This window comes from Lactuca serriola, chromosome 1, assembly GCF_051521515.1.
Source record: "Lactuca serriola cultivar US96UC23 chromosome 1, Lser_US96UC23_V15, whole genome shotgun sequence".
In the NCBI taxonomy this organism is placed as follows: Eukaryota; Viridiplantae; Streptophyta; class Magnoliopsida; order Asterales; family Asteraceae; genus Lactuca; species Lactuca serriola.
In genome coordinates, this window is record NC_136408.1 from 173,963,114 (window position 1) to 174,035,202 (window position 72,089).

A 72,089-nucleotide genomic window follows, 5' to 3' on the forward strand; every position below is an offset into this window, starting at 1 on the left:
AAGAAAGGACCATAGGCAAACATAGTGTGTATGCTTGGAGCATGGGGCAACTATTGTTTTAATTCAAGTATTAAGTTGATTATCTGAAACAATATACAATGAATAATGACTAATCAATATGGTGATTAAATAATAGGTGTTTTATTTACTCTCACAAGTATTGGGGCCATATAGGATTAGTATTATTCTTGTGTTTCACTTTGTGTGTTTTGACTTCCTGAATAACTAAGTTATTCAAACTATCCACAGTCAATCATACTTTGGAAGTAGGTATTGGGGCAAGACTATTATGAATGGGTTTGTAGTTTGTCTAGGTGACTTAGACATAGCTCCAATATTCATGAGTGCTCCTGGAATAAGATTTGAGTATTGGATTAAACCCACGCTCATTTGACTCACTTCATGGATTTTATCACGAGTGATCATGAGACGGTAATATCTTATATTCTTCAAACGGGGAGATATTAGTTACAGTCTACAAGTCGGTTGCACATTGATAATATGAAAACGCACCAGTAACTAGGTGTTATGAAATGCATTGGTGTGTGTGATTTGGTGCGTAAATAGATCAAGCATATGAGTCAAAGTTTATCCATTCCTATTACCCTTAGAGGGATAAAAGTCATATCTGTGGGCCCCTCGATGATTTGGTGATGACAACCGTAAGTGCTCGGTCGGGCCTGGACTGATTTGATTTGTTTAATAAGTCGGTCGTCACAAATCAGAAATCGGGAAACAAAAGATGGACAGAGAGTACGATTATATTCCATGTCTCAGTCCATATGATATCTAGAATGGAGGAATATATGATCCCTTATCTAATAAACACGTCATTGACTAGGTCAGAGTTCGACAACGACTTTTAAGAGCTATGATTGCTAGTCGGGATACTGGAGTCGTACTTGCAATAATAGTTTTAGACTTGTCCAAGTGGGAGACTATTGGATGAGATGTCTAAGCCTATAACTATTATTGGTATGTACTTGACCTGAGAGTAGTATGGTCCATTTAGGTTGCATAACACCAGGACAATTTGTTAGGATGGACTCTTGAGAGAAGGTTATATATGATTTGTTAATATACTACAAGTTATGATATATTAATCTGAAATCATATTTTTTAATTAGTATTGATGAATTAATTTGGAATTAACTTATTGATCAAAAGAGACTAATTAAATCTATGGTTACAAATTATGGTAATTAGTTATATTTGTATGTGTTGGACTTATGATCCATGTTGGACTTTATGTATGGATACATAAAGAGTTGGGCCACATGAACCATGGATCATAAAACCCATGGGTATGGATTTGGTTATACCCATGACCCTTGGAATCCACATATATAAATACATGCATCATGACCTAAAAAACTGCCACCCATATACACTTGACGTGTTCTTGTAGATCATGGTGGTTTTTGGTGCATGGAGTTTCTTTCTCAAGAGTCACCTTTGTTCTAGGTGAGTTGTGATTCCATTTGAGGTGCAAAACTTGGGGCACTGAGTTCTTAAAGGCCAAAGTCTTTCTTGTAACACCAAATACATCAAGACTTCAAGCCACATAAAAGGTATGTTACTCTACCTAGTATCATGTTTTGTTTATGTCAAATTGCATGCTAGTTATAGGATTAATACCTTGGTAACGCCTTTGCATGTATAATTAGTGAAAACATAGATCCAAGCTATTTAGGGTTGTATGTGCACCATAGGATGTTGTAGTATACAAAACCCATCAGTGGTATCAGAGACAAGGCTTGTTTTCAATTATACTTGATGCAAATTGCTGAAAAAATCGAATTTTTGGCTGTCTGGACAATGGACTCGCCGAGTCCACTGACAGACTCGTCGAGTAGCATGCATTTTGCCTTGACCTCACCGAGTTCACTAGTGGACTCGCCCAATCTAAGTACAAATCTGACCAACTCGCCGAGTTAGTTCATGTACTTGACAAGTTGCTGCTCCAGAGAGCAATTTTTCGACTTTTAAGCTTCGAATTGGACTAGGAACATTACCCAAAGTTGTTTTTGAACATATAAACCTGTTTTTATGATGTGGTAATGTTCATGCTAATCCAATTCAAAAGATAATTGTCAAAAGTTTCATGTTTTTTATTAGTTTAATGGTTAGGCTAATTACATGAAAATTGTTTGATTTGAATTGTCTTATTCATATGAGTTTAATCTAAATCATACTTTTCTTGACATGCTTGTTAGTTCAATTGATCATCTTGATGTTTTTTTAATGAATTCCATAACTTGTCCTCAAGTTATGGAAAACCAAAAGTTTTGTGTGTTAAATCTTCATTAAACTCATAGGTTACACAATTAAAGAGTCTTTTTCCTCATAAATAGTTTTATGAACTCCATAACTTGTCCTCAAGTTAGGATGTTCAAAAGCCTCTTCATTAAAGGTTTTAAATCCTACATTAAACTCATATGTTATGGAATTGAAAAGTTTTTGAATTGTTCAAAACTTGCCCTAAAGTTTTGAAATTTGTAAAGTTCCCTCCCCCCCCCCCCCCCCCATGAATACTTTAATTCCAATTTAAACCCTTAGAATTTTAAAAGTCTAAAATTCAACCATTATGCTATTATAGTATTATAGGTTTAGTATTTATACATATGTATAAGACCAAGTCAGTCTTACCGTTAGTAGGTCTCATTCATGAAACCAGTCTATAAGGGGGTATAAGGTTACTATAAGTTATAATATATTAATATCAAATCATATGTTTTAATTAGTATTGATGAATTAATTTGGAATTAATTTATTGATCAAAAGAGACTAATTAAATCTATGGGGACTAATTATGGTAATTAGTTATATTCGTATGTGTTGGACTTATGATCCATGTTTGACCAAGTTTATGTATGGATACATAAAGAGTTGGGCCACATGAACCATGGATCATAAAACCCATGGGTATGGATTTGGTTATACCCATGACCCTTGGAATCCACATATATAAATACATGCATCATGACCTAAAAAATGCCACCAATATACACTTGACATGTTCTTGGAGTTCATGGTGGTTTTTCATGCATGGAGTTTCTCTCTCAAGAGTCACCTTTGTTCTAGGTGAGTTGTGATTCCATTTGAGGTGCAACACTTGGGGCATTATGTTCTTAAAGGCCAAAGTCTTTCTAGTAACACCAAATACATCAAGACTTCAAGCAACATAAAAGGTATGTTACTCTAACTAGTATCTTGTATTGTTTATGTCAAATTGCATGCTAGTTATAGGCTTAATACCTTGGAAACACCTTTGCATGTATAATTACTGAAAACATAGATCCAAGGTATTTAGGGTTATATATGCACCATAGGATGTTGTAGTATACAAAAACCATCAGTGGTATCAGAGCCAAGGCCTGTTTTCAATTATACTTGATGAAAATTGCAGAAAAAATGGAATTTTGGTTGTCTGGATAGTGGACTCGCCGAGACCACTGACAGACTCATCAAGTAGCATGCATTTTGCCTTGGACTCACCGAGTCCGCTGGTGGACTCGCCGAGCCCAAGTATAAATCTGACCAACTCGTCGAGTTAGTTCATGTACTCGATGAGTTTGAGCTCTAGAGTGCAGTTTTTCGACTTTTAAGCCTGAAATTGGACTAGGAACGTTACCCTAGGTTGTTTTTGAACTTATAAACCTGTTTTTTTGATGTGGTAATGTTCATGCTAATCCATTTCAAAATATAAATGTCAAAAGTTTCATGTTTTGTATTAGCTTAATGGTTAGGCTAATTACATGAAAATTGTTTGATTTGAATTGTTTTGTTCATATGAGTTTAATCTAGATCATAGTTTTCTTGACATGCTTGTTAGTTGAATTGATGATCTTGATGTTTTTTACTAGATTCCATAACTGTTAGGGTCGAAGTGTTGTAATGAGTCGAAGTTTGTTTTTGGTATCTTCGAACAATTTTTGTAATATATTGTACTAGGGCATTATATTCGAAGCTTAATGTTTAGTCCTTAGTATATTTTTTGTACGTTTTCCTCTCCTATAAATAGGAGTGTTTACTAGAGTCATAGATATGAAGTCTTTATAGAATTTTCACTTGGACTCTGTAAAACTTGGAAGCATAATAAAGCTGAAAGAAGATCATATTTACATCGGGGTTCAAATATCGTTATCCTATTTTTGAATTCACACTCTGATTAATTCAATACTCGATTCTTTGTTTCATCAATTGGTATCAGAGCAGGAATCATATCTCTGATCTGATTTTCACTTTGTTCAAAAGGTTTTTGAATCAAATCTTTGATTCAAAAGTTTCCGCACTTTTTCAAAGTGAAAAATTGTCTAGATCTTAGTCTGTGATTCGATTTCGCATTTAATTCATTGAATCAAGTGTTCTATTGGTGATTCTGATTTGAATCATATAGTTTGTCGTCAAATTCTCAAAGTTTCTTAAAAAATTCTTAAGGATTTATTCCATATATCAATGGCGTCTTTCAATCTGAATTCCATGACTTCATTTTCTCATCTTCTAGGATCATCCACCAAAATTCCTATGCTCATCACTGAGTATTACGATCAATGGGATGATCGTATGCAAGATTATCTCAATGGATTGGATGAAGAACTGTGGAATTGAATTTCTGGCAATCTCAAATCACCATCAAATGTTCAACCAATTGGATCATCTTTTGGAAATTCTGAAGTTGAGAATCAAACTGATCGTCTGAAAAAACTGGAGAAGAGGTGCGTAAGAGAGATAAGAGGAGTTTTGCCTCCAGTTGTTTACAAATATGTGAGCAGTTGTACAACTACAAAGGAAATCTGGAACAATCTCAAGGAGAAATTTCAGGGAAGTGAGAAGACAAAAGTTAACTCTGTGAAGCAATGCTTAGTGGAACTGAAGGATTTCAGACCAAAAGATGGTGAAACGATTGAAGTTTATTACGATCGTCTTAATGAATTGATCTATCGATGCAATCGATATGGTATCACTAGATCAGCCATGGAGTTCAATCTAATTTGTGTTATGGGACTTCGTAAAGAGTGGCGTAGTGTGAGCATGATGGTTAAGAATCAACAGAGCTTTGATACGTCAACTTTGAATGACTTGTACATTTAACTGAAGACTCATGAAAGCGAAGTGAACGAAATTGCTGAATAATTAAAGAGTCTTTTTCCTCATAAATAGTTTTATGAACTCCATAACTTGTCCTCAAGTTAGGATGTTCAAGAGTCTCTTCATTAAAGGTTTTAAATCCTACATTAAACTCATATGTTATGGAATTGAAAAGTTTTTGAATTGTTCAAAACTTTCCCTAAAGTTTTGAAATTTGTAAAGTTCCCTCCCTCCCCCATGAATACTTTAATTCCAATTTAAACCCTTAGAATTTTAAAAGTTTAAAATTCAACCCTCATGCTATTATAATATTACAGGTTTAGTATTTATATATATGTATAAGAGCAAGTTAGTCTTACTGTTAGTAGGCCTCATTCACGAAACCGGTCTACAAGGGGGGGGGGGGTATAAGGTTACTGCCTATAAAATGGCAGTTTAATGGGTATCCACTCTCACCCAGCGCTTCCCTGACTAGTGGAGGGTCGTTAGCCGAACGGGTAGGACAGGACTCTAATTCTCCCTAAACCTAAAGTAACTAAACTTTATTAATTCCCAATCTTAGTTACTTTAGGAAAATTTGAATATGGTGCTAACCCATGAAATTGCACTTTACACCCTGTTAAGTTGTTAGTGGAGCGTGTGTCATTAACCAACACACTAATCTGGGACTGGCTGTGTGTGGCAAAGGGTAGCTCGATGTTAATCATAGATCAATGGAGCGTGTGTGGTTAACCGACACATTAATTAGGTGGTTGTAACCTTGGGTGTACCAAGTTAATTTGCATGGTTATTCACTCCTTGTTTGTGATCCTCGGCATCCCAGTCACAAACTTGAAGGGCACAATCGAGATTTAAATATGTCATTGAAAAGTTCAATGAATCTCAAAGGATCTAGGAGTTTCACTTCATTTAAGAACTAAAATTCTTTTTCATTTTTCATGGTGGAAATTAGTAAATCATCATTTACCTACCTTCAAATACTTTGTAGCTTGGATTATGGAATCCCTCTTCCAAGTTATAAAATATTGTGTTAGGTCCTAGCCTTAATATTCCATATTGGGTGTTATATTAAAGACTTAGATCAACTAAACTTGAATTTCTCCCTCATAAATGTCTAGTTTAGACAACTATGGTCTTCTTTATCCTTTTGGAAAAGGCCTTCCTATTGAAGACTATATCCCACATGACAATCTAGGTGAAAGATTAATCCCTTTGTTGTGCATTAATGGGACTAGAAATCATACTTCACTTCCTCTACCTCCTCTAATAATTCTCCCTAACCCACAAGTTCAAGGTCACTCAAGCCCTATTAGCAAGCAAAGTCTATTTGTGCTCACATCTTAGAGATGAAATCACATATTGACAAGCCGGGAGAGTTGGGTGCCAAAGTCTTGAGGAAGTTGGTTGTTGACTAGGTTCTTCAGTCACTTCCTAAGTCACATAGTGAGTTCCTATAGGACTACTATATGACAGACCATGACATCACACTCAATCGTCTTACATATTTGCTTGATAATGCTGAATCAACAATGATTTGGAGCACTGGGAAAGAAAATTTGATTGGAATATCCACTTCCTAAACATCCATGGAAATTGACAATGGTAACATTGGAAATCCAGAAAAGCTTTCTCTTCCCAATGGAAAGGGATCGACCATAGTCAACTCGGTTGACCAATTAGTAAAGAGAAAGGCTAAGTCTGAGATAATCTCGTGTACCATTCCCAAAGAGTCCATATGTTTCCATTGCCAAAGGAAAGGGCATTTGTTGCGAAGCTGTCCTATTTACCTGAAAGATCATAAGGATGGTAAAGTCAAAAAGTTTGACTCTACTTCGGGTAAAGTAGACTATTTAACTCTATTAAGTTCCTATTTTGAGATTCTTATTACATGATGTGACTAGGTCGTATTTTGATGTTCTAAGAATCAAAGAAAAGAGATGAAGCTTAGAGGAAGAATATGCTGATTCTAATCATGAAGATGGATTTCGATCGCATGGTTCGGTGATCAAAAGTTTGAGCTGTTGTTTAAGAGATGTGATAGATTGCCTATGAATAAATAACAACCACTATTAGAAAAACAGCCTTTTACGATGCTCATTGTGCGTCGTAAAAGGCTCAGACGACGCGCAAATGCGCGTCAAGGAAGGCCCTGTCATAAAGAGAGACGACGCGTTTTTGCGCGTCGTCTATAGACAACGCGCATTTACGACGCGCAATTACGACGCGCTTTTACGACACGCAATGCGTATCCAGGAAGGCCCTGTCGTAAAGGAAGACGACACGCATTCGCATGTCGTAACCTTACGACGCGCGTGTTAATGACACGTAATGCATATCAAGAAAGCCCCTGTCAAGAAAGACCATGTCATAAATGAAGACGACACACATTTTTGCGTATCATAATTTTAAATATTTAAAAAAATATTATTTATAAATTTACTTATTTTCAAATTAAATTTGAATTTAATGTTTCATAATAGAAAATAAAATATCATATACAAAAAATAGAATTCATTGCATAAATTTAATGTCATACAAATAATCGTTCCATTGAAAGATAAAACAAATCAATAGAAGTTGTAACCAAGATTTACAAACGAATTAGATACAAAAAATACAATTCATTGCCCCTTTGCTTATTCAAGATCAACCTGAAAGTAGCTAACTAATCTGTACAAATTCACCCTTGTTGCTAATCATTTTCTTGAATACTTTACAAACATAATTCATCCATAGTACTTGAACTATAGTTGTAGCTTTGTTTCTTCTTCTTCTGAACTCATATCTTGCAACCATTGCTCTAAGCCTAGTCTGAATAGATACAACAGCTCCTTGTCAATTATGTGAAAAATACAACCGGAGAGTGGCCTACCTTCATAATAGCAACAACTAACGAAGCAGGAATGAAAGAGAAGGCAATAGTCACAACAATAGCTGCAGTGAATGCATCTAGGTCCTACAAGATCATACAAATCACTATTTAAATACTCATTACATATAAAGGTGTCAATATTCTGATTGCATGTACTTAATATATAAAGACTCCAACAATAAATAGATATGTTATGTTACCTTAATATATAAAGACTCCAATTCAAATAGGACTATATGCCCCAGGATTTGCATTTGCATGACTATCAAAAAGAGAATTGGTTTGTAGAGGAAAGAGATGCATGATTAACAGCAGCACATAAAGGTCTAGGAGCATAGATATGTCAACCTGTCATGTGTCAACAACCATTAAACCACCTTAACAACCAACAAAACATTTGGATTTGACAAAAACTAAAATGACCAGATCAAATCAAACATGTGGGTATAATTGTGTTATACGGTATAGTTCGTATAGACCGATACTGCATGTTTGCTTGTCTCCAATTTTCTTGAATATCGCAGAAAGTTCATGCTGCCATGCCATGCCAACACAAGAATACAAATATGAATTTATTTAAATCTTTCCTACACAATTGTATTTTCATTTTACTTATCTTACACAATTCTACTGTCAGTTTTATTCCTACTTCTACTTTCCCAAACATAGTATTGTACTGAAAAAAAATCTTATTAGGGGATGGAACTAACCTTCAGTTGGGCATCTGCAGAATGCGTGGCAGGCATTGGATAATTGGCCATGGAATCACCCCAATGAGTTTGACCAACAGGGCCAGCAGGGGTCAACATTCTGGCAGCAGCCAATGTCTAACAATGTTCATAAAACAATTACAATTAATACATAATAAATAAGATGTTGATAACGCATAATATTAAAGAGATAATAGAATAGGTGCATACCTGAAGATTAAGATCGATGTAGGCAAGGATTATGGTTTGGGGTTCCATGTCAATTGGGACCATGGAAAGATGACCATTTATTATTGTCCCACGAAGCTTTACAAGCTCATAAAGAACCGTTTTCACCATCCACAAAGGCTTGTCATCCGCTCCTGCTCTATAAGATTAATATTAACAACAAACCCCAATTAAATCAATATACTTTAGTAATTAATATATCAACATGCTCATTTACTCTCTCTCTCTCTCTCCCTCTCTCTCTCTACCAATAGGGCAACGTACTTATATCTTTTACACCATAGTAAAAACAAAATTAAATTCCTATTGTGTGTAAAATAATGTACTTACAGGTTGCTTGCTATTATGGGTTTAGTTACAAGTTGGTTGTGATTATGGATAACAAAATGTAAGTGCATCATTATAGTAGGTAGTCGTAGAAGATAAACTACATTAATGTGTATATTATTGTGTATAAGGAATAAAGTATGTATGTTTGATCAAAATGTAAGTGCATCAGTGAGTCGGTTAATCTCAGACTTAAGGGTTAGATTTTCATTAGGCAATGCAATAATTGATCAAATAAGAGCTAGTATGGGGATATCTGACTCACAGAGAACTCCAATGGTAACTTTTAATTGCAGAAATATTTTTTTTTTAAATATAAACATTGATTCTAAGATTGTTGAATTATAAATTATTATTCTTTGTGTTAAAAGGCTCGGGGAAGCTCTAAAGGACTTCTATAAGCAGACAAACAGTTACTGGAAAAAGGCAGCATATGAACATACTGCTCACACCGGAAAGGTTTACTTTCACCATTTTATCGATTTACCTGTAGTGAATAGCCATTAATTACACCTTTAATACTTTTTTTCTTTTCAGTAAATCTTCTTTGACTTGTTTTTATTGATTGCAGGAACTTCGGAAGGATGGTTTTGATCTTGCTAAACCTCGGTTCAAGGAGCTTAAGCCAATTCTTGTGCACAAACTGCTCAATGAATAGTAAAGAAATAACCCAATGATTTGACCATAATAACAACTAACAACCAATGATACTTCATATCTAATCAACCAAAGTAGGCAAATTAACATGTTGTTTATGAAATAGCTAGTAGATTGGTATGTATACCTCTTAAAAATCTCCACAATAAATAATATGAACTTTTGAAGCTTCTCTTTTCCATGTTTTCTTACCAGTTCGCTCACAAAGTCCATTGCTGCGGTCCTGGGACTGTATAGGTCTTTAATAATATCTGCAGAAAATTATTGAAAGTATGGTTGATATATATATATATATATATATATATATATATATATATCATGATGGGTGAACCGGTTGAACATATGCAATGTATGGACACAGATGACTAGCAAATGATACAACTGCATGTTCAGTAAAGATCACATGTTGTCCAAACATACAGCTAAGGGCAAAATTGTCATTCTTAAAATAGACATGAAATATAGCAGACTCATTTGGGAACTTTAACACTTGTATTTTATTCAACCATGTTTACATTTTTGTTAAGTGTAAAGCGCAAGACTATATTGTAATTGATATAGTAATAAAATATTCAACAGAAAAGCAAAATATCACTGTGATATTTATGGCAGGGTAATTTAGTGAAGGGGCATTTTAGTACTTTTGACATTATGGCAGGTTTTTTATGTTAATGGTAGACATGGTTAGTGGGACAACACCTGTGTGAGTTCAGTATTTGGGAGAGGTTCCTCTTCATAATCACAAGGCTGATAGCTCATGGATTCATTCCATTTTCCTGTCATTAATATTTTTGGTTCTTTTGAATTGTGTACATATCCATACACTTCATATCATCCAGCACTGCACACAAATTAAAAAACAAAGAAAGTAAATTTATATACAATGTAAAAAAATTGAAGTTTACTTTTGTGTATTTAAAAATCATGCACCCGAACCAACCATGTTCTTCCAAATATTAAATTGATGACTTTTGTTGGAGGGGGTACTGATTCTAGAATTACTCCATCTTTCTTTAGCTTCAAATGAGTTCTACAATTATAACAACATATATCATCCATATTTTTTATATTTAAAAAAAAAAAAAAAAAAGATGATAGAGTTAGTTATTTACCTTCCAAGAGGATAGACATCAACAGAGTTACCAAGAAACTTGGTCTTCACCTTTGAAGTTATATCATATACAAAATGCTCATTTTCAGCATGTGCATCACTTATTGGAGGGTGATGACTCACCTAATATTTTACATTAAAGTATTATCAAATTAATCAACTCTTAAAACTATGAAAGATCTTTAAAGTTTTTTTTTTCTGCTCTACAATAAATGTAATGCCACAATGATTAACCATTTCATATGTTTCACCAAGAATTGGATTGAAAGGCTTCCAGGTTTGTTGTAGAGCATAATATACTGATATAAACCATGATGTTGTAACAAAAAAGATTTCATCGTTTTGAAAATTTATATAGAAAGAGGAGTGTATCAGCGTAGTGTGTGTCTATGTGTATAAGGAATTAAGAGTAATGATTCTTACCTGTATATACTAATCGCATGTATGGATCCACCTAATTATCTGCTTGCTCTAAAAGATGGGCGTATTCCATCAACTATAAAAATAATAAAAGTCTCTTACTCATTACTAATTTACTATGAACAATTATAAAAGAAGAAGAAGATAAAGATTATAGAAACATATTGGTGTTGGGAAATACCTCTGCCATTTTCTGTAGCATTGTCATAGGTTAAAAAATGAGTACTAGTAGAGTCACCATTGATGTGATATCAGCACCTACATACTTCTGCATTCACCTCCAGTAACTATCATGCTTCTGTAAAAACACAAAAGAAAGCAATGAATGACGATAATAGAACATAGATGTTATATGTAATAAGTACCCAAAACAGAGCAAAATGATGAGACTGTGAAAGAAACAAATAAGAGAAATAAGTTAGTGTACCTCTCCCTTCCATCTGCCTCTTTGTGCTTCAACTTCAACATCATTATTTTTAGTTATTTCTTATTTGTGTAAGATAAACTTACTTGATCGGTTCCAGTGGGTAGAAGTAAGTGAGGCGAGTCCGATCGAGTTGGAGTAAGGTAGAGGGGAATTGGATTCGCTGATCAGGTGAGGAATGAGGATACTGAATAAGGAATAAGTAAGGTATTGGATCTGGGCAGAGATTATTCGAGAATAAGTTGGTTCTAAAACCAGGATGAGGCTGGTAAATAACATATTTGAATAGCATTAATTTCACACCATAAACTCTCTCTCTAGCTCCACCGTCGTTGGTGTAAAGGTGAAAGAACCCACGAAACCAGCCTCTATTGTGTGTCGATGAGGGTAGAAACTTAATGAACGAACCTGCAAGAAAACACAATTTGGGGGAGAATCAAGAAAGCTCCAGATATCATTCTCAAAGCTCTTTTGCCAGCTGCTATTAATTTGAGAGAAGAAGCAGGAGATAGACAATCCATGTTAATAACTTACCTGAAGTGGATTTCAAGACTCTTTCCATGCCAAGTTTTGAGATTATGTCTTAATTTTGCTACTGATTAATCGAATTGATCCCTAGTTTTTTCTTCCGCCTGAAGGTGGAGTCTTTTGATACGAAATCGGAACCTACCTCCACTTCTGTGTTGGTTGAATCTTGGAATAACCTGAAAACTGATTCACGATCGACTGTGAGAACATGGGTGAAGGCGGAGGCCCTAGGGCTTCTTGTTGGAGGTGTTGGACGTGGGTGAAGAGGTGGGTGAAGGCAGAGGCCCTAGGGCTTCTCGTTGGAGGCACTGGAGGAGTGTGAAGGCGGAGGACCTAGGGCTTCTTGTTGCTAATTCAAAGATCAACATCGATGGTAGAAGGTAGAGGCATCAGTAGAGGGAACAACGTAAAAAGAGAGGAGATCGAACCATTTAGTGTGAGGGTCTATTTCCAAGAAATCTCAAACCCTTAACCTTAAACATGATGTGAAGCGATTGATACATAATTTTCTTCATCTACATCAATTCCTTGGGCTCACATAATCGGACGATGGTGGTAAATGAAGCATTCTTCGAGAAGGAAGGTGCATCGCCACAGTTTGAGGCTAGAAGAGGCAATCAGGATTGGAGGATGTGGATGAGGGGTGGAGACGAGGGAGAAGAAGGTGGGGGTTTAAAAAATTTGGGGATTTCATTTTCCCTCGGAGACGCGCGTTTATTAAAAAAATATAAAACGACATTCACAGACGACGCACAAGTGCCCTCCGTGTTTTTAATATTTTTACATGAGACACTACTTTAAGGGCACGCAATAATGCGTGATCTAAATCCTTAAATTTTTTGAAGAAATGACACTTTCTTAATGTCACTCTCTTTTGCGTAATAAATCACTGAGTGTCGTGGTTTGCGCGTCGTAAAAGGGTATTTTTCTTGTAGTGAACATTGTTTTCATATGCATTTGCATTGTAAGGATAAGTTTTTTTTAGCGAGTTTTAAAATAAAAGAAAAAGTTTTAATTTTATTTATTTTAAATATCCTTACAATGGCATTTGTGAAAAATTGTTGTTTATATGATTCCATTGATAGCAATATCGGAAAATGGATTTGATTCTTTCGGTTGTGGTAGTGTCATAATTTACCAAATAAGGAAAGATTATCATCACCTAAGTTCCAGTTTAATAGAAACTTGGAATCATGCAACTGGTATTGTATGATGAATGACAATTTTCATCTTTGGGAAATTAACACTAATTCCTTGTTCACATGTATATGTGAGTCAAGTGAAGGACAAGGAGATTGGATATACTTGGTTTTGCACTGGTCAGGTCCACAACAAAGATGGATGAGACTATTCATCATGATTTACTAAAGTTTAGTAAATATGGTTATGCTTACAAGTTTAAGTGTAATTCTGAAACATTGGAAAAGTTTCAATGTAAGACAGAACGGATGAGAAGAATCAAATTAGACAGAATATTAAAAGTTTCTCCAATCTAAAAAGATGAGAAGAATTGTTATATATATATATATATATATATATATATATATATATATATATATATATATATATATATATATATATATATATATAATGAGAAATTAAATGTTCTCCTATTTTTCTTTTTATCCGTCCTCCTACCATTTTTTAGATTATGACAAATGTATTAATTTCTTTTAATTTTATTAAATATGAAAAATATGAGAATCTTAAATATTATCACACCCCCGAACCAGGATAGTGGAAACGTCCGGGGACGGATGAACTCATAGTGTAATATCATAGCAACTGAATATAAATGATACATAGCAACCAAACCTCATACATTACAATATACCAACATTCATTGTTTACAAATTGTACTTGTTCTTCAATTACACAAAAATAACAATGAGTATGATGTCTCAAAATGATGGCAAAATATACAAATCCAAGGCCCGAGTACTTGTTCAGTATGTCCCCGAGAATACAAGTCATTTTGAAAAGCGTCAACATTGAATGTTGGTGAGTTCATAAAGATGTTTGTAAGAAAACTTGTAGCATCTTTATTTATATTAACTTGTAAAACTCCAGAAAATCCCATATTTTCTATAAAAGTAATTTGTGAGTCTCGTTCCAAAATCGTGTATATTTTCATGCATGTTCTTTGTTTTCCTTGGTTTGTATTTGAAAAGAGTATGATCCCAAAAAATCCTATATTTTTTGTATATAAAACTGTTGTGGTACTAAAAAAACTAAGTCCGGAGTGGTGAAATTAGTTTACAAAATATACGGAATATAGTTGTGTATTTTATAAAACTAGTAGAGTGCATATCTTTTGTAAATTCCAATAGTGTTATTATTCTTTATGTGAGTCGTTACAACTATACTAATATGAATAATGCGCATGTCTTGACGTTCTTCAGGTGTCGGTTTCTAAAGATACTTGTCACCCTAGACTGGCCCGTCTAGCTGTAGCGAACAGCTCAGGTGTGGGGGTGTCAACCCTGTATAGATCTATACACAATTACCTCGCACTCCCTCCAGGAGACTCTGGTTATAACTACAAGGCTTACGGTGTACGCTAGGTAGGTACGATGAAAGAGTGTCTCATAAGAGCCTCAACAAAATTTATGCGAAATTATAGAATAATGTATACGAAGTTCTTAAGGTAGATTTATGACTACAGTTTTATGACTCGCGTTTTACAGTTTTATGACATACAATTCAACACTTGTATTATTTAAATGCTTTTTGATAATCAGATGATGACACGCGCATATTCCAGTCGTAAAAAACGCTGCTTTGCTTATCGGTTATATTAAATTATTTATAACGATATTTATAAATCGTTTCTAATAGCTTGTTAACCTACGATGTGTGTTAAATCAAAAAAAATATATATAACAAAATATTATAGGTGTTAACCTTTGAATTAGTAAACTCCTTTACAATTATTTTACTAATCAAACCATATTTAAGTAAAATATTCAAGTGTCATGGTTAGTTTTTAACACACCAAAATTTCGATTAAGTATTTTGTAACACCAAAAATAAATATACTTTATTTTTGGTTGTGACTAGAATTCGTCAATTTACACAAAAATTTCATAAAAGCTTGAAGATTAATATAATCCCACAATCTCACAAGTTTTTTGTGGTAAAAGCTTACATAACCCAAAATTTACCATTTTTGATGGTAAACTCCCATATTTACCATTTTTTAAACTTTGATAAACATAATTTTTATAACATTTCCTTGACATTATTTGTGGTTTTTAACACATGTTTCAAAGAGTCACTTTCACTTAGCAGCTTGTCTCATTTCCAATATAATACCGAAAATATGTGAAACTACATAAATGTAACTTATTCCAACAACTTGAGACTTTGTAAAATCTCGAGTTTTAAGGAGTTCTAGCATGAAATAACAACTTTTCAACACGCATAAACATATAAACATACAAGTACATGCAAATATCCAAAGATTTCAAGCAATATCTGACTTGTAATCTCCCCTAAAAGAATGAAAAACTTGGAAAGAGTGGGGTATGAAGCTCTCCTTGGGAATTTCGAAATGCTGAGGAAGAATAAGAAGGATTTTCGAGTCTAGCTTGCCTTCTTGATGGGATTCTCGAAATTTTGGGTGTTCTAAGGAGCTTAACACACAACAAAGTGTGTAAGTTGAAAGTTCTAAGCATATATATGAAGCAAAAGCACTCGACTCAACCATGGAGTTACCAACTTTATGATCCTTGGATGAAAACTTCCTTGAAGAACATACACACTCACACGAAATCTTAAAGGGTGGGAGAGAGAGGATGAGAGAATGTTGAATGTTAAGAGGAAATGAGTTGGAGTTGAAGTTGTGAATGAGGGTGGGAGAAGGGAGATAGGCCGAGGGGTAGAGAAGAGAGAGGAGATGGTAGGAGTTGACCTATGGGGATGATGGGAAATGTGTGGATAAATGGGAGATAATTCCTTGGGTGTATGGTGTGTAAATGTGAGGTGTCATCTCTTATTACCCAAGTCATTTCCCTTTTTTTTAATTATAAATGGGCCAACTGATTAGGGGGGGGGGGGGGGGGTTTCTCGGCCCACATGATGGCCCAAATTGGTGGGCTTCGATTTGGGTTGGTCCAAGAGAGTTTTCGCCCCACTTAAAAGGTCTTCGTCCCATTAGAGCCCTAAATAGGGGTTCTCGGCCCAAATAAGACTCAAGTGTGGTTTCGACCTAAAGAGAGGCCCACTAGAAGCTTTCGGCCCAAAAGGCCCATTAGAAGAGTTTTCGGTCCAAAACAATGTTACATAAAAGTTTTCGGCCCATTAGGGCCCAAGGAGGGGTTTTCGGCCCAACAAGGCCAAAAGAGAAGCTACCGGCCCAATAAGGCCCAATAAGGATGTCTTGGGCCAACAAGGGATTTGGATTGAAAATCTTTGGCTAAGGCCCAAAAATGATTAAATTTGGCTTATTGGGTCGACTTTTGGGCTTATACTTGGTTGTTTCGACTTGGATGACAATGTATGAAGGTATGAACTTAATAGCATTGAAGTTTGAATTTCACTAAATGAAGTGTTGCAAGATTACACAAGTAGATTATCTTGTACCAGGATCATCATTCGTAACCTTAGTTTGCTAGTTGTGACAATATGTAGGAAAATGATAGGAGGATCTTCATGAGAAATTAAAAATCCTCCTAAATGCTAATACTGAAATTATCAAGTGGTTGTCGGTTCATAGCTAAATGCTAATACTAAAATTATCTTGCTAATTTGAAATTGCATAACTCTAACCATATGCTATTACCAAAATCAATATGACTCTAATAACTAGAATTTCAACTTCACCAAAAAATAATTAACAACATATGCTTGATTGAAATTATTCTTTCACGTGTTAAACATGTTTCATTTGGATGAAATATAATAAGTATTAAGAATCATAATAAATTACAATGCTTATCGTACATTAAAGATTTATGTTGTTTATCATGAGTCTTATTGAGGATTAAAATGCACTCTACCCGATGACGATAATTAGGACTAATTAGCTTCCCAACGACATGAAATCTTGACCTAAGTTTGAAACGAACGACCAACGATAATCCTTTTCCAGAGTCCAAAATGTCTTGCATAATTCTTCCTGCACCATACATAGGTTTGTTGGTTGTTCCCAAGTATAACAAGAAAGATGTTGGTCCATTACTTGATGCGTAGAGTGCTCGTGTTTCCTGAAAATGAAATTTAGCCAAACATGATTATCCTGTATAGTTCAGAACAGGTAGGTTGCATTTGGTTTATTGGTTGTTTAAGTTGAGATTTTAATCCAATCAACATGTTTAATAAAAGATGTTGAGATTTTTCAACAGTAACCAATATGTTAGATAAGCTAGTTGACCTCATTTAAATCTATTTGTTTTAGTCTAAACCCCTTCTTTAAGGTGCTAGATAAGGGACTTGAGCTCACTTAAAACTATTTGTGTTAATCCCAGCCTTTACTAAAGCTTGATAGTGATAAGAAAGGCATCCAAAGTGGTCGATTTTTGAAAACTGGGCACACATATGTTTGGCATCTAAAGTGGAAACGACCACCAAGAGTGTTGAGGATATGTCACAATTGCAAAGCTTAATGGGTGATCTTAATGGGTGATCCAATATGTATTCCAAGGATAATTAGATACATTATTGGAGCAACTGGTTACCGATAAAAGTTAATTTTTTTGGTCGAGAATGTTGTGAACATGATACGTTCGAAAGAAGCTTTGCTTAAGACGGGTGTGGGAGTTAACTCTCTTACGTGTGCATTGTGGTGCTTAAACGTAATTGAAATGCCACTTTTTTGCACCGTGTTCTTTTTTGAATAAAATCTGGAAGAATAATTATAACTGGCGTGATAGTAATTTTTTACATCCATTGAATGTTGATGACTTGTTGGGGGTCACAAACATTTTAAGTAATATTACAAATTACAGAAAAGTTATACATCCCATTCTTTTGAGCACATTGTGTTTTATATGGTGTCCGGGGAATGAGAAAATTGAGGATATTAAGGCGAATGCTTTCCTTTGGATAAAGAACAGGGGTATATTAGTAATTTTTCATTGGTTTCTTGAAATAATTATTTTACATCATGAACTATTATCTGATCCATTAGATAATGTTTCCAGTTTGTTGCTAGATTTTTTTCATAAAATTTGTTCGTCGTTCAAAGGGAAATAGATAAACAGGTTAGACTCCAACTTAATCAACACGAATAAATTCTAACATATATAAAATACAAAAGATTAGACTTACTAAGTAAGTTAATAAACCAAATAGAAGTTCAAAGTTAAAATAAATAAATAAATAAATAAACATACATAACTACAGTTTAATTGTTTCAGTAGCTTTATAATTTCTATGACTTTATGGTTTTCTTGGTCTATTTTTCTAATTTATAAGATTAAATAATACAAGTTAATATATATATATATATATATATCCCTATTCTAATAAAAGAATAGCTTTAATCTCATATTGACAAATGTCATGCAATGAGAACCCCTCATTAATGTTATGTATCATTTATCATGCCACTTGTCAACCTATTAATTATTCATTTCAAATTTCAAATTTTAAATTTCTCAATTTAATTTTATTAAATTAATAATTCATTTTTAATTTAAATTTCAAATTTTAAAATTTATTCATTTAGTTATATTAAATTAATAACATTATATTAAAAAATAAAATAAAATTAATATAAATTATAAAATGATATAACTCCACGCATTTATTTAAATCAACGATTATAATTTTATATAACTAAAAAATATCTCTTAAGTAATAATTTATTTAAAATAATTGATTAATAATTTTGATTTTTTAATAGAAAAGTTTAATTAATTTTATAACAGTGATAATCACGGGTTATAAACTAGTATATATATATATATATATATATATATATATATATATATATATATATATATATATATATATATATATATATATATATATATATAGGGTCTGGTTCCGATTGAGATTTTTTTTCGGTGAGCATTTGTGAAGGCACCTTAAGAAAACTGGAAAAAAAATATATAAATCATAAAATCGAGCATAGTATTACATCGGAAAGAAAAAAAAATTGGTTCATTAAAATTGAATTATGGATCATAAAAAGTAAATCATTGATCATAAAAATGATATATTCTTCAATTTTAGTGATCCATTTTTTTTTAAATTTTTTGTCTCCGATATAATACTATGCTAGATATGAGTGGAGTTGTTGATATAATATCATAATTTAATCCAACCTACTTAAGAATTTTTAGAACAACAACATAACAAATTGTATTGAAAGAAATCAAATATCATGTTATCTTTTATTTTTATTAATCTTCTTGCACAATAGATTAAGATAAGTGTCAAAATAAAATAAATAAATAATTTCCAAAAAGTAATTAATGGATTACATATGTAATTGCTTTTTAAGGAGAGAAGGATAATTAGCAACAAAAACAGAAAGATATTAAAATTTTCTTTTATCAAATATAAAATGTTCGTAAAGGACTAGCAACCCTATTTAAGTAAACATATGAACTAAATTAACAAATTTAATTAAATATGTTAAACATCTTTTTAAGGTGTTTGAGCTATTTAAGTAAGAGGTTTTTTGTATGCATCTCATAATTTCTCTTCCTACCTTTTTTTTGTGTGTGTTGTTAATTTTTTTTGTTTTGTTTTTAATGTTTTTAATAAATACATATTTCTTCGTTTGAATTATCCTTGTGTTATTTTTTTATTCAGACTATCTATATGTTATTTTTTTTTATTCATAGTCGTTAAATAAAACCTACACACAAACATACATATAAATGTTTGTAAATTTTTTGTAACACAAAGATACATCAAACGAAAAAAATAACATAATTATAGTCTGAAAAAAATATAAAGTTAAAGTTAAAAAAACATCAAATCAAATCAAAATTTTAAATAATAATAATAATAATAATAAGACAAAAAAACAAAACAAAATAAAAAAAAAACAAAATCTACCATAATAAATGAAGGTTTCTGTTGCCACATATCCTCTTCTCCTTCATTTAGACACATGTCATTTTCTAGAATTTTTAAATTTTCTATTTTCGACTTGTCATTTTATTGTATTTTTCATTTTATTAAATTAAAATTCCATATTTAATATGTAAGTAATATATATATGTAAGGTATTTATAGAAATGATTTATATATATAATGTATTCAATACATTAAAGCCTCATTAATTTTAATAATTCAAAAATTGTCTTTTTTCTTATACATTCAAAATTTTCAAATTGTTAAAATTTTATATTTAACTTTTTTAAATAAAGTCATGTAATACATGGGTCTCACACCTAGTCTACTACGATAAATGAAGGTTTTTTTTGCCACATGTCCTCTTCTCCTTCATTTAGACACATGTGATTTTCTAGAGTTTTTAAATTTTCTATTTTCCACTTGTCATTTTATTATATTTTTCATTTTATTAAATTAAAATTCAACATTTAATATGTGAGGAAATATATATGTAAGGTATTTATAGAAAGAATTTATATATATAATGTATTCAATATATTAAAGTCTCATTAATTTTAATAATTCAAAAATTGTCATTTTTCTTATAAATTCAAAATTTTCAAATTGTTAAAATCTTATACTTAATTTTTTTTTAAATAAACTCATGTAATACATGGGTCTCACACCTAGTCCTTCTTAATAAATAAAAGTTTTTTTTGCCACATGTCAGTTTCTTATTAGTTTTGACACTTGTCATTTTGTGGTATTTTCTAAATAAATATTATCCAATTGTCAAGTTTTAGTTTTTTTCAATTTTTAAAATTAAAATCATATATATTTATATATGTAAAGTATTAAATATCATATATATGATTAACTTGTAATAAATACGTTTCATCCTTTCTTATTTTAAAGTTCTACATTAAAAAATATTTTATGTGTACATTTTAATGTTTAATTTTTTTTTAAATCAATCGGTATACTACACGGGTCTCACACGTAGTGATAAAATATGTTAAATCAAAATCGGTTAAAGATAAAAAAAACACAAAAAAGAAGTACATAGAGAAATTTTAAAAATTCGGATATACATATAACAACACCGAGTAAATAAACATTTGGAAGAATTTAATTAAATATGTTAAACATTTGTTAAAAATGTTGGAGATTAATATATAATGTTTTGATCCATATAAATTGGTATTTGTTTTCTTCTAATTTATTTAAAATGTTTATTATATAGGTGGAATTACTTTAAACATCATATAGATCAAGACATCTATTCTTTTTTCATTATCAACAATGTCATATAAATTTATCCGTTTACCCCACTTTTTATTTTTTTCATAATTTTACTATGTATTAACAAATTTTGGTAAATATTATAAAACAGTTTGTTAGCTTGTTGTATTTTCATAAGATCGAACAATATCTTTTAAACTCTGTTTTAGTATCACGTAAATTGTTAATAACTTTTACACAATATATGTATAAAATATTTTAATACACAATTTCAAATATACCCTATCAACTAGGGGTATTATTGGATTTTTTTTTATTTTCGGTTTTTTCGATTTTATTACATTTTAAAACAACCAGAACCAAACCAAATAAGATTCAATTTAATCACTTTTGGTTAATTCCGTTACGATTGATTCGGTTGGTTTTAAAAGTTAAACCGAATAAAATTTCATATGTAAAAAAAAGAAACATACTAGACATTTACCAGATGAAAAAATCTACTATAATAAATGAAGGTTTTTTTTGCCACATGTCCTCTTCTCCTTCATTTAGATACATGTCATTTTTTAGAATTTTTAAATTTTCTATTTTCCACTTGTCATTTTATTATATTTTTCATTTTATTAAATTAAAATTTAACATTTAATATGTGAGACAATATATATGTAAGGTATTTATAGAAAGAATTTATATATATAATGTATTGAATACATTAAAGTTTCATTAATTTTAATAATTCAAAAATTGTCATTTTTCTTATAAATTCAAAATTTTCAAATTTTTAAAATCTTATACTTAATTTTTTTTTTTAAATAAACTCATGTAATACATGGGTCTCACACCTAGTCCTTCTTAATAAATAAAAGTTTTTTTTGCCACATGTCAATTTCTTATTAGTTTTGACACTTGTCATTTTGTTGTATTTTCTAAATAAATATTATCCAATTGTCAAGTTTTAGTATTTTTCAATTTTTAAAATTAAAATCATATATAAATATATATGTAAAGTATTAAATATCATATATATGATTAACTTGTAATAAATACGTTTCATCCTTTCTTATTTTAAAGTTCTACATTAAAAAATATTTTATGTTTACATTTTAATGTTTAATTTTTTTTAAATCAATCGGTATACTACACGGGTCTCACATGTAGTGATAAAATATGTTAAATCAAAATCGGTTAAAGATAAAAAAAAAAACACAAAAAAGAAGTACATAGAGAAATTTTAAAAATTCAGCTATACATATACCAACACCGAGTAAATAAACATTTGGAAGAATTTAATTAAATATGTTAAACATTTGTTAAAAATGTTGGAGATTAATATATAATGTTTTGATCCATATAAATTGGTATTTGTTTTCTTCTAATTTATTTAAAAATGTTTATTATATAGGTGGAATTACTTTAAACATCATATAGATCAAGACATCTATTCTTTTTTCATTATCAACAATGTCATATAAATTTATCCGTTTACCCCACTTTTTATTTTTTTCATAATTTTACTATGTATTAACAAATTTTGGTAAATATTATAAAACAGTTTGTTAGCTTGTTGTATTTTCATAAGATCGAACAATATCTTTTAAACTCTGTTTTAGTATCACATAAATTGTTAATAACTTTTACACAATATATGTATAAAATATTTTAATATACAATTTCAAATATACCCTATCAACTAGGGGTATTATTGGATTTTTTTTTTATTTTCGGTTTTTTCGGTTTTATTACATTTTAAAACAACCAGAACCAAACCAAATAAGATTCAATTTAATCACTTTTGGTTAATTCCGTTACGATTGATTCGGTTGGTTTTAAAAGTTAAACCGAATAAAATTTCATATGTAAAAAAAAGAAACATACTAGACATTTACCTAATGAAAAAAATACAATAATACATAAAATATTATATTTAGTCTTTCATAATATGTTGTCTTTAAGTGTCTATATAACAAAAATATTATAGAAGTGAATTAATATAGCTTTACTCGTATAAATACAAAAAATAAATAATCAAATGTTAATTGACAATTGGCTAATTAGTTATTGCTTTTTAATACAATATCCGACAATTATAAATTTAAAATGATTCATAATTAAATAATGAGTTATCAAAATATTTTTTTAATAACTAATCCATCAATTTAAATAAAAATATTAATTTATAGATGTGAACTATAAAAGCATATATTAATTTAATAGGTCATTCAGTTTTTCGGTTTAACCAAAATAATAATAATTTAACTTAAACTATAGCAAATAAAATATTTTATTCGGTTAATCAAAACGAATTAACCAAATGACAAAATAACCCAAACCAAATAAACCAAACATCATTTGGTTTGATTCAATTATTCAGTTTTAATTTTTTTATAACATCCATACACAGACTATCAACACTCTAAATTTAGGTTAGACTATTTGGTTGATTTTTGCCAATTTTGTCTTTCTATCATGTTTAAAATTTGAAAAGTCAACCACTACAACAAAAATATGAATAAGTATAAAACTTTACTATAGATTCAAAATTCATACCTATTATGCTACACAAAGGATAGTTATTAGGGCTTTGTTGCTACGAAATCCAAATTTGTAGTTATATTGGCACAAAACTTTCCCACGAAATCAAAATTGTAGTTATTTCAAAATTCTCTTATAGTACAAAGGTGTGAGACTCGTGTATTACACGGGTTTATTAAAAATAAAAATTTAATATCAATATATAAATATGAAATATTTTGTAACGTAATACTTTACATAATAGAATGTAATCTTTTGGAACATTTGCAAAAGAAATTAAATCGTTTGGAGTATTTATGAGAACTTATTATGAATTTAATAGGATAATTTTATTTCCTTATAGAACCCGTTACAATTTTATGGAATTTTATTTTAAGAAAATGAGAATCCCTAAAAAATGATAAATGAAAAATAAAAATTCTAATACTCTCACAAAATGACAAGTGTTAAAATGAAGGAGAAAATGACATGTGGCAAAAAAAACCTTTATTTATTAGAGAAGATTATACATGTACGTACATATTTACCTTATAAGGGTATCTTTAAGATTATCCTTTTCTAAAACATTTTATAAATTGAAAAATATTTTTACCAGTAGGGATGTCAATGGGAGCAAACGGGACGGGAATCACATCCCCGCTCGCGCCCCTGAAATTCCCTCATTCTCATGGGCCCCTGACTCTGCCCCTAAAATGTCCAGCTTTTCTACCCCCGCGCCCTGCCCCCGATTGATTTTGGACTGTCTTTTTTGGGCTAAAAGAAGTTGTTATTTGGGCTAAAAAAAACTTTTTTTTTTGTAACAAATAATTATTTATAGCAAAATTTTCATGTTAAAAACAAAAAAACTATGGCATCTTAAAAACAATATAATAACAACTTAAAATTTGTTTGTTTGTTGAATTTTAGAAGCTTAAAATCATATTATTGTTTATTATATTTATAAAATTAATATATGTATAATTTATTAACGGGGGCCCATGAGAGTTTCGGGACGGGACTACCCACCTCCACTCCCGCCCCAAAATTAAAACGGGGTTTAACCTTGCTCCCGTCCCGTTTCCATCCCTGATTTTTTAAATAAATATCTCTAAACGGGACGGGGCCCTCACGGGACCGGGATTCCACAAGACTTTTTGACATCCTTAATTATCAGTAGGTATAAAAATGTTTTTAATGTCACATTAACCACATAAATTCGAACCTTGTAATGATTCTTACATTTAGTAATAAATCAATTTAGCATATTTATATTTAAATATATAAATATTACTATTTTTCATTAATATACAAAAAAAAATTGATTCATTCAAAAGATTATTTTTTAAATTTTCAAAAAGACATAGATATCAAATATTAAAAAAAAAACATTATTATCACGTAATATTTAAATATTACGGGTTTTCTTTTATTTAAATGTTAAGGTTAACTAAATTTACTTTAAAAAAATAAGACGTATGTTTAAGAAAGCGACAAAGTATACGAGGGACTTTTTGTAACATTTATTAGAATAAAAGCTGATAATTTTAGAAAAAACGTTTGAAAAAGTAAACGATTACAAAATGTTTGTGAAATAAGGTTTTGATAAGTAAAGTTATAAGTGGAAAATAAATAAATAATTGAGATGCCCTAATTACCGTACATTGTCTTTCCTGGTGATCTTAAAAGTTTTTCCTCAACAAAGGAACCTAATAGTTTTTTATGAAACCGAAAATTATCTTACTCCTAATCTAATCTTAAACAATACCTATGTCTCTTAATAAGACGTGAACTTACGACCTCTCATTTGAGAGAATCACTCATTGACGCTAGGCCAAAGACCTTTTGGTTGAGAACCTAACGACAATGTTTTAAAACCTGGGTTGACCCGGCCGGTTCAACCGGTTGGACCGTGACCCGGAGTAGAAGACGGATCAATTGAGAACGGTTTTTTTTTGTAAAAATACGGATCGGATCGAACCGGCCGGGTTTCCCCTAAACCGCAGTTCGACCGCTTATATTGAACTGGTTAAAATTGGATTGAGCCGTTTTAATAAGGCTTTGATAGTTGGATACAAGGCGCGAACACCAAAACAATGAGCTGTTTGCGATTTCTTCAATGTTTAAACTTTATGGACATCAAATTATTGGTTTTATATGTTTATGAATTGTACAGGAAAGTAAAACTATATAAAAATAGAAAAAGACTATAAATCAGGTTGACCCGGGGCAAAATTTCATAAAGAAAACCTCAAACCCCGAAGGTTTACTCACATGGTAGGTTGTACGTGGTCAATATATTGCCAATGATTTGTGATTTACTCACATGCTAGGTTGTATGTGGGTGTTGGGCGTCGGACATATAGAGGGTGTGACTTTTCCTTTTTACATTGGTTTTTTTTGTTATAAACCTATTAATTTTCTATTTATATTGCCGTCTCAATTTTTTTCCCTAGCGTTTTCTTAATAATTCAGACGGGATAAGTTAATATTTTTATGGATCAACATTGAACGTTTGGGTTTTAGTGATGGGTCAAGTAGAAAGCTTACCGATGAGGTTACAATAGGAATATTATTGAACGACAAAGTTAAAAGCTCGGGATGAATGTGAAGACCATACAGGCTAGACTTGATGTTTACTAGTAGATTTATTGAGCAATTGTAGGTGAGGAATTTGGTAGTAACGCCAGTGTTATCTACCCCTTCCCCTAGCTGAAATTCGTTCGCTGTTCCTACCTGCAATCATACAAACACTTAAATCATAAATCGAATCCATTTAGTTTTCATAAAGAGATGATTATTTGTATATGGGAAGTTTTGTAGATTATGATCACAATCAAACTTCTTCCTACAGAAGAAGGGTTTTTGCAATTAATATGTAATACCACTTGGTGTACATAATTTTTTATTCCATCATTACAAAATAAAGATACCAACCCATGCTTGTTGTCATATTTAACAAATTGGGGGTAATCATGCATTTTAAAGCTTACCACATGCATGCCTATTCATTATCGCAGACATTATCAACTTGTTAAAGGAAAAACCATCTAAAAAGTAAAATAATGGAGTAGTTCACTTTTAATACGGGCTTGGTTTATAATTGAATAAGTGAATATACTAACAACTTCAAGTTTTGATTTTTCTATTTCTTGATAATTGGAATTAATAAAATACGGAGTAATTGTTATACTAATTGTCCGTTGCTTCTGTTGACAATAAACTTTGTACTTAAATTTCGAAAACGTGTGTTTAATATAATTAAGAATATAAATTGAGTATAAAATTTATCAATACTATCAAAATAATAAATATAAAACTTAAAAAAAAAAGGTAAATCATAACAAATAGTTGTTCATATTTAAATTAAAACTCGAGTATAATATTCTGACCGTTCACATAAGATTTATCAAAATATGTTAATTCGTAGAAAGATTAATTATAGTTTTTTCTCAAAATTTTGGTTTAGTTTGTCGACTGAATTAAATTGAAAGTAAAATACCGTTTATTTTGTTTTTTAATCATTTTTTTTTATATTTTTCAAAAGTTTATTTTTATAATTATCTATTTAAAAAAGAGTTGTACTATAAGTACCCATTTATTCACATACACTCTCACATCTACGGGATGGACAAACACTCTACACTCACATACATGAAACAAACACTATTACACTCACATACAAGGAATGTTAACAACACGGAGTAAGAAATTGAAGAGGGAAATGTTGTAGTTGAATCTTGAGTTCAAATTAAAGCGAAGTATATTCATTTGAGTTTTGTTGTTTCTCGATTTACATTTTGGGAAAATGTTTTATAAGCCCAACCAAGTTTTTAAACCGTTCAAAAATCACAATTATGTTTTCTCTGTTAAAGAAAACCCTATGAACTTAACCTTTTGTCTAAAAAATTCCAACGAACTTACACTTTCGTTCACTTCTCATTTAGGGTCAACCGACTAATGAAAGTCAACGAATGACATGACTTATAACGTGTATTTAAATATCGGAAAATGACTTGTAAGACCAACGAAGTTTCAAAACCGTTCAAAAAACCTCAATCATGTTTTGTTTGTTGAAAAAAACTCAATAAACTTTCGCTTTTGTTCAATTCTCATTAGAGGCAACCCGATTCATTAGGTATACAACTAGTTGGCAAATGATATGACATTATATTTAATGACATAGAATAAACAGATTAGAATTGCCCTTTATATATCGATTTTTAGGGCATGGAGAAGAGAAAAAAATGAACGATGTATGTGTTCGATCTTTTGTAATAGCTACTTCATATTCCTCCTCTCAATCGTTGATGTCCAACCAAGGTCTACAAAGAAGATATTTGATGATGAAAACCCTTGTGGATGTGGACGTCCGTCTAGGATTTGGACATCTACAACGGAGGATCATCCATAGAAAAAAGTTCAGGGCTTGTTCGAACAGATGGGTAAGTGTAATTGAAAGTTTTATCATGTACATATTCTATCTATTTGTTTGGTTTCTTTCAAAAACAAAAACTTATTAAAATGGACATGATAAAGCTTTCAATTACACTTACCCATTTGTCCGAACAAGCCCTAAACATTATCTTTAGATGATCCTCCATTTTAGATGTCCAAATCCGAGAAGGATGTCTACATCCACAAGAGTTTGCATCATCAAATATCTTCTTTGTAGATCTTAAGTTGGACATCAACAATTGAGAGAAAGAAGAAATAGCTATTACAAGAGATTAAACACAGACGAGGTTCGTTTTTCTCTTCTTCAAGCCTAAATCGATATATAATGGGCAATTCTAATATGTTTATTCCATGTCATTAAATATAATGTCATGTCCTTTGCCAACTAGTTGTATACCTAATGAATCTAGTTGCCTCTAATGAGAATTAAACAAAAACGTAAGTTTGTTGGGTTTTTTTTCAACAAATAAAACATGATTAGGAATTTTTGAACAGTTTTGAAACTTCGTTGGTCTTACAAGTCATTTTCCGATATTTAATTACACGTCACAAACAATGTTATTCGTTGACTTTCATTAGCTGGTTGACCCTAACTGAGAAGTGTAAGTTAGTTGGGGGTTTTTTAACAAAATGTTAAGTTCGTTAGGTTTTTTTGAAAAAACAAAACATAATTGAGGTTTTTTGAACGGTTTGAAAACTTCATTGTCTTTATAATTCATTTTCCCTTTACATTTCATGCTGCTAGTGCAAACCGCAACCACCAATAGCAAGGATATATTTTTCAAAAATAGTGACAATGATTTCAATCCTTGAAATTTCATTAATGTGAACGTAAGACTTGAACTGTTTCATGAATATTAGAAAAATAGCAAAGCAACTCCAAAGAAAAAAGGTTACCTTAACAGAGATATCGGGAGGAGGAGGCTTAGTAATGAGATAGAAGAAAAGCAAAGCAACTCCAAAGCTCACTAGAACCCTCAAGCTTATCTGAAACAATATCCATACACATGAATCAGAGTGTGAAAAAGATACAAGATCCCACATCTTCTTTCGAAAACCCTTCTCTAATTCCTCCTCATCTTCCTCCCCATTGATGCCACGAGCACCAGCACCATGTACATTGTCACCACCAACGAAAACAGAGCACTTTTCTCCCATTTTTACCACCACCCTCTCTACAGCATCATGGTCGGGGCTTTCTTGAGGACCATAAGGGATCTTCTTGTCATGTAAAAAAGAGTTGGTGGATCCTCGGGATGAGGAGTAATGAGAGAGGGTGAGTCGGCGTTGAGTGGCTGGTGAATGGAATGAGATTACATCGTGGTTGTAGTGGGAGACGGTGGTGGTGGGACTTTGGACGAAGTATAGGGCCGCGTATGGGTAGGACCTGCACAGTGCTTCTTCCTCCGATGACTCGACAACCGGGTTTGTCATCACGAGAGAGAGAGAGAGAGAGAGAGAGAGAGAGAGAGAGAGAGAGAGAGAGAGAGAGAGAGAGAGAGAGATGACTATCGGTGATCCACTGGCGTGAGTTTGGAGGGTTTTTAAACTGGCACAAAAGTGGAAAACAGTAAAACGGCGCTGTGCAAATATGTATATTTTTATCTTATTATGGCAAAATATGTTTTTGTTTGAAGTAATTACAAACTCTGTGATTGTGGTTATGCAATTGGACCAATTTCTTTTTTGTAACATAGTACAATGTAAATCAAACTTTTTTTTTCCCCACTTATTGTGTCTCGGTCGAAGGGCATTACTATGTTATCACATGAGGGTTTCTTTCTCATTTGGTTTTAATATAAATGACACCTAATATCATTCGCCTATTTTCCCCAACCATATTTATATTTTCTAGAGAAAATTTCTTACTTTTTGTTTATAATTTTTTGTTTATAATTATATTAGGAGGAAGACTCATATATTATATGGATTTATTTAAAAAAATGAAATACAAAATTTTAAACATTTGAGAAGTTTGAATTTATAAGAAAAGTGAACAAAATATTGAATTATTAAAATTAAAATATTTTTTTTCTCTTTTATATGTAAATAAATAATCTATCTATTCTAATAAATAAAACTTTAATTTGCCAATTTGCCACATGACACCTTTCTACACTCTATATTTGACACATGACATCTTCATGTTAACCCATTTTTTATTTTCCCGTTGAAATTCTTTTCTTTTCAATACACTTCCTATTCTTCTTGATATATCTGGATCCCTTGAAATCAGGAATAAGAGTAAATTACACGAATAGTCACTATGATTTGGGGTAATTTGCGTGTTTGGTCCCTAACTTATTTTTTTAACTCGGAAGGTCCCTATGGTTTGTTTTTGTTACGCATTTGGTCCCTACTGTTTATTTTTGTTACGCGTTTGGTCCCTGTCTTATCTAAAAAGACTATTATTTAAAAAGGAAAAAATGATGGGGTAGGTGAGGTAAGGTGAGGGGTGGGATTAAGGGTGTGTTTATTTAAATAAATTAAAAAAATCAAGGGCATAATAGTCTTTTTAGGTAAGATAGGGACCAAGCGCGTAACAAAAACAAACAGTAAGGACCTTCCGAGTTAAAAAAATAAGTTAGGGACCAAACGTGCAAATTACCCTAAACCATAGGGACCATTCGTGTAATTTACTCCAGGAATAATTTTCGCCCCTTCCTCCATATACACTACCTTCCTTTTAAATTTTCACATCTCTACTTTTATCTTCTATGCTTCTTCTTTTACTGGACAACCTTAGATAACCATCGTCCAATGATTATTGTTCATCAAATGGTTGTCATCTTGTTTCCATAAACGATTTTATGTAAGGTTTCTTCTCTTAATCTTTTATCGATTTTCCTAATTACGACCTCTGCTTTTCTTGGTCTTTGATAAGGCTATGGTCAATAACCTATTTACATAATCTATCATGTGATTGTTGTACACACCTATGTTATTGGCTAATTTATAAATTCTCTTTGAGAAATTAAATATCCTCCTACTATTTGTTCCTACATATCATTCTACCCAATGAAATTGTGACATGTGTAACATTTAATGTTTATTTAATGAAATTTAATGATATTTTAGGATATTAATATGACACATGTCATCATTTAAATGGGTAGGAGGATATATAGGATTAAAAGGTAGAATGATATTTAATTTCTCATTCTGTTTACATTGTCTACTACTTGAATTAGTGCAAAAATTGTGTTGGTTAATAAATGTTTGATGAATGCATATAAAGTGTTTGATAAAATGTCTAGGTGATAAAATCTATGGAAAATAGAAAATTTAAGGTACGGTTTTTAATGGTTTTACTTACCCTCATCTTCATATTTTTTTTGGGGTTTCCTTCTTAATGATTTCATGACTTCTTGATCTCAACCTCTACATGTTGACCATGATGTCTGATGCTATGGATATCTGTAAACTCAAACCGAAGAAGATGAGTCAGATGATCGTCTATGCAAGTTTCTTTTTCCACCAAATATTTTCTGGAGTAGGCATGATTTCCTTCACATTTATGATATTTTTTTCTCTGTAATCTTTGTCAACTTCATTTCTCCACTTTATAAATCATATTTATTATTGTAGAATATACAATATGATGGTTTTTTAAACTTTTTTATGATGATGAAATTTCATTTCGATTGATAAAGTTCTTTCTTCATTGTTTGATTGTTTATATATAAAATATGGAACTCTTGCTTTTAATTAACTTATATGATTATTGCTCAAGTTTATTACTTCATTCGAAGTATACGGGAACTTATGTATTTTGTGGGTTTTTGCTTTGAGTTGAATTTAATTTTAGCATGCATACAATAGGAAAATGAAACAAAAATACTTATTTAATTACTAAATTTTTTTTAGATCTATTTGTTTCTGTTGGATCTCTCTCTCTCTCTCTCTCTCTCTCTCTCTCTCTCTCTCTCTCTCTCTCTCTCTCTCTCTTTGATTTTTAGTTTTTGTGAAAATTCTCAAATTCTCAAATTCTCTTTCTAATGTTTTTTGGTTTGTGATATTGGCTTTTGTAGAATAGAGTTTAGTGGTGAAGAAAATGAAGGCGAGTTGATGAGAGATGCATGGGAAGATTTTTGAAATCCATTAGTTAAAAAATCACCCCCAAAACATGAAGATAAATGTTTTAGCTTGGTGACTTTCTCTAAAAGAAGAAATGGGCTAGTGTGTACATCCGGTAAAACTTTTCATAATATATTTTCAATTTATTTGTAATTATATCAATGTTATTCTACCTATATATATATATATATATATATATATATATATATATATATATATATATATATATATATATATATATATATATATATATATCATGCTAATCTGAGTCGGTGAATGCTAATTTCTCAGATTTTGGATCTCAAAAAATAAATAGTCCAATGTATTCTATGAATCACATAAATGTCCTGTCGATTTATGCATTTTTTTAAACAATGACCATTTTTGTTAATATTGTTATAAATGGACCATTCCCATAATTTTGTATAGAGGTATATCCGTAATTTTTAAAATCAGGACCAGTTATGCATTCTGTCTAATAAGGATTAATTTATGTATTTTTATATCTGCATTATAGCAATCTACGTTGCAACTACAATGCTAAAATTATGATTTCTTCAAATATATTCTCCGTATGTATGTTGTTCGTTAATCGTTATGTTTCAAAACGTCCATTTTATATCACACAACTATTATATCACATTAAATAATTTCTTATTTTTTTTTATTTTATTTTTTTGTTCTTTTAAAAATATTTCACAGCAGCCCTTGCATGTATATACCCAAAAGTGCATACATGTACATCTTATCATTTAAATATGAGCAATTTATGCATTTCTACTCTAATAAATGAAGGTTTTTTTGCCACTTGTCATATTCTCATTTAATTTGTCACATGTAATTTTATGGTAATTTTAAATTAATTTTTATTCCACTTGTCATTTTATGGTTTTTCTATTTGATTAAATGCCAAATATAATTTAAATCTAATAATAAATGCATATCAATTTCATTAATGGACTTTCCTTCTAATTTCAAAATTACTAAATTAAAGTATCATTAATTTTCTTTATTTATTTATCTAAATTATTTGTTTAAATTTAAAAGAAAAAAAAACTTTAATTTTTATAATTCAATTCTCACTTTTCTTATAAATTCAAACTTGTCAAATATTTTGAATTTTATATTAATTTCTTTTAAATAAACCCATGTGATACATGAGTCTCACACCTAGTTTTAATACAACAACCATTTCTGGTAATTTTGTTATACAAGGGACTATTCCTGCAATTTTGTTAACAGGTATCATTTTGGTATTTATATAACAGAAAAATTGCTTTGTATTTCTGTGGGTTGCTATTATATGTAGTTTTTTTAAATATAATGTTGTAATATGAATAAATTAGAGTATAATGCTATAATGAGCTAATCAATTAAATTACATTGCTATTGACATGATTTTTTCTATTTCTCCATTGATTTTTAAATTATTTCATTGATCAATAGTTTCTAAAAATACATTGCCATTCACATGTAATTTTTTTTTAGATTTCCGTTGAGTTTTTATGTTTCCTTTTGCACACATGGTAAGTGAGCTTAACTTGATTTCTAAAGGATATCCCATTTGAATCAATTTTAAAATCCCAATATTTGGAGTAAATGGTAATTGTACCGGTACTTTGACTTCCTTTGCTACCTCTATCAAATAAATTGGTATATGAATTATGCTAAATCACCAAAATGCCTTTTATTGATTTTCTTTTTCAATTCTTTTTTGGGTAAATGGCACAAAAAACACTCTTTTTACACAAAAATTCGATTTTGACACCGTGTTTTTTTTTTTTGTCAATTTTGGCACTATGTTTTCCAATTTGTTACAATTCTGACCACTTGACCGGTTAACCAAGTTGCATGCTCACGTGGCATGATGACGTATCAGTTTTGATGACATGATATGCTGACGTGTCAAAATTAATTTTTTTTTCCACAAAAACACTAAGTTTTCACTGTTTTTCGATTTTGACACTAACTTTAATATTTTATTTCAATTTTGACACTATGTTTTTTTTTTGTTCCAATCGAACATCATTTATCAAATTTTGTTTAATTTTGTCTCTTTTTCATTTGAAACTGTATAAATATATTTTTTTTATTACATTTTAAACCGTATAAACACATTATTTTCGTTTAAAAACCACATTTTTATTTAAATACAAGGTGTTTTTTTCTTACATTCAAAGCATTAGTTATATCATGAGAATCAAACTAACCAAAAGCTTCTAATAAAATCTAAAAATTTGATAGGTTGCAAACTTGATATCCGAGTTTTGATCGACTACACGCTTCCAAACCTCCACACACATTTTAAAGTTGCAAATTTAATATAAAATACAATTTTTATATAACTAATACATATTTATACATAAAAATATGGTTTGAGTGTAAAAAAAAATGTATTTATACAAATCTGTGGTTTTTAAATGAAAAAAAATATTTATACGGTTTAAATATATTAAAAAAATATTTATATGGTTTCAAATGAAAAATAGACAAAATTGATCAAAATTTGATAAATGATGTTCAATTGGAACAAAAAAAAACATAGTGTCAAAATTGAAATAAAAAATTAAACTTAGTGTCAAAATCGAAAAAAACTGAAAACTTAGTGTTTTTTTGTGGAAAAAAAATCAATTTTGACACGTCAATATATCATGTCAGCATGTCATGTCATCAAAACTGATACATCATCATGTCACGTTAGCATGCAACCTGGTTAACCGGTCAAGTGGTCAGAATTGTAACAAATTGGAAAACACAGTGTCAAAATTGACAAAAAAAACACGGTGTCAAAATCGAATTTATGTGTAAAAAGAGTGTTTTTTGTGCCATTTACCCTTCTTTTTTAATTCTATATGTGTAGTATTATGTAAAGTATGTTAAATGGCCAAACTATATTGTATCAATGGAAGAATGTGTGTTTTTTGAAACCTATTTAAAATAGAAGCTTGGGTGGTAAATTTTTAAAAAAATTCATAAATCATCTATTTTAAACAGAAGTTCAGAAATGGTTGTTTGCTTTTGGGTTAATTTTATAAAATATCAAAATATTATTTAATTTTTATTAGATCATTAAATTGTTTTTATGTTGTAACCGATATCATGATATTCTAGGATACTATCAATTAAGGATGAGAATTTGGCCCGAAAACCCGAACCGAACCGAAAACCCAACCGAACCGAACCGAATTAGACCCGAATAAACAATTCGATTCGGTTTTTAGGTATCTATATAAGCCTTATTCGGTTTTCAGGTTATTCGGTCCGGGTTACCCGAATAAGGGCTTATTCGGTCCAAAAGGACCAAACCGAATATGAAAAGTCACATTTTTTTCTACTTGCACGATTACTTATTCGGTCTTGTGTTCTATCGATCGTTACCCAAAATACCCACGTAATGTTTAATGTTTAACTTATATACTTATAGATAAATTTTTGGTGTTTTAGATGTTTAATGTTTAGTGTTTAAGGTAACAATCGGTTCATATATGTTCATATATATGGAAGTAAAGTTAGCAAGTTTATGTAGTTTTCCAGCTCTTGGGTATCAGATCTATATTCTTAAGGTAATAACTAATTCAATTCAATGTATTATACTAGAAATTAGCTCAAATTTTAAAATCAATCGGTTCATATATGTGAAGCCTCTTTTAGGTTCCTATTATGTACGATTCTTTCAATATCTCCACTGCCTCCTTGTGTTTATGGTTTCCTAAATGAACAAACCATCAAAGTTTTAACACTTGTTGGTTAAGTAGTTGGCAGCCCATAAAAGCTACTTCATGTTCTTCTTAACAACAAAAATGCTAAAGAATAGCAACTCCAATTGGTGCCTTATAAACCTAAAATCAACAGTAAAATATGTGACATCCTCGAATTCACAATCATTTTAAAATTTTTATTTGTGCTTATTTGAAAATCAGAGTATTCATTTTTAAAGAATAATATTGCAGAATTTGTTCCCAGAAAAACATGATAAACTTATTATAAACGCATTTCCGAAGAAATGTATTTTGTTTATATTAAAACTTTGGGATGTCAGCATCAATACAGAAACATAAGTATAAACAGACCTTACTAATGATCTACATCTCCTTTAATCTCTCAGTGTAATGTAGTTTCATATCGAAACCTGTGATACAAATAAACTTAGTGGGTCAGGATGAGTAACCTGGTGAATACATAAGGATTTCAATCCTACAATGTTATATATATATATATATATATATATATATATATATATATATATATATATATATATATATATATATATATATATATACATATATATGTTTTAGAACTAACAACGTATACAATTTCACCTCATATAAGCAATTTTTTACCCTACCCCGTCGATCCTTTCAACGACACGATCTATACTTTTGGGTCTAAAATTAATCTCTTTACCTAATCTATACTTTCGGATCTAAAATTAACCTCTTTACCTAATCCATATTCTGGGATCTAAAATTAACATCTTTACCTAATCCATACTCCCGGATCAGGTATGTGTAATACATGCTCCCAGATCAATAACTATACCCATTCCAAACTCTCAGACTAGGGACAATTGACTATGTCTAATTCTTGTTCCCAGATTAATGACAAATAACTATGTCCTCTCCATACTCTCGAACTAAGGACAAATGATTATGTCTAATTCATGCTCCTGGATTAATGACAAATAACTATGTCCTCTCCATACTCTCGGACTAAGGAAAAATGACTATGTCTAATCCATGCTCCCGGATTAATGAAAAATAACTATGTCCTTTCCATACTCTCGGAATAAGGACAAATGACTAAGTCTAATCCATGCTCTCGGATTAATGACAAACTTTAAAGTTCTACCCTCTGTGTATATCTTACTCTTACTCATAAGGAGATACTACCCAATATTCCTCTTAATTAATTTAGGTTTACTCTCTATCCTACATCATCATATATTATCAGATATACTCTTAACAGGTACTTCAGGCAAGATCAAATATTTCACACACATACTTATATTTAATACTTTAGTCAATACTTGTATTAAAATCATGTTCATGAAAGGGACTATGCACTCACACATAAATTTTTTAACATATATTTAATACTTTAGTTAATAATTATAATAAAATCATGTTCATGGAAGGGACTATACGCTCACTTTTTAAAGTGATGATTCCAAACTAGGACAACGCTTCACTTCTAACAATTCTATTTTCTTTCGACGAAACCTAGTATCATTACTGCTAGATCTTAGTCTAATACTTATATATATTATTTACAAGCGATATTGTTTTATAAGTGTTAAATAATACTTTTCAACCACTATGTATAGACAGTGGCCAAACACAAAACAACAGAGGGCATGACCATTTTGGCATTATAGAACTTCTGAAATCCAACAACCTTATGCAGCCCTTCAAACTAGATTTCGTACCGCGAGTAGTTAAAAGATATTATAATAACACTTTGTATATTATATTTTAATATATATATATATATATATATATATATATATATATATATATATTGTTTATAAGTTCATAATAACGATATTGAACTTAAACATAAGCTATACTTAAAGTAGGGTAAGCATAACTTACTTACCGGGAGGTTTGGCTAGGAACCGGGCAGGTCCATACCTCAGATGTGTGGAAGATCCTGAAGCTGCAGAAGTCTTGAAGGACATGTTGGATAAAGTGTCTAAGTCCATAACTATATTTGTTATGTATTTGACTAGATTTGGCATGGTCCATTTGGGTTGCATGGCATCGGAACATTTTGATAGACTTTTATGAGAAGAAGATATTTTATGGTTTATTAATATATTATAAGTTCTAATATATTAATATGAATTATTTAATTAGTATTAATCAAGAATTAGTTTGGAATTAATTTTATGATCAAAAGAGACTAATCGAATAAATGGGGATTGATTTGGTAAATCATTCATTCTTATGTAGTGGGATTATGATCCATAGTTCTTCATGATGGGCTAAACCCATGTGGTTACCCATGGATAGTCTATGGAGGTTAAAACCCATGGATCATGAAGAATATGGAAAAGCATGAGCTACATGGTGTAACCCTAATATGCACACTAGATAAAGAAGCCTCGTCCTTGTAAAATCGGCACTTAAGTGATTCTAGTGAGGGCTAGCTGATTTTGGTGCATATCAATCTTCTTTCAAGATATTCCAAGTGTTGGTGGTGTTGTGTGAAGCATTTGAGGCATCACATTTGGGGTGCTAGGCTCACAAGGTTTTAAAGTGATGATTCCAAACTTGGACAACGCTTCGCTTCTAACAATTCTATTTTCTTTCAACGAAACCTAGTATCATTACTGCTAGATCTTAGTCGAATACTTATATAGATTATTTACAAGCGATATTGTTTTATAAGTGCTAAATAATACTTTTCAACCACTATGTACAGACAGGGGCCAAACACAAAACAACAGAGGGCAGGACCATTTTGGCATTATAGCACTTTTGAAATCCAACAACCTTATGCAACCCTTCAAACTAGATTCCGTACCGCAAGTAGTTAAAAGATATTATAATAACACTTTGTATATTATATTTTAATATATATATATATATATATATATTGTTTATAAGTTCATAATAACGATATTGAACTTAAACATAAGCTATACTTAAAGTAAGGTAAGCATAACTTACTTACCGGGAGGTTTGGCTAGGAACCAGGCTCTGCGGGGCAGTACTTTCTAGCCGAAATCTCTTCTTCTCGGATCCTTCTAGTACACCAGGACTCGGCTCTAACACTTGGGAAGTGCTAGGGAAAAGCCTTGAGGGTTTGGGGGTGTTTGGGAGAGAAGTGGTGAGAATGATGTGAGAAATGAAGTGATTTGTGCCTCTATTTATAGGTTGAGTTTGGTGCGAATGCTTGGCGTTCCCTTGCTGAATGTTGAGAGTTCCCATACCATGTGTCACCATATGGTTGCAAGGCGTTGGGAGGAAGCAGTGGCTCAGATCGTGCCACGTGTCGCTCGCAGATTACTCTAAAAATTAACTATCTTCTAAAATATGTAACTTTTGCATACGAGTTATGTTTTTGACATTCTTTATATCCACACGTAGGTATCGACGGGGTCTACAACTTTCATTTAGATTCTGTCGGCTAATTTTGACGTTAGTTATAAATTTATATTTTAACAGACTTAGACAGTTAATATCTGTTTAAAATTCATAACTTTTTTCATCCGACGTCCGTTTTCGACTGTCTTTATATCGTTGATCTCTTATTAATGAGATCTTTAATTTTCATTTAGGTTGTGTCGGCTAAATATCGATCGATCTAAAATTCGAATTTCGAGCTGTGCACTATTATGCTAAATCTTAGAAAAATCATAACTTTCTCAAACAAAGTCAGATTTGGACATTCTTTTGTTGTACGCTTTATGTTTAACATATACTACGACTTTCTTTTAGATTGCAAAGGCTAAAAATTAATTTATTAAAAATTCACTTTTTACATTACATGGAGCAGTGTTGGTTTTGTCGCAAAACTTTGACGGGTCATAACTTCTTCATTATATGTTGCATTTCAGCGTTCTTTATATGTACGAAACCCTTGTGAAATATACTATAAGTTAGGTAAGATTATTTTTTCTAAATAATATTCTATCAAAAAGTCATTTTTTGACGCTTATTGTCTTTATATCCCCCTTAGGATGATTACGTCCTGGAATCATCAACAAAACCGACCTTGTATAATGACTCCATACGCCATCTTTTTATCCTAGTTAATAACCGTAACTTTTATGTTCCTTTGAATGAGTATTTAACTCTTGGACTTCTTGGCTGTAGGCAGTGCTCAATCTTGTACCTGATCTCTATCTCGCGTTGGACTTTCAATTGTAACCTTCGAGTTAAAAAATTACTCCTTATTGGAGACTTCTTCTTCTTCTTAACAGACTTAATATAAATTCTTTTATTCAATTATCGTAACAGATCGATGGGTCATGTTCTAATGACCTCTCATCATATGATGCAATGCTTAGACTCAGGTCTCTTTGAGTCCGATTCCAAAATGGATGATACCTTACTTCATCGTCTAATGTGATATAATCATACTCTACCATGTAGCACTTCTAGCTACAAACTTCTTACTTTAACAGCGATCAAAATACTTCTATTGATTGCTTCAATTACCTTTCACTTCAATCTTATGGATTAAGTTAAATGCTACATCGAACTTGGTTCTCTGATCCACTTAACGTACGTCTCTTAGCCGGACTCGATTTGACATGGCCAATTGGGTCGGAATAACAATCATCTTCTTAGTCATTATCGAAACAATGGTAACGACAGACATAAATCAAACGAAATCAATTAATAGTGCCTTGGTAACCTTGTGAATTTCCCTAATCCAAGTACGAGTCCTGTGCTTCTTGTAGTATAGGCCCCTGAGCAACGAGGATCCTGAAGCTAAAGTACTCACATGATCCTTAATGCCGGAGCAAATTGAGCAAGACCTGTTAAACTTCCTCTGAACCAGAAGCAAGACGTTCACATGGAAACCGGAAGATATGATAGGTATATATAAAAGTATTATCACTCATAAACTTAATATTGATCCTTCTTTCAGACCAATACATCAAAATAGAAAGAAGTTTGCACCCGAAAGGAACCAGATCATCCAAGAAGAAGTGGAAAATCTCCTCAATATAGGGATGATCAAGGAAGTGAAGCTCCTGAGATGGCTAGCTAATGTAGTTGCCGTACAGAAAAAGAACGTCAAGTGGGGAGTTTGTGTAGATTACACAGATCTTAACAAGGCTTTTCCTAAGGATCCTTTTCCTCTACCACACATTGACTCCATGATAGATACAACGGCTGGCAACGAACTTTTAACCTTCATGGATGCTTTAGCAAGATTACAACAAATACAAATGGAACCATCCGATCAAGAAGATACAACATTTATAACACCAACATGTATATATTGTTACACTGCAATAACTTTTGGTCATAAAAGTGCAGGTGCAACATATAAAAGACTGGTGAACTGGATGTTTAAAGACAAGCTGGGGGACACTATAGAGGTCTATATTGACGACATGGTGGTAAAATCCATGAAAGTTGACGATCATCTCAGGGATCTCAAGTAAGCCTTCGACATTCTAGACAAATACAACATGAAATTGAATCCATCTATGGTAACTAAGAGAGGAACAAAAGCAAGACCGAAGTAGATTAAAGCAACCATCGGACTAAAATATCCATCTTTAACAAAAGACTTCCAAAGGCTAACCGGAAAAGTAGCAGCACTCAACAGGTTCATTTCAAGATCCTCATAAAGGTGTAAGCCATTCTATGGTATCTTGAAGAAGACCAAGAAGTTTGAATGGACTGAAAAAACGAAGAAGCTTTTCAGGAACTCAAAAAATACTTAAGTTTCCCGCCATTACTGGTGAAGCCTATGGATGGAGAACCACTTCTCCTCTACCTCTCGGTATGCTCAAGTGCGGTAAGTGTTTTTCTAGCCAAGGATCTTAACGGAGACCAACATCCTATCTATTATGTAAGTAACAGTCGTCTGGATCCTCAGACCAGGTATTCTCATCTCGAAAAATTAATTCTTGCATTAGTAACTGATTCTACTAAGTTAATACATTATTTCGAGACACATACTATATATTTGAAAACTAATTATCCTATTAAGAATGTGATGAGAAAAGGAGATATGTCAGGAAGCATGGAAAAATGGTCGGTGAAGTTAAGCATGTAGGACACAAATATGAGCCAAGATCCGCCATAAAGTCACAAGCATTAGCAGACTTTGTGGCCGACTTTAGTGATGATCTACAAAAAAAAGTAGACATTGAAGCTAAACTGAAGATGAACTCTTGGGAAAATGGAAACTATTCACAGATGGAGCTTCAAACTGAAAAGGAATCGAGCTAGGGATCATACTAAAATCGCCACAGGGGGACATCCTACCCCAGGGCAGTTAGTTGCAAATTCAATGCAACCAACAACAAAGCGGAATATGAAGCACTCATCATGGGAATTAGCTAAGGATCTTCAAATCAAGGATCTTCAGGTATTTGTTGACTCTTTATTATTAACTAATCACTTCAATGGATTGTATGCAGTGAAAGGTGCAAGATTAGTATTATACCTCGAGATCTTCAAAAGATTAGGCTCTGATTTTAAAAACTTTAGCCTAACCCTAGTTCCTAGAGAAGAAAACACAAAAGCAGACGCATTAGCCAACTTAGGATCCTCCCTAAGGATCCCACCAGAAATGAAGATACCTATAACCCACATAATAACCCCAGCCAAAGAAGCCTTTTTCGACAAACTAGATGATCCTAAACAACTAATATGTATAGTAGCCATTGGAGATCCTAACCCTCTGATCCCTCCTCAAAGGGACCCCGACGAACAGAATGAAGAAGTCCATGATCATGGATCCAACCCATTATGGATTATCTCCAAAATGGCACGATCCTAACAGAAGAAAAAAGCGAAAGAGCGTTCAGAATAAGAGTCTCAAGATTTATAATAATCCAAGGTAAACTCTATAAAAAGTCTATCGCAGGTCCATACCTCAGATGTGTGGAAGATCCTGAAGCTGTAGAAGTCCTGAAGGACATGTTGGATAAGGTGTCTAAGTCCATAACTATATTTGTTATGTACTTGACTCGATTTGGCATGGTTCATTTGGGTTGCATGGCATCGGAACATTTTGATAGACTTTGGTGAGAAGAAGATATTTTATGCTTTATTAATATATTATAAGTTCTAATATATCAATATGAATTATTTAATTAGTATTAATCAAGAATTAGTTTGGAAGTAATTTTGTGATCAAAAGAGACTAATCGAATAAATGGGGATCGATTTGGTAAATCATTTATTCTTATGTAGTGGGCTTATGATCCATAGTTCTTCATGATGGGCTAAACCCATGTGGTTACCCATGGATAGTCTATGGAGGTTAAAACCCATGGATCATGAAGAATATGGAAAAGCATGAGTTACATGGTGTAACCCTAATATGCACACTATATAAAGAAGCCTCGTCCTTGTAACATCGGCACTTAAGTGATTCTAGTGAGGGCTAGCCAATTTTGGTGCATATCAATCTTCTTTCAAGTTGTTCCAAGTGTTGGTGGTGTTGTGTGAAGCATTTGAAGCATCACATTTGGGGTGCTAGGCTCACATGGTCTTAAGGAATCCAAGCTACAAAAAAGGTATGTCATTCTACTAGTTTTTATATTACATATACCCCAATTGTAAGCTAGTTAGGATGAATCGTTGGAAAAATGAAAATTTACATGTATAATAGAGAGAACATAGATCCAAGGTTTCTTAGGTTGCATATACACCATAGGAGTGTTAGAATGCTCAAAACCCTTCAGTGGTATTAGAGCATAGGCTTGTTTTCATTATACTTGATGCAAATTGCTTAAAAAAATGATTTTTCTGCTCACTGTTCAGTGAAGTCGCCCAGTCTATGGGGGGACTCGACGAGTCCATGTGAAAGTTCATCCTACTCGACGAGTAGGTTGTAGCACTCGACGAGTAGGAGGCCCCGAGTGCATAATTTCGAGTTTTATTGCTGGAATTGGACTAGGATCCTTACTCTAAACAGTTTTTATATTGTTAAACCTGTTTTTGATGTGATAATGATTGTGCTAATCCAATTTCAAAGATAATTGTCAAAGTTTCAAGTTTTATATTAAGTTCATATGATTCTTGAAAATTGTTGATATGAATTATGCATGCTTATGAGTTTGATAGATCATAGAAATTATTTGACATGCTTCTTAGTTTAATTGTTGATCTAAATGTTTTTTAATGCACTCCATAACTTGTCCTCAAGTTATGCAATTCCAAGGGTCTTTTCGATTAAAATCATTAAAACTCATAAGTTATAGAAATGAAAGGTTTTGAATAGTTTCAAAATTTTCCCTCAAGTTTTGGAATTTGTAAAGTCACTTTAGAAAACTTTAATTCCAAACCCTAGAGTTTTAAAGTTTAAAAATTCTATCCTTATACTATTATATTATTAAAAGTCTAATAATTATATATAGGTATAAGATCAAGTCAGTCTTACCGTTAGTAGGCCTCATTCACGAAGCCGGTCTATAAGAGGGGGGGGGGGTATAAGGTTGTTTCCCATAAAATGACAGCTTAATGGGTGTCCACTCTCACCCACCGTTTCCTTGACTGGTGGAGGGTCGTTAGCCAAACGGGTAGGACAAAGACTATAATTCTCATTAAAAGTATAATGATAAATATAAATTAACTAAACCTTTTATAAATTCCCAATCTTAGTTAATTTAGGAAAATGTGAAATTGCTGCTAACCCATGAAATTACACTTTCCACCTTGCTAAAGTGGTTAGTGGAGCGTGTGTGGTTAACCAACACACTAACTTGGACTTAACAAAGGTAGCAAAGGGTGGCTTAAGGTTTATCATAGATCGGTGGAGCGTGTGTGGTTAACTGGCACATCAATTAGGTGATAAAATTAAGAGTACCAAGTTAATTTGTATGGTTATTCACACCTTGTTTGTGATCCTCGGTATCCCAGTCACAAAATTAAAGGGCACAATCGAGATTTAAACATGCCATTGAATTGTTTAATAATTCTCAAAAGATCTAGGAGTTTCAATCCAATTAAAACTTAATAATCTATTTTATTTTTCTCGGTGGAAATTGGTAAATCGATCGTCATTTACCTACCTTCAAATATTTTGTAGCTTGGATTACAGCATCCCTCTTCTAAGTTATAAAATATTTTGTTGGGTCCTAGCCTTAATATTTCATTTGGGTGTCTTATTAAGGACTCTTTATCTAATCTAAACTTGTCTTTCTTCTTTTTCAGATGTCTTCCAACAATGCTGCTTCTAGCTCAAACCCTACCGACTCCTTCTCTCTCTCATGAACCTTTGTAGGAGAGTCATCTTTGATAGGACTAATTTCAATGATTGGATTAGGAACATAAGGATGGTGACTCGTTATGAGGACAAGGAATATGTCCTCGACAAGGAGCTTAAGGTTATCGATGTTCCTTCTGCTATTCCCGAGGAGATTGCTGAGTACACTAGCCATGAGAAGGATGCCACTAAGATATCTTGTATCATGTTGGCTACCATGACAGCAAAACTCCAAAAATCCTATGAAGATTTCTACCCCTATGAGATGCACGAAGACCTGATGGAAAGATACCATCAAAGTGCTCGTCAGGAAAGGTATGAAATCATCACCTCAATGATAACAACAAAAATGAAGGATGGAGAGTCTATCACGGGCCACTTGCAGAAAATGCAAAGATTCGTGGACCGTTTGCTAATGTTAAAGGTGAACTTTGATGAGGAGTTAGCAATATATATTATTCTACACTCCTTACCCACTTGTTATGATCAGTTCCGCATGACTTATTATATCAACAAGGAGGAAGTCACACTTACCAAACTTCAAGGAATTTTAAGGACTACTGAAAGTAGTCTCAAAGGTAAGAATGTTGTTACCACTCCTACTGTCGCCCCTATTCTGGCAATCGGTCAAGGGAAAGGGAAAAAGAGGAAGTCCCCTTCGAAGGATACCAAGGGAAAGTCTCTTGATGGCTCCTTTTCGAGTGGAACCAAAGGTGGTTCTGCCACTCCCTCTTCCAACCCGAAGGATGCACAACAATTCTACTGTTAGGAAAAGGGGCATTGGAAGCGAAGCTACCCCAAGTACTTGTAGGCTGTTAAGGATGGGAAAGTAAAACCCACCCATGCAGGTATTTACACTATATTGTCTAATAACTCACCACATACTAATTCTTGAGTCCTTGATACAGGGTGTGGAATTCACATTTGTTCTGATTTGCATGGCCTAAAAAGAAGTGAGGATGTGGAGCACGGGAAGATAAACTTGATCATGGGGAATAGGAAAGCTTCACCTATCACCAAGATTGGAGTTTATTCTTTATTGCTTAGTAGTGGGTTAATATTAGATTTGAATCAATGTTGTTACTCGTCTGAAATGGCGAGAAATACTATTTCTTTTCATGGTGTGTACAAACAAGGATTTACTTTTTCATTTGATAATGAATGTGGTGGTATTAATGCTTTTTATTGTCACACCCCCGAACCAGACGGCGGAAACATCCGGGGGCTTGTGCGTGACTTCATCTTGAAATATCATTACAGTGAATATAATTGAAACATAACATCATCATCATCACACATGTAATATTACAACATTCATTGTTTACATCGAGTATTGTATTTGGATATTACATGTCAAAATAGTACGAGTATGATGAGACAAAATATAACACAATATCCATTAGTTAGTTTCGTTCATCCTGCCTCAACGGTATCCTGAGAATACAAGTTATTTTGAAAACGGTCAACATAAAAATGTTGGTGAGTTCATAAGCATGTTTGTGAAAATGATTTGTATAACTTTGAAAACCACCAGAAAATCCGATATTTTCTAAAAACTGTTTAATGTGTTTGTGTTAGATCTTGTATTAATGCATGTATGTTATTGTTTATTTGACTAAAAAGATAAAGAGAATGTAGAGAGAATGTAAGAGCATGTAACGAGAATGTTCCCAGACAACCCGATGTTGTCTGTACAAGAGAAAGTTGCCGTACCAACCCCCGAGGTTGAGTACTAGTAAGAAAATGTTTCCGAGTAATCCAAGAGAATGGTGAATGGTGAATGGTGAATGGTCTTCCGTAAACTTCATAACGTTAATTCCTCTAAGCGAGCCGTCATAACCATACTAAATAATGACAATTTCGCCTGTCTTAGCGTCGTTGGACACCAACGGAAAATAGAATAAGGTTTTTGTCACCCTAGACTGAGTTAGTCTAACTGTAGTGAACAGCTCAGGTGTGGGGTGTCATCCCCGTATAGATCTATACACAAATCCCCGCTCTCCTTCCAAGAGACTCTGGTTATAACTACAGGCTACGATCGTACACTTAATAGGTTCCAACCGATAAAAACTCACTAGATCCTTAATCGAATTTACGCGAAGAAAAATGTATAAACTCATTCAAGGACCAATGATCCATGTAAGTGAGCCACTAAGGCATCACTAAACATGTAAATCATTTCAAGACCTAAAGGGAATGAGATTATATAACATGGGCCCAAAATATATGTGAAAGGACAACTAAGGCCCATTTCACATGTAAGGTATTTATAGGCCCAAATAGCATGCAAATAGTATCCACTAAAATAGCATAAAAAGAATAACGCATATAAAACCCATTCCTAGGCCCAATAAACATGTAAGTGGACCACTAAGGCCCACTATACATGTCTATTATTTCCAGGCTCAAGGAATGTGAATGTCTATCCTAAGCCCAATATACATGTAAAAGGACACTAAGGCCCACTAAACAAATATATTATTTCCAAGCCCAATAAGGATATGAATACCTATCTGAGCCCAATATACATGTAAAAGGACACTCATGCCAACTAAACAAGTATATTATTTCCAGGCCCAATAAGGATATGAATACCTATCTCAAGCCCAATATACATGTAAAAGGACACTCAGGCCAACTAAACAAGTATATTATTTCTAGGCCCAATAAGGATATGAATACCTATCTCGAGCCCAATATACGGGTAAAATGACACTAAGGCCCACTAAACATGTATATTATTTCCAGGCCCAATAAGGATATGAATGTCGTTTTTAACCCGTTTGTTATTGTCTTGTTTATTTTAGCTTGATTATTTACATAATTGATATCTAAAGCCCACTTTTTGTAAAAATGACATTCTTGGCCCAATAAGCCAAAAATTTACAATTAAGGCCCAATTTTGTAAGAATAACACTTTAATCTCTAATTTTGTTAAAAACTTGTGTTGATGACTACTTTGTGATAAAAATAGCATTTTAAACCCATTTTTGTCAAAAATATCATTTTTGGCTTGGTTTTGTGAAAATACATATTTTTCTGGTTTTTGGCTTTTCCGAACTAGTTTTTAGAAAATTTGTAGAAAATTCATCGTATGTTGAAATCTGGATCCGTAAATTTTGGAAGTTTGGAAATTTTGTCTAATTTGTTCACAATTTTTCTCATAATTTTTGATGGCTTCAAACTAGTGTGAAATTACTCATCTTCACAGGTTGGTCCGAAATTAATTCAAATATGATAGGCAGTTTTGTAAAATTCGCCAAAAATTGTAGCAAAATCGTATGAAAATGTGCGAGTAGTCATTTTAAAGCTATAAACCTGAACTTTATCCATGTAAAACAGTTTTGAAAAATAATTCCATTTGGATGGTCAAAACAGTCCGAGATTGGACCAAAAGTTTTCTGTCAAGGGCTGTTTTGTGGGTTTAGTTTATAGATCTTTGAACACAACACTTATTTTTGCTATATCAAGTATACAAATCCCAGATCTACATGTTCACATGTAATACTTGTGATAAAACATACTTTTCTCAAGATTCATATGAAGATCCTAGTGATAAACTTCAAGTTTCTTAACATATTTTTAGATTAGTGAAGAAATCAACACATAATCACCAAATAATTCATGGAAAACACACATAGACATGCATATACACATAGATCTACAAAAAGCAACTTGTATTCTCCCCCAAAAATCATATAAAAACAGAAAAAAAGGGGTATGAACTCACCTTGGGGGTTTTTGAGATATAGATGAAGAAGAAGAAGAAGCTTGAGCCTAGCTTGTGTTCTTGGTGAAAATTTTGAAATGATGGTTGTTCTAAGGTCCATAATCACAAAAATTGGTGAGTAAGGGAAGGATTCTTAGCATAAACTTGAATCAAAACAATAGATTTTGTCATAAACTTACCAAAGGATGATGATCTAGATGAAAACCTCTTTGAAGATGCACCTAAAATCTCGAAATTTAGAGGAAGTTGTAGGAGTTCTTGAGAGCTTTCCTTAAGAGATTTTGTGAGTAAAATGAGTGTGTGGGTGATTTTTGGGCTCTATGGCCGAGATTAAGAAGGATAGGAAGGGAATAGATGAATCTTGCCTAGATACATGGGAAAATTACATTGTTGTATGGTGGTTATGGTGCATGGGTGACCACCATGTAACATTGAGGTGGCACTTGCAAAATAAACCACCTTTTCTCCTTTTTTTTTGTTTGCATAATGTGGGTTGGGCCGAGATTTGGGCTAGTAAGAAAGAAATTGAGGAGATTTGAGCCTTTACTTGAATTATTCGAATTCATGAAGCCCAAAAATAATTTTTCGGCCCATTGGGGCAAATGAAATCTTTTATGGCCCAACAAGGCTCATTTGAGATAAGATGGATTATTTTAGGCCCACATGGCCCAAAATGCTAAAGTTATATGAATATGGTCTATTTAGAGCCCAATTAGGATTTCTAGGCCCACGATAGTCAACTTGAAGGTTTATTGGTCCATTAGACCCAATAAGAGAATCCTAGGCCATAGTGAACTTGAAATGGGATATCTAGGGTTTCCAACCCTTATTTGAGCATATGAGATATATTTGAATTAGAATGCAGTATAGTATTCACTTAGAGTATAGGCTCTTACAATGGATGATGTTTATATGAGAATAGAATTTCCTAGCAAAATGCCAGTTGTGACATTTATAATGGTGTTTTTTATTTTAAAGCATTACCTTGTGATGGTGTATATGAAATTGTGTCGGTTGTAGAAAACTTAGGAAATAATGTGTTGCATATTGATTCTTCCACTAGTTTGGATAAGGCATCTTTGTGGCATTGTCGTCTTGGACATGTTAACAAGATGCGCATAGGCCAACTCCAAAAGGCTGGAGTCTTGGAGTCATTTGACTTAAAGTCAGATGATACTTGCGAATCTTGTTTACTTGGAAAAATGACTACGTCACCTTTCACTAGTACTTGTGATAGGGGTGAGGGTTTGTTGGATCTTATACACACCGATGTGTGTGGGCCCTTCAGAACCGCCACAAGGGATGCTAACCGCTTCTATTTGACTTTCACTAATGATTACAGTAGACATGGTTATGTTTGCTTAATCAAGCATAAGTTAGAAACCTTTGAGAAATTCAATGAGTTTAAACAAGAAATAGAGAATCAGCTAGGCAGGATGATAAAGATGCTCCGATCCGATCGGGGTGGTGAGTATCTTAGTATCGAGTTCCTTGACTATCTTAAGGAATATGGAATTGTTTCACAATTGACACCTCCTAGGACACCACAGCTGAATGGTGTGGCTGAGAGGCGCAACCAGACCATGTTAGACATTGTTCATTCCATGATGAGTCAAGCTTCGTTACCAATCTCATTCTGGGGGTATGCCTTAGAGACTGTCGCCCATATCCTTAATCTAGTCCATACCAAAAAGGTTGAAAAAACACCTCACGAGATGTGGAGTTGGAAAGTTCTCACTTTAGATGACATCAAGATTTGGGGTTGTGAGGTTTTCGTGAGGCGTGAGACTCACGACAAGCTCGAACCTCGTAGTGAGCGGTGTATTTTCATCGTCTACCCACAAAAATCCTTTGGTTATCTCTTCTAAAGACCGAGTGACAATGTTGTCTTTGTGGTGAGGAGAGGAGTCTTTCGTGAGAGAGAATTCATAAGCCAAGGAGATAGTGGGAGGCAAATTGACCTTGAAGAACTTCAAGAGTCAAGTGGTGAAGGAACCTCAAACACTAGCAATCAACCTGACGAGGAAACTTTTGTTGAGCCGATTGATGAGTCTGTACCTCTAATGCGTTCCACAAGAGTTAGGAGCACACCTAATTTTTATTATGGTTTCCATATTACTACAGAAGGTGGTGTATTTATCAGTGATAGTACACTGATAAATTTGGATGAACCTAACAAGTTCAAGGAAACCATGGCAGGCCCTGAGTCTGCCAAATGTAAAGAAGCTATGGACAACAAGATTATGTCCATGTATGACAATCAAGTTTGGAACTTGGTTGACAATGTACCGGGTTGTAAGACAGTCAGGTGCAAATGGATCTTCAAGAAGAAGACCGACATGGATGTGAAGGTACACACTTATAAGGCGCGACTGGTTGCGAAAGGATTTACTCAAACTCCAGGAGTTGACTATGATGAGACCTTCTCACCACTAGCGAAGATTAAGTCTATTAGGGTTATGCTAGCCATTGCTACATTTCATGATTATGAACAATGGAAAATGGATGTCAAAATCACTTTCCTTAATCGAAAGTTGGTTGAGGATGTTTACCTGAGTCAGCCAGAGGGTTTTGTTGGTGCAAAGTACCCTAATAGAGTGTGTAAGCTGGAGAAATCCATCAATGGATTGGAACAAGTATCTCGCATATGGAATCTTTGTATCGATGAGAAAGTCAAAGAGTTTGGCTTTTCGAGGAGCAAGGACGAGTCCTGTGTATATGTTAAGGCTAGTGGGAGTATAGTTAGCTTTCTGGTATTGTATGTGGATGGCATACTACTCATAGGAAATGACATCCCAACCTTGCAGGAGGTTAAGTCCTGGCTTGGGAAGTGTTTCACTATGAAGGACCTTGGAGAAGCTGCCTATATCCTAAGGATAAGGATATTGAGAGACAAGAGTAAGAGACTAATTGGACTAAGTCAAAGTACCTACTTGGATAAGGTGCTGAAATGATTCAGCATCCAGGATTCTAAGACAGGCGACTTACCGATCCAGAGTAACGCCAAACTGAGTAAGACTCAGAGCCCGAGTATAGAGGCTGAGATAGCTGAGATGAGTCGAGTACCATATGCTTCTGATGTAGGCTCGATCATGTATTCTATGACTTGTACTCTCCCTGATGTGGTCTTTGCTTTGAGCATGGTCAACAGATATCAAGGGAATCCAGGAAAAGCTTGCTGGAATGCGGTGAAGAATATTCTCATGTACTTCCGTAGGACTAAGGACTGGATCCTTACCCTTGGTGGGAGTGATGACTTAAGAGTAGTAGAGTATAGTGATGCCAACTTTCAGACTGATAGGGATAATTTCCGGTCTTAGTCAGGCTGGATCTTTACCATAAATAGAGGAGCAATTACATGGAAAAGTTCCAAGCAGGAGACAGTAGCTTATTCAACTTGCGAATCAGAGTACATAACAGCAAGCGAGGCGGAGAAGGAGGCAATATGACTGAATAACATCATTGGATACCTTATAGTTGTACCAGCTATAAAGGTGCCTATATGGAGATTTTCTGTGATAACGAGAGTGTAGTTGCCTTAGCCTAGGAACCAAGGGACCACGGAAGATCCAAGCATATCAATAGAAAATACCACTTCATTAGACATCGAATAAAAGAAGGATTCCTCGTGGAAAAGAGGGTATCATTGGATGAGAACCCAACAGATCCCCTCACGAAGGGACTGTGCAGGGTTAAGCATTTACAGTATGCGAGGCGCATTGGGATAAAGGATGATATTAGTTTTATTAATTAGATAGCTTTCTAAACTTGTAATAGTTGAAATGTAATTGACATTTGATATTTAAATAAATGGTGTTTTTATTTACTAGTATGGTACTATCTTGTGTCAATCAGTTACTATTGTTTCATTTTGTGTGTTTTGACTTCCAGAATAACTATGTTATGGTATATCATATTATTCAACCTATCCACAGTCGTTCATACTTTGGCAGTAGGTATTGAAATAAGATTGTAATGAATTGGGTTTGTAGATTTTTCTAAATTGTATTAGACATAGAAATTGTTGCTGCAACATTCATGAGTGCTCAGAAGTTCTGAGTATTGGATTCAACCCAAGCTCACTTGTATCAATTGATGGAATTTATCTTGAGTGATCGTGAGATGGTAATATCATATAAGTCTTCAAAACAAGAGATATGAGTTGTTGACTATGAGTTGGTTATACATTGATAGTATGAAAACGCATCAGTAACTTGATGTTATAAAACGTGTTGTTGTGTACAATTTGATGATTAGATAGTACAAGCATATGAGTTGGATTTTATATGTTCCTTTTAATCCTTGGAGGATTAAAAGCGATATTTTGGGCCCCTCGATGATTTTGTTTTGACTCATGTGCCGAGGCCGGTCAGAACTGAATTGATGTGTTCGATTAAGTTCTATGTCAAACAAATCGAAAATCGGGAAACAAACTGCTAGACAATAAGTATGACGTTGTTCCATGTATTTGTCCGGCTGATATCTAGAATAGAGGATTCTATGATCACTTATCTAAAATGGCACAACTTAGTTCCGCGAGACTTTGAAAGAGCTACCATTTCTGGTCGGATCCTAAAGTCGTACTTGCAGCTATAGTTATTAGACTTATGCAAGTAGGAGACAGTTGGATAAGGTGTCTAAGTCCATAACTATATTTGGTATGTACTTGACCCGATTTCGCATGGTCCATTTGGGTTGCATGGCATCAGAACATTTGGATAGACTTTTGTGAGAAGAAGATATTTTTTGGTTTATTAATATATTATAAATTCTAATATATTAATATAAATTATTTAATTAGTATTGATCAAGAATTAGTTTCGAATTAATTTTGTGATCAAAAGAGACTAATTAAATAAATGGGGATTGATTTGGTAAATTATTCATTTTTATGTAGTGGGCTTATGATCCATAGTTCTTCATGATGGGCTAAACCCATGTGGTTACACATGGATACTCCATACCGGTTAAAACCCATGGATCATGAAGAATATGGATAGGCATGAGTTACATGGTGTAACCCTAATATGCACACTATATAAAGAAGCCTCATCCTTGTAAAATCGGCAATTAAGTGATTGTAGTGAGGGCTAGCCGATTGTGGTTGTAACGTCCCAAAATTGAAGCCCAAAAATTTCATTTTTGATTAATGAATTCATGAAACATTCATTAGAAAATATTGTATAAACACGTCATCTCAAAACCAAATGTCATATTTGAAACCCATAACCATGAACAAATTTCATATCAGAGTACAATCCCAGAAAACACCGTGCGGAAAATCATATGTGTGTGTGTGACTATAACGACCGAAAAATTCCAACCAATTTAAACTTTTCAAAAACAACCCGATTTCATTAAATTATTACAAAAAGGTTTTCAATACAATTAATTCAGAGTATTCCCAGAATCACATCACAACATAAACATGAGGAGCGGTACGATCACACCTTCGCCTTGCCACAGTCTCCTGAAGAACCTAAAAACCATTAAACCACAATTGTAAGCCCAAAAGCTTAGTGAGATATCCCCAAAATACCAACCACATATACCATACACACATAACATGCCATATCATATCCGATCACAGAACAGCCATGCACCTCGGGTCTACTTTGTGACTGGTCCGCCGCACCGGCGAACAGTCCACCTGGTCCACCCTCCGAGTCTAGCCATATACATTGAGTCTACAGTGTGATTGGTCCGCCCACACCGGGCCTTCAATCCACCTGATCCACTCTCTGAGTCTACAGTATGACTGGTCCGCCCGCACCGGGCCTTCAGTCGGCCTGGTCCACTCTCCGAGCCTCGGCACGTCTGGTCCGCCCTCTTGGGGCCTAGCCTAACTAGACCGCTCACTGGGGCTTCGGGACAACCGGTCCGCCCTGGGTATCTTGGCCTACAGCACAAAGCAGGACCCGCCTCAACCCAACTCCAGTCCAAACAACCATGTGCACAAAAACATACAATCATATAACAATTCACATTCAACAAGCTGATCAAACAGATCATATAACATATCATCATCCTAACCAGGATACCGACCTAACCAATCACTAGCATAACATCACCCTACATATCAGGATACCGACTTCAACCAGGTCTCTAACATATACCATCCTAGCTACCAGGATGCAAACATATCAAAGCAATAACATACAACAAATACCCGGATCTCAATCCGATAAAGGGACGACCTTGGTGCCTTAGACCCTGTTGATATAGTGAGGATAACTCACCTCGCACTGCCGAAACTCTGAATTGAAGAAGCAGATTCTCGAATCACCGACTCACCGAAAATCCCGAACTAGCCAACATAGCACAAATAATCATTAGGCTAAGCACAATACCCTTCCAAGGGTAAATTGACCATTTTACCCTTAACTCAATCCGGCCCAACACTAGGTAAGCTCCCAAGCCCACCAATGGCCCAAAGTCCAGAAGTCCAAAGCAAAGCCCACTATTGGCCCAATTTACTAAATTGGGCCCACCCCACCAAATGGGCCTAAACTCATGATCCATAACAACCAATGGGCCCACAATACTCTATCCATAATGTCCAGTCATGACCCAAAATCCAGCAGCCCAATAACAGCCCAAACTATAACGCCCAAATTGAAAATGCCACAGATGGGGTACGCTGGGCGTACAACAATGTTCGCAACATGGGATCGGGACACTGGCCCACTACGCTGGGCGTACTCATAGGTTACGCGGGGCGTAACCTCACAGCTCAACAACATCACATAACGTGTTAATGGTTTATGCTCTTAAGCCCAAACTTCATATCCTTAGGCCAAATATGCCTAAGATTCATAAAGTCTCAAACTTTATCACTTGGGACGTCCATAAAGCTCTTAATCCATTAAGACCCACATATCTCACACATGGAACAACCACAACCCTTGGGACCTCATTTTTCTCACTCAAGACCTCTCCAAAGGTCTGAAAGGATAGATAATCTCGACCAACTCAAAACATGCATCAAGATGAGGACTTTTGGGACAAGAATGGTGTCAAAGCTTCATAACACGTAGATCTACACAATATGAATGTCAAGCAAGAAGCTTTATATGTCAAATAGGCTCCAAAGGATGATGTCTTCCCAGATCTATAAGCTCCAGCCGTTCCTCTCCTTCTTTGACAACTTCTCCTTTCTTCCTTTATGCTCTCCTTTGCTAATCCAAGCTTTTCAAGACAAAACACACCCAATCAAGGAGGTGGGACGGCTATCTTAGTGTTTTTGAGGTTAAGAGAGTGATTATGGGGGCTAAGGAGGAAGCCTTTAAGTTCTTTATATAGTTGTTGCCTTAAAATTAGGGTTTTGGGGATTCTAAGAGTACGCTGGGCGTACTCACCTAAACACCCGCGTTTCTTTCCTCCACTACGCTGGGCGTACGTCCAGCTTACGTTGAGCGTACCCAGCATGACCTCTTTTCCATGCATGGTCTTCCCTTTCCACTTTTCCCATAAAAGGACCATCATTACCCTTTCTATTAAATCTCAGGGACTCATTCATAAATACTTTAAGAACGGGGCGTTACAGTGATGCCATGCTACGCTGCCGGCTCCTTCCCCTGAAATGAAGAAGTACCTGAAACCAAAAATTGAAACCGTAAGAACGAGCTAGATTTAACTCTGAACCACCGGGTTCCTGATCCGAGTCCAACTTTATCCACTCCATGCTGACAGAATGACACATTCTTCAGCCTCAGAGCAACTCCCATGAGTTCTGCTCTTGCAATCGCATGCACATGCTGAACTAGCCCTAGCACTCTCGGGTTGGGGAAACCCGTCACACTGACGACACCTCCAAACATCCCCCAGGATGAACCACCTCTACATACATAATTCCTTGATCAGAATCAAACTGGGAGTCCAAGATTCCATCCCTGCATCCCTTCCGAGCCTCTTGGCTTTACACCCATGGAGTTCCTTCCACAACCTCAGCAGACATCCAATCCGGATGTGATCCCATACAACTGCCACAATTACGCTGCTCAATGACCATAATTGCACCACTCCAATCATAACTCTGCGCTGCTGCTTTCACTTCCGTGAATTTACACTCCCTCTCGGAGCTACATTCCTTTCTCTTTCCTTACCAAGGAAATCCACTTGGCTGCCTTGTCACTATGACAAGTGCCACAGTGCTCGCCCAATGCTACACCACTCCTTTATAGCATAACCGCTATCCATGCAACATACATGCTCTGAATCTCCTCGCAAGGACTCTCGAGTCCATGCACTATCTCCACTAATCAAGATCAATACCCGGGGCCAGACCTTCTAATGCCAACACATCGAAACATACTCAATCCATTTCCTAGAACTGATCTAACAATACTTGCAGAGCCTTCAGCATGACTGGACCGCCTTAGTAGGCCTTCAGACAATCTGGACCACTCTCAGAACCTTCAGCCAATCTGGACCGCCCTCCAGGGCCTTCAGTCTGGCTGGACCGTCCTCCGAGCCTTCGGCCTGACTGGTACGCCTATTGGCCTTCAGTCTATCCGGACCGCTCAAGTAGCATTCATCACTCCGAGTTATCTCTCCGGGAAATCCTCCCATGCATACTGTTCTAGCCCTTTAGGGGTTCCGAACTCTATTTCCATCATATATTCAATTCCGACCTGATCTCAGGCCCTCCACAATCAAATGTCCTAGGTCTGTATCCCGCCCCGCACGCCTGCCACTTACTCATACCAGCCTATACTCTTGACTGACAAAACCACTGCTGAATCCCAAGCAGCTAAACAACCTCTCTTGTCCATCGACCTTCTGGAGAATTTCCAATTCTCCCCCACTTAGGGCACGGACTATCAACCACCGGTCGCTATCACCGACCTCCCAAAACAACCCTGCACGAAACCAACACTTACACGTGGACTAATTCCCACTAGCACTAGCAACCTTCACAAAAATCACATTTCAACACTGATCATCCCACTCGAAAGAAACTCAATCTTCAGCTAACCACTCCTCAGACTGCAGATGCTACTCGACATTCAGACAAACGCCGAATTTCCACTAATAACCCTCATGAATGATAACCAACGAAATTCCCAACACTAACCCATAACCATACCATAACCCCCAAAGAACAACGAATACCACACCGAAAACCACACAATGAAACTAGCAAATAAACAATGCTCCACAATAATCAAAAGATAACAAAATATCAAAAAGGAAACATACCCACAGCTGCATCCGGCACTGCCCTGACCTCCTTTGCTGTAAGCTGAAAAGCACGACCCTGAGCCCTTGGGGGCTCCACTCCACCCTGACCTCCACCCGTGATCCTTAAAGTGGCCGGTGCTGTAGCCTGCATCGGTCCTGCAGCAATCTGTGGATAGTTGACCCTCAAGTGCCCAACCTGATGACAAAGATAACAAATCCTCAAATCCCGAACTGGCGCTGACTGCCGACCATCCCTCACCCCTCCTTTTTGCACTTGCGGCATGCACCACCAGACCTACAAACTCTGGTGTGACCCTTCCTACACTTCCCACAAGCGTGGCTGCTCTGATCTCCCACCTTAGAATCAACGGTCTTGGACCGTTTCGGCGCCGGCTACGACTGCACCGGAGCCTGCCTCGCTCACGCAACTGCAACTCAATCTCTAAATCACGCCGCCTGGAGGCCTCCTGCAACTCCAACAAAGTCTCGCACCTCTGCGTAGACACAAACTGTCTGATATCTCTCTTGAGCATATTCAGATATCGGGACATCTGAGCGTGCTCCGAAGCGAACTCAGGACAAGACATCGCCCTCTCAGTGAACATCCTGGTGATCTCCGTCACCGACTCCGAATCCTGCTTCAGCTCAAGGAACTCCTGAGCCAATCTCTCCCTCTCAACTCGCGGAACATAACGAGTGCTGAACATCTCTCTGAACTGATCCCATGAAACCGCAGCCCTCTGCGCATCTGAATATGACCCCGTGGTCAATCTCCACCAATCCTTCGCCCGACCCTCAAAAGGTTCAGAGCACACCTCACCCTCTGATCAGCAGGGCATGAACACGTGAAGAAACACCCCTCCACGTCCGATAACCATCTCATAGCAACGATCGGGTCCTGAACTCCATCAAAGGTAGGAGGCTTCGTATTATCGAAGACCCGATACTGAAAACCCCGACCAACTCCTCCCCTTGCCGCTGCTACAGCCGTTGTAGCTGCCGCGGCAGCCGTCTCTGTGAGAGCTGCATAACGCTCATCAAAATACTCAACCATGGCGGTCTTGATCGACCCAAACAGTTCTGGCAACTTAGCCCGGAACACGCAGCAACCTCATCATGCAGGATCTCACAAATCCTCGCATCCAACTCGCACGTGCTCATCTGACCAATAACCTCGGGAAGTACTAACCCGCCTGGAACTCCCTCTCCTGCTCTCGATCCTGACCCGGATCCACTCCCAGCATGCCTTGGAATCTCCATACTGAAAAACACCACAAAAATATCAGACACTTCCCACTAACCCGGGAACCAACTCTCAACCCAACCCTAGAGGTCATGGTTTCCCTGATACGCGTATGGGTCCTGTGCTTTCTGTAGTACGGGCCCATACTACCTTCCACACCTACCCATATTTGTATGAAGTACTACCACAACACCCTAGTGAAAACATACAAAACAAGTGCTCAACCCTCACTACTAGAGGAACACTGAAAATCTCCCACAAGGAAACCCTAGGCTAACTGGCATCATAAATCAGGCAACACTGTCATGAAATCCTGAAGATCCCTAGCCTAGCACTAGCATGCTGTTCTATCAAAGCTCAAAAACAAATATCATGTATGGTATTTTGGGGTTAGTTACTGGCTCCGGCTGATCGTACCTCCGCGTCCTCGTTTACTCATTTTGAAAACCATTTTAAATTCTCTTTTGAAAACCCTCCTCGATTTGAGACTGGAGTCACACGAGTGTTCCTCCAATTCACTCAAACCAAGGCTCTGATACCAACTTGTAACGACCGAAAAATTCCAACCAATTTAAACTTTTCAAAAACAACCCGATTTCATTAAATTATTACAAAAAGGTTTTCAATACAATTAATTCAGCGTATTCCCAGAATCACATCACAACATAAACATGAGAAGCGGTACGATCACACCTTTGCCTTGCCACGGTCTCCTGAAGAACCTGAAAAACATTAAACCACAACTGTAAGCCCGAAAGCTTAGTGAGATATTCCGAAAATACCAACCACATATACCATACATGCATAACATGCCATATCATATCCGATCACAGAACAGCCATGCACTTCGGGTCTACTGTGTGACTGGTCCGCCGCACCGGCCAACAGTCCACCTGGTCCACCCTCCGAGTCTAGCCATATACCTTGAGTGTACAGTGTGATTGGTCCGCCTGCACCGGGCCTTCAATCCACCTGGTCCACTCTCTGAGAGTACAGTATGACTGGTCCGCCCGCACCGGGCCTTCAGTCGGCCTGGTCCACTCTCCGAGCCTCGGCACATCTGGTCCACCGTCTTGGGGCCTACAGCCTAACCGGACCGCTCGCTGGGCCTTCGAGACAACCGGTCCGCCCTGGGTATCTTGGCCTACAGCACAAAGCAGGACCCGCCTCAACCCAACTCCAGTCCAAACAACCATGTGCACAAAAACATACAATCATATAACAATTCACATTCAACAAGCTGATCAAACAGATCATATAACATATCATCATCCTAACCAGGATACCGACCTAACCAGTCACTAGCATAACATCACCCTACATATCAGGATACCGACTTCAACCAGGTCTCTAACATATACCATCCTAGCTACCAGGATGCAAACATATCAAAGCAATAACATACAACAAATACCCGGATCTCAATCCGATAAAGGGCCGGCCTTGGTGCCTTAGATCCTGTTGATATAGTGATGATAACTCACCTCGCACTGCCGAAACTCTGAACTGAAGAAGCAGATTCTCGAATCACCGACTCACCGATAATCCCGAACTAGCCAACATAGCACAAATAATCATCAGGCTAAGCACAATACCCTTCCAAGGGTAAATTGACCATTTTACCCTTAACTCAATCCGGCCCAGCACTTGGTAAGCTCCCAAGCCCACCAATGGCCCAAAGTCCAGAAGTCCAAAGCAAAGCCCACTATTGGCCCAATTTACTAAATTGGGCCCACCCCACCAAATGGTCCTAAACTCATGATCCATAACAACCAATGGGCCCACAATACTCTATCCATAATGTCCAGTCACGACCCAAAATCCAGCAGCCCAATAACAACCCAAACTATAATGCCCAAATTGAAAATGCCACAGATGGGGTACGCTGGGGGTACCCTTCTTGGTACCCTGGGCGTACAACAATGCTCGCAACATGGGATCGGGACACTGGCCCGCTACGCTGGGCGTACTCATAGGTTACGCGGGGCGTAACCTCACAGCTCAACAACATCACATAATGTGTTAATGGTTTAAGCTCTTAAGCCCAAACTTCAGATCCTTAGGCCAAATATGCCTAAGATTCATAAAGTCTCAAACTTTATCACTTGGGACGTCCATAAAGCTCTTAATCCAAGGTCTTAATCCATTATGTAATAGCCCGGATTCCCAGGTATTATTTATTCATATATTTTTGGTGTTTTGTGAGGGGACTCGACGAGTTGGAGCTCAAACTCGCCGAGTAGGATCGCGGTTTTGGACGCGGGTTCGCGCCTGGACTTGGCGAGTCCAAGGAATGGACTCGGCGAGTCCGCGCTGTTTAATGAAACCGTAATTTCCCGGTCCTGAGCCCTATTTAAAGGACCTTATGGCCCTTCATTGCGGCTACCTTCGACCTTGAGAGCACCAGAGCAGCTGAGAGTTCTTGTGAGTGAGATAAGAGGCCATTATTCACCATTTTTGTGTGTATTTGCAAGAAAGGAAGAGGAAGGCCAAGCTAGGAGAGTTGGGGAGCTTGGATCTACTCCCATTTTGGCAGAGGAAGCTATTTGAGGTAACATTCAGAGCTTATTCTCGTGTTTTTCTTGATATGGTCAAATCTAGGGTTTCTTCATGCCTTGTTTGCCTTCTATTTGGAGTGTGAGAGGTCCCATGGGGAAATGGTACCGAGATCTGGACCTTAGTGGGTCCAGAGAGTCCAAATGCCCTGCTTTATGCCTTTCCTTTTGAATTGGGGACTTAGGTTACCATTTTAGATGTCATTTCATCAAAAGAAGCTTTGTAGGCGTTGCATGGTAGCTAAGATGGTAACTTTTCGTGATGAATGTGCTTGGGAGGGCTAGATCTATGAGTTGTTAGAGCGGATCTGACCTCAGAAGCGAGATTGAGTTGATGCATGGCATGGACTCGCCGAGTCCGAAGAACAGACTCGGCGAGTAGCATGAAGATTGTCCTTAACCACTCAGCGAGTGGTCTTGCCGAGTTGAGGGGTTGACTCAGTGAGTCAGGGAGAGTTAGAGAGGGTTGACAGATGGACTGAGTCGAGCTGGAACTCGCCGAGTTGTTCTTGAGACTCGGCGAGTTGAGTCGTGGTGGCCCCGCGATTCATGCCAGGTGGAACTCGTCGAGTCAGGGAAGTACTCGACGTGTCAAAAGAGGATCCTAGGGAGACAGTGAACACGTATAGACTCGCCGAGTCGCTCTAGTGCACTCGTCGAGTCCGGTCAAAGTTGACCGTTGACCAGAGTTGACCAGTGTTGACTTGATAGGGGTAGTTAAACTTAGTTGAGAAAGTGTTAATTAAAGGTATATTGTGTTATAGGATGATTGTAGCTCGGAGGATCGAGCGCGAGTGATTTCCGGGATTTGCGAGTTATCGAGATACACGAGGTGAGTCTTCTCACTATACTTTACGTTGAGTAGGTAATCAGAGTTATGTGACAGAGTATTTGTATGCTATATGTATGTTATGTGTTGTACAACATTATTTCTATGTGATTTATGCTGTGCATGCTTATAGAGTTGGAACCGGAAGGTTCCCAGAGTTAGAACCAGTGGGTTCACAGAGTAGGGTGAGTTATAGCCTCGAGTGGCTAATATGTGTTATGTGTGGTATCTTGGGGAACTCACTAAGCTTTGTGCTTACAATGTTAGTGTTGTTTGTTTCAGGTACTAGTGATGACCGTGGGAAGGCGCTGGCTTGATCTGTACACACGCATGGGATTTTTATGATATGTGATCTTGGGATATTTGTATGATATGGATTGGAGTCTTAAAACATGGATGTTTTTATGAAAATTAAATGAAAATGTTTTTATATTATGCGAAAAATTATTTTAAAATTCACGGTGTTACACATTAAGACCCACATATCTCACACATGGAACAACCATAGCCCTTGGGACCTCATTTTTCTCACTCAAGACCTCTCCGAAGGTCTGAAAGGACAGATAGTATCGACCAACTCAAAACATGCATCAAGATGAGGACTTTTGGGACAAGAATGGTGTCAAAGCTTCACAACACATAGATCTACACAATATGAATGTCAAGCAAGAAGCTTTATACCTCAAATAGGCTCCAAAGTATGATGTCTTCCCAGATGTATAGGCTCCAGCCGTTCCTCTCCTTCTTTGACAACTTCTCCTTTCTTCCTTTATGCTCTCCTTTGCTAATCCAAGCTTTTCAAGACCAAACACACCCAATCAAGGAGGTAGGACGACTATCTTGGGGTTTCTGAGGTAAAGAGAGTGATTATGGGGGCTAAGGAGGAAGCCTTTATGTTCTTTATATAGTGGTTGCCTTAAAATTAGGGTTTTGGGGATTCTGAGAGTACGCTGGGCATACTCACCCAAACACCCGCGTTTCTTTCCTCCACTACGCTGGGCGTACGTCCAGCTTACGCTGAGCGTACCCAGCATGACCTCTTTTCCATGCATGGTCTTCCCTTTCCACTTTTCCCATAAAAGGACCATCATTACCCTTTCTCTTAAATCTCAGAGACTCATTCATAAATACTTTAAGAACAGGCCGTTACAGTGATGCCATGCTACGCTGCCGGCTCCTTCCCCTTAGATGAATAGGTACCTGAAACCAAAAACTGAAACCGTAAGAACAAAGCTTAGTGAGTTCCCCCATCATACCTCATACCATACAATACAATCGGTATCTTTCAACTGGTAATCATCATCGGTATCTTTCAACCGGTAATCATCATCGGTATCTTTCAACCGGTAATCGTCATCGGTATCTTTCAACGGGTAATCATCATCGATATCTTTCAACCAGTAACTGGGGACTATTCCACCCCCTACCACTAGCATACAATAGCAAGATAACATTCAGACATATCTGGGTACTGACCTACCCCTTGGTCCTAAGGACCACTATCAGGGAAACTATCCCTATCATGTAACATATCATACAAATATAACTCATAACCAAACGCATACCAAACAAAGATAAATTATCACAAAGACAATCATCTTCTAAATACTCCTCAATGGTGGGCCGACATTGTGGCCTTAGACCCACCTCTACTGGAAGGTAACTCACCTCATAGCTGTTTAACTGAGCGGGAATCCTCTGACGGTTGCCGCTGCTGCTCCGGAAATCCTCCGGCTATAATTCCCACAAAACACTTAGTCATAAACTAACATATACCCTTAGGGTAAAATGACCTTGTTACCCCTTGACCAAGTCAAAGTCAAAGTCAAAGTCAACTTCTAGTTGACCTGACTCGCCGAGTTGACTCGCCAACTCGCCGAGTCCCTATCCTTCCATCAGACCTCATACCTATCTCTACTCGTCGAGTTAGGTGATGACTCGACGAGTTTTCCTTCTAAATGAACACCGACTGAATCCACACCCGACTCGCCGAGTTGTATGAACAACTCGTCGAGTTCATCATGAACTGATACTCATGTCCTGTCTTAACTCGCCGGGATGTATGAACAACTCGACGAGTTCATCCTATGAACATGTTCTATCCTCGACATCTTCGTTGCCCCGAGATGAATGGAGAATCGGGATTTGTGTGCCTCCTCCATCAGGACCTGGCGCACTCCTCCATGATAAGGGACCCACACCCTACAGTGAAGAGTCAATAACCCTCAGCTATCATAGTCGAAAGAGGAAACCTACCCCACAATCCGCTCTCTCTTCCGATGTTCCTCCTTCATAGCCTCCTGCTGAGCCTCCCAGATCCGCTCCAGAAGCAGAGTCATCACTGTCATCCTCAGACAGATATCCCTGATCGGCGCTGCCTTGCGGCTAAGCGCATCGGCCATGACATTGGCCTTCCCCGGATGGTAAAGGATCTCGCAATCATAATCTTTTACCACATCAAGCCACCGACACTGTTTCATATTCAAATTTAGCTGGTCCATGAGATACCTCATACTTTTAAGGTCCGTGTAAACCGTACAATGAACCCCATATAGGTAATGATGCCAAATTTTGAGGGCGAAAACAACGGCCCCCAAATCCAAATCATGCGTCGGGTAGTTTGCCTCATTAGGCTTCAGCTGCCTCGATGCATAGGCGAAAGCATGCCCCCTCTGCATCAATACCGCGCCCAATCCTGCGATGGATGCATCGCAGTACACAACAAAATCGTCCATGCCCTCTGGCAGGGTTAAAATTGGCGCCTCGCACAATCTCTGTCTCAATGCCTCGAACGCGGCCTGCTGCTCAGGCCCCTAACGATACACTATCGACTTCTTAGTCAGTCGGGTGAGCGGAACTGCTATCTTGGAGAAGTCATGAATAAATCTCCGATAGTAGCCCGCCAAACCTAGAAAGCTCTGAATCTCAGATGGAGACCTTGGAACCTCCCAATGTATCACGATCTCTACCTTGGCTGGATCTACCGAAATCCTGTTCTGGTTGACAAGGTGCCTAAGAAACTGCACCTCATGCAACCAAAACTCACACTTGGAGAACTTAGCATACAAGTTCTCCCTCCTCAAAGTCTCCAGAACCTCCTGCAAATGCTCCTCATGCTGCTCCCGCGTCTTGGAATAAACAAAGATGTCATCAATAAATACTATCACAAACCAATCTAACATCGGTCTACGCACGCGGTTCATGAGATTCATGAACGCGGTAGGAGCATTGGTGAGCCCGGAAGGCATCACCACAAACTCATAATGGCCATAACGCGTCCGAAACATAGTCTTCTGCACATCCTCCTCTCTGACCCTCATCTGATGATACCCTGAATGCAAATCAATCTTGGAGAACCAGGATGCTCCCTGTAGCTGGTCAAAGAGGTCATCAATCCTCGGGAGTGGGTAGCGGTACTTCACCGTTACCTTGTTCAGCTCCCGATAATCTATACACATCCGATGCGACCCGTCCTTCTTCCTTATAAACAGAATCGGGGCTCCCCAGGGTGAAATGCTCGGTCTAATGAAACCCTTGTCTAACAGCTCCTGCAGCTGTGTAGACAACTCCTGCATCTCAGGAGGAGACAACCGATATGGTGTCTTGGCTATCGGAGCCGCACCAGGAACTAGGTCGATCCTGAATTCCACCTGTCGTTCTGGAGGTATCCGAGGCAACTCCTCGGGGAATACGTCCGCAAACTCCCGTACTACAGGTACATCATCCACCGTCGCCCTACCCGTTTCCCGGGTATCCATAACATATGCGACATAAGCTGCGCAACCCTGCTAAAGGTAACACCTAGCTCTCACTGCTGAACATAAATATGGTCCTCGCTGTGGCCTCTCACCCTGAATCACCAGCTCTCCCCCACTTGGGGTCCTGACCCGCACCAACTGCTGCGCGCTGTCGATCACTGCCCCATTAGGGCTGAACCAATCCATGCCTATAATCACCTTGTTCCCACGCAATGGAATGGGAACCAACTCTACCAAGTAGCGCTCCTCAAATAACCTCAGCACAAAATCTCGAAGTACCATCGATGCCCGCACCAAACGGTCGTTTGCAATCTCTACCACTAGAGGGCAATCCAACATGCCCGAAACTCGGAAAATCTCTTGCTAAGCGCAAGAGACACAAATGATCAGGTAGCGCCCGAGTCAAACAACACCAGAACTAGGATGCCGTTCACATGGAACGATCATAAACAGAGCACATATTAATAACATAATCACAACAAAAAAGAGATCAGAGGGAAAGAACCATACCCGTCACCACATCAGGTGCAGAGTGTGCCTCCTCGGCTGTCAGCTGAAATGCTCGGCTCCGCACCATTAGAGCCTCTATCTTGACCTTCCGGCCATCTATAACCCGTGCCGTCGCTGAGACCGGCGCTGCTGCTGGCACTGCTGCTGACACTGCTGTCAATCTTGGGCAATTGGCCCTTTTGTGGCCCCTCTGATTTCAATGGAAGCAAATCAGGTCTGTCATATGTACCGCAGGAGTAGGGGCAGTACAATCCCTGCCAAAATGCCCCACCTTGCCACACTTATAGCAGCCTGAACCCGAACCAGTGTGACAAGCTCCCTCGTGTGGCCGACCGCATTTCCCACATCGGTCCTGTCCTGCCTGGCCTTTCGTCCTACCATCAGATCCCTTGGGCTTCTTCCCCAAAGCCCCAGTCGTCAGCCCCTCCACTGCCTTCCTCTTCTGGACATGCTCCAGATCAATCTCCCTCTCCCTAGCCCTAGCAATCATGGAATCCAAGGTAGGGTAAGATGAAAAACTAACATGCTCCCGAATGTCAGCTCGTAGCATGTCATGGTAGCGGGTCCTCCTCATATCCTCATCACCCGCATACTGGGGCACCAGCAATGCCCACTCCCGGAACTTGGCGGTGATCTCCGCCACAGTCTCCGTAGTCTGCCTCATATCCAAAAACTCCCTGGCCAGCCGCTGAAGCTCCACAGCTGGCGCAAACTCCACCCTGAATCTGGTCACAAAGTCCGACCAAGTCATAGCCTCAACAGCCGAGGCTCCCAATGAGTCACCAATAGACTCCCACCAATCTCTAGCCCTGTCTCGCAAAAGCATCCTGCTGCATATATCACACCTTCGACCCCTCTGGGAAGAAGCTCGTTAGCTGCGCAGACTCAATGTATGCGATCCATCTCCTAACAGCAATGGGGTCTTTCACCCCATGGAAATCCGGCGCACCACTTCCCCGAAAGTCCTTAAAGGACAGTGTGCGCGCACCCACTTGGCTAGACGCCATATCACTCCTGAATGATCGGAGACGATCCTCCATCAGCTCAACAATCCCCTCCTTGATCGACCCGAAGATGATAGGGGTCGACTCAAGGATGCCTCTCATGATCTCAGACGCGATGAACTCGCGTAGCCTGTCATCAAACTGCTCGGATCCCGAACCCGAGCCTGATCCTGATCCGGATCCAAAACCTCCTGCTCCAAGTCGTGTGGTCACCATACTGAAAATACATGCATAAAATTCAGGATCATACATATACTTGAGGGATCTAACACACTCTCCAAGGTTCCTGATTTCATCTAGGCCCTCCTTGATTCGAGTACGGGTCCTTTGCTTTTAGTAATATGGGCCCATACTACCTTCCACATCTACCCGTGCTTTCCTCAAGGATTGCTTCGAGTTCACCAGGTCCTTTTACCGGTACCCCTTTCCACTAACCTCATCCTAGGCATCCCTAGGGCACTCTCCGACCTACTCTCCGCCATCAGCTACACTAGGAGCCCCTCCCATTTCCACCTAACTAACTTGCAGGTACTGTTACATATCCACTCCTTAGTTAGTTGGAAATAGCCAGAACCCCCATAGCACAAAGCAAGCAGCATTTGTCCATCGAGTATCCAAATCAGGCATAACCTATACAGGCTATCCTACTGCTGACCAAACAGTCCTAGCACACAGCTCATACAATAGGCATATTAGGCATCCTCCTAGACCCTTAGCCCTAACTAGCATGCGATTATCAGAATCATATATCAGGCACACAAGTCATCTTCCTAGATCCTTAGTCCTAGTCTAACATGCAATTCTGAATCAAGCCATATAGCATAACATAACATGTATGGGTATCTTGGGGAAAACTTACTTGAGCCCGGCCGGTCGCATGCATCACACACCTTGTCTTTCGTAAAATCCTTCCGTTTAGATTTTTGGAAAACCGTTTTATTGTAAAAATCTTTTAGCCCCTTAGTTTGAGTCCAGACACCCCCGAGGGTGTGTCCGAATCCCTCAAACCAGGGCTCTGATACCAACTTGTAACGTCCCAAAATTAATTCATGAAACATTCATTAGAAAATATTGTATAAACACGTCATCTCAAAACCAAGTATCATATTTGAAACCGACAACCATGATCAAATGTCATATCAGAGTACAATCCCAGAAAACACCGTGCGGAAAATCATATGTGTGTGTGTGATGCCATGCTACGCCGCCGACTCCTTCCGCTTAGATGAAAAGGTACCTAAAACCAAAAACTAAAACCGTAAGCACAAAGCTTAGTGAGTTCCCCCATCATACCACATACCATACAATACCATCAATATCTTTTAACCGGTAATCATCTTCGGTATCTTTCAACCGGTAATCATCATCAGTATCTGTCAACCAGTAATCATCATCGGTATCTTTCAACCGGTAATCGTCATCGGTATCTTTCAACCGGTAACTGGGGACTATTCCACCCCTACTACTAGCATACAATAGTAAGATATAAGCACACACTCAGTCATATCCAGGTAGTGACCTACCCCTTGGTCCTAAGGACCACTATCAGGGAAACTATCCCTATCATGTAACATATCATACAGATATAACTCATAACCAAATGCATACCACAACAAGATAAATTATCACAAAGACAATTATATTCTAAATACTCCTCAATGGTGAGCCGACATTGTGGCCTTAGACCCACCCCTACTGGAAGGTAACTCACCTCGTAGCTGCTGAACTGTGCGGGAATCCTCTGACTGCTGCCACTGCTGCTCCGGAAATCCTCTGTCTATAATTCCCACAAAACACTTAGTCAGAAACTGACATCTACCCTTAGGGTAAAATGACCATTTTACCCCTTGATGAAGTCAAAGTCAAAGTCAAAGTCAACTTCCAGTTGACCTGACTCGCGAGTTGACTCGCCAACTCGCCGGGTCTTTATCCTTCCATCAGACCTCATACCCATCTCTACTCGTCGAGTTAGGCGATGACTCGATGAGTTTTCCTTCTAACTGAACACCGACTGAATCCACACCCTACTCGCCGATTTGTATGAACAACTCGTCGAGTTCATCATCAACTTATACTCATGTCCTGTCTTGACTCGCTGAGTTGTATGAACAACTCGTCAAGTTACTCTTCATCCTATGAACACATTCTGTCCTCGACTCGCCGAGTACTATAAAGATTGTCTTGGACTCGATGAGTCCGTTCATGCACTCGTCGAGTACCATTAATTCCCAGAACCCTTTGCTTAGTCCATAACGTTGGGTCACTCCCGGGACTCCTAAAACCCTTCCACACTCAACTATTCCTTATGATCCTCACTGATATGGGACCAAAAGCCTTAGACTCGCCGAGTCTGGGAATGGACTCGTCGAGTCTATCACATCCCTTACTAAGAACTTTGATTTCTGATGTACAACACCTAACCAAATGATAGATTTAGGCCCCAAAACTCGATCTAGCACGTAAAGTTACAAACTTTATGTGCATGCATGGGACATTAGAGCTTAAAAGGCTCTAAAATGGTTCTTTTGTTGCATGGGGCCTTCCTTGGTCCAAAAAGCAACCTAGATCTGACTTGTGACTCATAAAATGACATGATACAGAAGCCCAAACCCCAACCATGTTTTCAAACATGGTTGGCCATCAAAAATGGATTATAAAAGCCCTAAATCACCTCAAAGAGGGATCTAACAAATGAATGAGCAAGGTTCAGACTTTATACCTTCCAAAGACTACAAATGATGAACCAAAATCGAATCTTTCAGTCCCCTCTTGATCCTTCTATGCTCTTCCTTCTCCCTTGAGTTCAAAACTCACAAGAATCACTCAAAAAGCCTTAGATCTTCTAAAAAACGGCTAGGGTTTGCTATTGTAACACCGTGAATTTCAAAATAATTTTTCACAAATTATACAAACATTTCTCATTTAATTTTCATAAAAACATTAAGTTTAAATCCCAATTCACATCATACAAAATCCCAAGATCATATATATATAAATCAGAAATCCCATGCGTGTGTACAGGTCAAGCCGACGCCTTCCCACGGTCATCGCTAGTACCTGAAACAACAACACTAACACTATAAGCACAAAGCTTAGTTAGTTCCCCAAAATACCAGATAAACATATATTAGCCACTCGAGGCTATAACTCTATCGGTCCGTGCACCCAAGCTCTGTGAACCCTCAGGTTCTAACTCTGGGAACCTTCCGGTCCCAACTCTATAAACATGCACAGCATAAATCACATAGACATCATGCAGTACAACACATAGCATACACATAACATACACATACTCTGACACATAACGCTGATTACCTACTCAAGGTAAAGTATAATGAGAAGACTCACCTCGTGTATCTCGATAACTTGCGAATCCTGGAAATCACTCGTGCTCGATCCTCCTGGCTATAATTCTCCTATAACATCATACATCTCTAATTAACACTTATACCACTAAGGCTGACTACCCCTATCAAGTCAACTCTGGTCAACTCTGGTCAATCGGTCAACGGTCAACTTTGACCGGACTCGGCGAGTGCACTAAGGCGACTCGGCGAGTCTATACGTATTCACCAACTCTCTAGGATTCTCTTTTTGACACGTCGAGTACTCCCCTGACTCGACGGGTTCCACCTGGCATGAATCGCGGGGCCACCACGACTTAACTCGCTGAGTCTCAAGAACAACTCGGCGAGTCCCAGCTCG

The 72,089-nt window shown here is 36.2% G+C and overlaps 1 protein-coding gene, 1 long non-coding RNA gene and 1 pseudogene across 3 annotated transcripts; 1 reads left to right on the top strand and 2 right to left on the bottom strand.

Annotated features, from left to right (window-relative positions):
* Positions 1-10,569: 10,569 nt before the first annotated feature.
* Positions 10,570-12,402, bottom strand: LOC145064122 (oxysterol-binding protein-related protein 3C-like; annotated as a pseudogene).
* Positions 12,403-17,226: 4,824 nt separating this feature from the next.
* Positions 17,227-30,092, bottom strand: LOC145101467 (delta-latroinsectotoxin-Lt1a protein). 2 transcript variants are annotated; one of them, XM_079038679.1, is made up of 3 exons: positions 29,487-30,092; positions 26,752-26,867; positions 17,227-17,575 (listed from the first exon to the last, which is right to left on the bottom strand). In XM_079038679.1, exons 1-3 carry the CDS (start codon positions 30,021-30,023, stop codon positions 17,392-17,394), a joined length of 837 nt encoding a protein of 278 aa, XP_078894805.1. In that variant the 5' UTR covers positions 30,024-30,092; the 3' UTR covers positions 17,227-17,391. The 2 variants fall into 2 exon arrangements, with proteins under 2 accessions (XP_078894805.1, XP_078894799.1); XM_079038673.1 differs by having other exon boundaries at positions 26,682-26,867.
* A 1,189-nt stretch (positions 30,093-31,281) lies between these two features.
* On the top strand, positions 31,282-32,834 carry LOC145072240 (uncharacterized). Its single transcript, XR_013690956.1, has 4 exons — positions 31,282-31,401; positions 31,847-31,879; positions 32,026-32,086; positions 32,621-32,834. It is a non-coding gene; the product is annotated as an uncharacterized LOC145072240 (long non-coding RNA).
* Positions 32,835-72,089: the final 39,255 nt, after the last annotated feature.

What these genes read in the sequence shown, in the direction of transcription:
- LOC145101467 (XM_079038673.1), bottom strand. Translation starts at nt 30,023, where the DNA reads ATGACAAACCCGGTTGTCGAGTCATCGGAGGAAGAAGCACTGTGCAGG. An exon ending in CTCCCGATATCTCTGTTAAG is followed by an intron (nt 26,868 to 29,486) that starts GTAACCTTTTTT and finishes GTATGATTGCAG; the next exon opens with GTAGGAACAGCGAACGAATT. An exon ending in TTCCTATTGTAACCTCATCG is followed by an intron (nt 17,576 to 26,681) that starts GTAAGCTTTCTA and finishes TTTCATTTTCAG; the next exon opens with GAAACACGAGCACTCTACGC.